This window comes from Sarcophilus harrisii, chromosome 4 (assembly GCF_902635505.1).
Source record: "Sarcophilus harrisii chromosome 4, mSarHar1.11, whole genome shotgun sequence".
Classification (NCBI taxonomy): Eukaryota; Metazoa; Chordata; class Mammalia; order Dasyuromorphia; family Dasyuridae; genus Sarcophilus; species Sarcophilus harrisii.
In genome coordinates, this window is record NC_045429.1 from 217745220 (window position 1) to 217802902 (window position 57683).

The following is a 57683-nucleotide window of genomic DNA, read 5'->3' on the forward strand; positions in this document are numbered from 1 at the left end:
AGTCAAATGCAAAAGAGAGATCAGAGAGAATAAGGACTGGGAAGAAATTACATCTGGTCTTAAGGAGAAAGTTGGTAACTTTGGGGAGGGCAGTTTCAGTTGAGTGAAGATGTTAAAAAACAAATTTCAGAAGGTTGAAAATGTAAAGAGAAGAAGGAAAGCCACTGAAATCCACACAGGTGGATTTTTCAGAGTTTGGCTGAGAAAAAGAGGAGAAATACAGTTAGCAGAGATGGTAGAATCTTGTAAGAATTTTTGGAGTTTAAAAGGGATTTGGGTATGTTTGTAGGTAGCAGAAGACTAAATATGAGATAAAGGGGATGATAATGGGGGCAGTCAATAAATAGAAAAAATGGAATCTGGGGGTACACACAGGAGCTGATCCCAGTAAGGAGAGTTGCTGTCTCTTTAAAAACTAAAATAAGAGGAAAAAGTGGGAGATGATGTGAGGGAATAGAGAGACTTGGAGAAGAGATAGTTGTCTACTAGACAACTTCAGTTTTTTGGATTAAAGTATGAAGGTATCAGATGAATGTTGGAGGGAGGGGTGTCATTGAGGCTTAAAGAGGAAAGAAAAAGTTTTGAATAGTCATTGTGGGTAGTAGAATGGAAAGAAGAAAGGAAGGAGGGAGGGAAGGAAGGGAGAAATGAGCATTTATTAAGTGCCTACTTTGTGCCAGTCATTGAACTAAGTACTTTATAAATTTATCTCATTTAATCTTACAACAGATCTAGGAGGTAGGTATTTTACATGCCAGCACGAGGGGAAACATGTACACACACACACACACACACACACACATTTACATATTTATATTGTCTCTCATAAACATCAGATTCTTGAAGATAGTGTTTCATTTTTTTTCCCTTTGTACCTCATTGCTTAGTACAGTAGCTGGCACATAGTAAGCATTTAATGAATGTCTCCATCATGGGTAATGATAGGAAATGAGAACAATTTAACTCATCACTTTTAACAAGATGTAATATGTAAGATGACAATAAATTAATCAGCAAACATTTATTAAGTACTAATTGATAGAATCTTTTAAGTCATTTAATAAGTCAAATTGTGCTCATCTCCCATGTTCACTTGAGTGTCCCAAATCATTCCATTGTCTTGACCTTAGCTACATATTAAATATTTACTTCATATAGTGATGTCTATATTCAAAAAGAACTAGAAGCTACTCTATCACATTTTCTCTGAGATAATATTCTAAGAAACAAGGTGGTATAGTGGATAGAGAACTGGTCTCAGAATCACGAAGATGTGGGTTCAAGTTTTATCTGTGACATATTGGTTAACCTATCTGGAACAAGACACTATCCTCTTTGAGTCTCATGCAACTCTAAGACTGAGTGGGAGTGAGTAATTAATTGCATTAGCAGAAGGTTCTAAATTAGAATTTCCCTAAACCCATGTAATAATTGGTATGACAAAAATATAATTCCTTTTTGGAGAAGCTTGAGGAAGGAATGAGATCATTGAATTAAAAAAACAAGTTTCCATGGACATTGCTGTGTTTCTGTCTTTTCTGTCAGTCCTAACTGCTTTCACAAGGGTCACCTTTATTCACTACTTTCATCCTTTTATTCCTTTTAGAGGTTATTAGGTTATAATTGCTGCCCTCCTGTCATAAGCTACATAATTTCCAACAGAGTACAAGATTTAGGTTTAAAGATGTGAACAATAGGAGTCCCCAGCTCCCTCAGAAGTACTCAAGGTAATAAATACCTATCAGGTAGAAGACTGCCTTTATTTTATTCTATGGAAAATGAATTCAATATTAAGAATTCACTGGTGTACATAAACAATTACCGAAGCATATGCTATTGTGAAGTAGAACAAGTTAGTTCTTAGCATTTCCTCAGTTCTCTTTCCAATACTCCCAACCCTCTTCTGAACCTTTCTATTCCTTTCAGAATTACCAGCTTTGTTGTAGCCACCTGGGCTCACAATCTTGGAGTCACTTCAAACTTCTCACTCTCATTCACTCCACATAACAAATAAGTCATCTATTTGTGTAATACCTCTTCCAATTGTCCTCTTTTCTCCACTCACATAGCCCCTGCTCTCGTTCAGGATCTCATCCAACTCTTGCCTGGACTATTACAATAGCCTCCTAATTAGCATTTCTAATTCAGTTCTCTCTTCAGGATGACTCGGGTCTCTTCCCATGCCAACTCATTTTTCACAAAGCTGCCAAGGTGATTTTTCCTAAACCATAGGTCTGGCAATGTTACCTTTTTTTCTTAGTAAAATGCAGTGGCTCCCTATTACCTCTAGGATTATATTGTAAACTCCTGTTATTTAAAACTTTTCACACCTTAATCTTAACCTGTTTCCAGTTTTTTTCATACATTCCTTCCTTTCACAAAAACCAAACTGGTTTTCTTACTGTTGTTCATACATGGCAGCACCCCATTTCCCATCTTCATAGCTTTGTCTTAGTTGTCACCTATGTCTAATTGTGTACCACCTCCTTAACTCCAACTCTTTGAATCTCAAGTTTACTTCAAGACTCATCTCACTTACTAACTTCTACATGATCCCTTCAAATGCTAGTGTTTTCCTTCCAAATCATCTTGTATCTTTTTGTATATATTTATAGACATGCTGTTTCTTCAAGATAGATGGTAATTTCCTTGAGGACAAGGATTGGATCACTTTTTAAAAATTCAATAGTATTTAATTTTTCCAATGGCACTCAAAGATAATTTTCAACATTAATTTTTGTAAGTTTCTGCGTTCCGTTTTGGTCATGTATACTTATTATGTATCTAAGTTATATTTTAATATATTTAACATCTACTGGTCATCCTGCCATTTAGGGGAGGGGGTGGGGGGGTAAGAGGTGAAAAATTGGAACAAGAGGTTTGGCAATTGTTAATGCTGTAAAGTTACCCATGTATATATCCTGTAAATAAAAGGCTATTAAATTTAAAAAAAAAAAAAAAAAAAAAAGTTTCTGCGTTCCAAATTTTTTTCTCCCTCCCTTCCTTATCGCCCCCTTCACCATGACAGCAAACCATCTGATATAGGTAATATATACAATCATTTAAAATATATTTTCACATTAGTCAAGTAAAGTAAAATCAGAACAAAAGGGGAAAACCACAAGAAAGAAAAAGTAAAAAACAAAAAAGGATGAGAATACTATGCTTTGGTCCACATTCAAATTTCCAAAGTTCTATCTCTGAAGCAGATGACACTTTTCATCTCAAGTCTATTGGGATTGTCTTGGATGAATATATTGCTGAGAAGACCCAAGTCTATCATAGTTGATCATTACATAATCTTATTACTGTGCACAATGATCTCCTGGCTCTGTTCACTTTACTCAGCATCTGTTCATCTAAATCTTTCCAGGCTTTTCTAAAACCAGCCTGCTCATCATTTCTTATAGAACAATAATATTCCATTGCCTCCATATACCATAACTTATTTAGCCATTCCCCAACTGATAGTCAGATTGGATCACTTCTATATTTGTATTCACAATGACTTGCAAAATACTGCACACATAGTATATGCTTACTTAATTCTTATTGATTGATTAAGTAATATTTCTTCCTTTTAAAATTTTATTTTTGTTTTTACAGCAGACCTCAAAGACAGAGGCGAGAAGTTCATGAGGAGATACACAAGCAAGGAAGGTATGATTATTCATTCAACATTTATTAATCAATCAAGTATTTATTAAGTGCTTACTATATGCCAGGCACTGTGCTAGGTGCTGGGACCCAAGAACAAAGGGAAAAAAAATCTTAACTTGTATTCTAAAGGGAGAGACAAGTATATAAAATATATTTAACATAATATATAACACAAATACTAAGTTAATATATAATTGTATTTATATTTGGACATATACACACACATACACACACACAGCTTCCAAGTTAACTATGAGGATCCTCTCCATGAATCAGTTCCCCAGAGGTTGGCTAACTATATCACCCCACTCAGGCTTCTAAGGGCACATATGAATGGTCTGGGTAATTCTCTTTTTTTTTTTTTTTTTTTTTTTTTTTTTTTTTTTTTATTTAATAGCCTTTTATTTACAGGATATATACATGAGTAACTTTACAGCATTAACAATTGCCAAACCTCTTGTTCCAATTTTTCACCTCTTACCCCCCTTCCCCTTCCCCTAGATGGCAGGATGACCAGTAGATGTTAAATATATTAAAATATAAATTAGATACACAATAAGTATACATGACCAAAACGTTATTTTGCTGTACAAAAAGAATCAGACTCTGAAATATTGTACAATTAGCTTGTGAAGGAAATCAAAAATGCAGGTGTGTATAAATATAGGGATTGGGAATTCAATGTAATGGTTTTTAGTCATCTCCCGGTCTGGGTAATTCTCTAATGACATCAGCTGAAGCCCCCACTGACATGCTCCTCCAAGTTATCAGCTAGGAATCATTTAAGTCTTAAGTACTTAAGTAGTTTTTAGAAAGGAATATTTTATTAAGGTGGTATAGCAAGAAGAGGGAAACATAATAGAGAATATTTGAATGAAAGTCAAAGGACAGAAAAACAAAAGTGATTTTATCATTGTAGTGTGTTGCGTATCACCAGGACTGAAAGGGGAAATGCATGAGGAGTTTGGAAAACAGATTTGAAGTCTGATGCAAGGGCATGAAATGTCGTGGTAGGAAGTTTCAATTATCCACATAGCTGCTGGCATTCTTGCTCTGCCAATAGCAGAATAGCTAATAACTTTGTTATTTGCTTTAGTGATAATTTCATCCTTCAAAAGGAACAACAAATTGGAAGAAATTCTTTTCTGAAAGTGATTCTATGATGGAGGATTTAGTTGCTAAAGTGGAAATGATGGTAATCTTGGGAGAAAGTGACCACGTTATTCTAGAGTTTGTTAAACAGGAAAAAAAAAAAAAAGAATGTGCACATTGTCTGACATGTACTTTAGATTCTGGGAAAGCAGATTCAAAAGTTTCAGAGGAAAGATAGGTAAGATCCCATGAATTCAAATGCTTTAAAAGAAACCATCTTAAAATATCTAAAAATAAAATTGTGAAGATAAGAAAGGAAACAATTCTAGTGAGGAGGAAAAATGGGATTTATCTGATGAGACTGATATAAAAGCATAAGCTGACCCATTATCAATGATGTTTGAAATCATAGGAAACAGGAGAGATTCCACATGATGGAGAAGAACAAATGCTGATCCTGTAACAACTGTTAACTTGGACCTAATCATGGGAGGAACATAAGTGAATGGCAGAGATGCTCACAATCCCTTCAGAAGAGGGAAGAGATGTAGTTGCCTCATTCTAAGATAATAAGACAGAGAATATTTGCTACACCAAGATTTTCCAAAATAATAAAAAAAGGAAGAAAGAATTGAGAAGAATAGAAGCTACAAAATTATAGGCCACTAGAATGGATCATTAAAGAGATGACTGACAAATATCTAAAGAGGGAAACTATGATTATAAAAATCCAGTGTGGCTTTGTCAAAAACAGGACTAACTTCTCTTATTTATAGGTTTGTTAAACTAGTAAATAAGAGGGACGCTATGGATATAGTTCACTTAGATTATGGAAAAACTTTTGACAGTAGAAAAGATATATATTTATTAAATGATGACAGAATGAGTTGGATTTAGAATTGGTTAGATTGCTGGATTTAAAGAATAGTTTTGAATCATTCACTGCTAATATCTCAAGAGGTCTCCAGTGGAGTATCCCAGGATTCTACACTTGGCCCTATGTTATAAAGCATTTATTTTTTTAATCCAAGTCTTATCCAAGACATGGATAGTATACTTATCAAATTTGTAGATGATTCAACGTTGGCAGTGATTGCTAATATAATGAATGAGAGTCAGAATTCAAAAGAATTTGGCAGGCTAGAGATTGGAATGAATCTAATAAAGATGAAATTCAATAGGAATAAATATAAATTCCTTCAACTGAGTATAAAAATTCAATTTCACAGGTTTAATATGATGAAAATATGAGGAGACAGCAGTTCTAAAATGGATCTGGGAGTTTTGTTATTTAATTATGTCTGACTCTTCAAGATCCCATAGACATCCATGGAGTTTTCTAGGCAATGATACTGGAATAGTTTACCATTTCCTTCTCCAATGTGTCATTTTACAGATGAAAAACTGAAGCAAATAAGGGTTAAGTGATTTGTCCAGGGTCACACAGCTTGTAAGTGTTGAACCACATTCGAATTCATTGCCAATTCAAGGCCCAGTGTTCTATCTACTGTACCATTTAGATGCCTTGAGGGTAATGGGGGTTTTAGTAGAATACAAGGTAAAAATGAGACAGCAGTGGCGTATGGCATACAGGAATATTAATATGCCAATCAATATTATGTGAGGCACTCTGCTAAATGCTGGGAATACAAAAACAAACAACAAAAAAAAGACATTCCTTGTCCTCAAGGAGTTCCCAACCCAATGTGAGGGACAACATGCAAATAAATATCTATAGAGTAAACTATGATAAATTTAAATTTAAGTTTAAAAATTTAAGATAAATTCTAAAATGATTACCAGAAAAAAGACACTAGAATGAAAAGGAATCAGGGAAGGGTTCCTCTAGAAGGTAGGATACAAAAAAGGGTATCCCTTCCAGATGTAGGGAGGTGATAATCTCATTTTACCATGTTCTCATCAGTCCTTATTTGAAGTATTGTGGCCATTTCTGGGCACCACAGTTTAAGAAAGATATTAATAAATTGCTGAGTGTCCAGAGGAAGGCAACCAGATTGAGAAAGGGCCTTGAATCCACGCTGTATGAGGATTGCTTGAAGGGACTGGTCACGATTACCCCTGAGAAGAGAAAATGCAGAGTGGGAGTGGGAAGAGCAATATTCAATTATTTGAAGGACTGTCATATAGAAGAGAGACTAATTTAATTCTGTTTGGATTCAGAGGACAAAATCCCCCCATTGGCAATACGGGAGTTGAGGGGGAGTTTCAAAGAGCCGAATTTAGGCTTGATATCAGGAAAAACTTCATAACAACTGGAGCTTTTCAAAAATGGAATAAGCTTCTTTAAGAGGTGGTGTGTCCTGCCTTCTGCTTGGTCTTCAAGCAAAGGTTGTACCATCATTTAAAGGGTATGTGTTAAGTATAGACCTTAATGCTAGCACCCTGGTAATTTAGGTTGGATGCTGTAATTTAAATGTGGTACTTACAAGTCACTAAATAAGCAACAAAAGGAAATCTACCTTGTTCTTTCCCAACAAAGATATGCAATAAGGATACTATGGCACTTAGCTTTATGACCCTTCCTAGTCTCTATATGGAAAGACCCAGGAGAACCAGGGATGGTGACCTGAGGGGATTCTTCAGAAATCCAAGTTGGAGATACTCAGACTCCATATGTGTAGGACTTTTTATGCCTTTAGGTGGCCAGGAAATTTCATCAAATGCTATATTGGTCTTTAAACTGTGAATAGCTAGAGCTGACGAAGCAGGCCTACAGTCAGGTTTTTAGAGATCAAATATAGGTTTAATTAATCACTTTCAGAGTGAGGAATATGGTTTGCAAATTAGAAACTTTCTAGGTAGGAGACCCTGTCTATTGCATTAAAGGCAGAGATTTTTATATATAAATTATAAATTGGAAGGGAGGGCGAAAGTAGATTACATACAAACACTTTCAGGACCTGTGTAGTTTCCCATGACAAGTCTATGAGTACAGCACAATAGGGGTATTCTCCAGTCCTGTGGGAACAGTTCTTAAGTGATTATTTCAAATACCAGAGGTTGTTACTTTAAGGGAAACAGGACTAGAATTTTGTGATGGGAACAGGTTCTGTAGTCTTTGATTTGCTTCACTTAACATACACAGAAGATCATTTCAAGTTGCATTGTAAGACTGACTCCCAAGTCAGATTCTGCTGGAAAAATGATAGCTGTGAAAAATCTAGATTATTAGTATATTCATTATATGTATCATATCAATAATTATGAAAATCATAATAATTTTCTTCATAAAAATTTGGAACACAAGGTTTTGCGAGTACAAATGTTGAAAATTATCATTGCATGTGTTTTGAAAAATAAAAAGTTTTTATTATAAAAAATTATTTTCTTCATACAAACAAGCAAGGATCAATCAAGTCCAAAGAAAAAACTTTCCTGTTAGCTAAGATTAAAAGGAGAAACAGTGAAAGAGTCAGGATCCTGACAAACTAGAGATTGGTCTGAATCTAATAAGATGAAATTCAATAGGAATAAATGTAAAATATTTCACTTGGATACAAATGGGGAAAGAGGAGAATCTTTGTCTTATAATAAGTTATAGAAGGGATTCTTTCAGTATATGATATGGATCAGACGGACAATAATATCCTTAAGAACTCTGAAATTCTGAAATTGTTCCCTGAAGTTGGTGGTTCTGATTATTGGTGAGGATATAATTCACATCAAGGATAAATTTGTCAAAATATTTTGGGGATACTTGTTTTCCAAAGCCAAAGCCTAGTAAGCAGTCTGTGACCTGGGCTTGGCATAGCAATAATCCTTTGCACTCTGGATAATATCACCCTCTGGCAAAGTATATTGCTTGGACCAGTACCAGGTGTTCTTTCAGGGATTTAGTTCCCCTTATTTCCCGGGGCTGTTCATCACATATTCATAATCCCTGTTCCTTGTCATTCACAGATATTACACTACTATTCTTGTCACAGAATTCTTTGCCCCACAGGATGGCCAGGATCCACAAAACATCTATATTGTCCCAAAAAGTGTTAACCATGAGAACTATCTCAAAATTTGAGAATGTGTTGTGGTATATAAGAGTCTCCAGTCTTTGCAGTCTTAAACCTTTCTTTTTAGAAGGTGGTCTTTGGCCTCCAAGTGTTGTTTACCTTACTCTGAAATCAATTAAACTTCTGTTTGTGTTCTAAGTGTCCTGTTTCTAGCCTGCTTTGTATGTATCTGGCCACCCACAAATTAGAGGCTGGTTCCAAGCCAGTCAACAAACTATTAGATAAAGGGACAGAATTGAAATTAGAACGCAATGGAAGTTTGATATGAAGATGGGTCAGGTTGACTAATAATTTCTGAGAACACTATTAATGAACTGAATTTTAGGGCAAGAAGCAATGAAATGAAACCATCTCCTATGGTGTATATAAGTTAGAGTTTGGGCTTTTGTGAATAGAATCAGACAGCTCTCATGAAGCTGGCCAGACAAATTCCCACAATGGCGATTTCTCAGAAAGCAGTAGGATGATTTGTGTGCTTTCACTTCTACCTTTCCTAAAAGTGCAAAAAGAGGCAGATTATATACCACAGTCCAAATAATTGTGGGAGGGAGGTATTGGATCTTAATGTTATAAAAATTATGATTTGATTCAAAGGGGGAATCTCCCAGACTCTCTAAATCAGAGCTATCTTGTGAAATAAGTATTTACCTTGTGTTGGTATAAGTTAAAGAGTAGAGGAAGGAAGGAAGGAAGGAAAGAAAGAAGGAAAGAAGGAAGGAAAGGTAGTGGGGAGGGGAAAAAGGAAAAAGAGAGGCCAAGTAGGGAGAAAGAAAGGTAGAGGGAAGGAAGGCTAGTAATGAAAGAAAGAAAAAGAAAGGAAGGGAAGGGATATGAGGAGGCAAGAGAAAGGAGAGAAGAAAAAGAAGGAAAAAAACAGGGAAGGGCAAGAAGATGGGGGAAAGGAGGAAGGCAGGGACCGAAGGAAGGAAGAACTGGTGTGTGTGTGTGTGTGTGTGTGTGTGTGTGTGTGTGTGTGTGTGTGTGTGTTTTAAAGAAAAGTATGGAGACCTACCAATCCCAAGGAATCTGTTGAATGGGAAGGAAATTTTGAGTTTGTTTTGGAACCACTGACCAAAAAAAAAGGAACTATTACTCAAAGAAACAGAGTTACCTTACTCTTGTGCTAGAGAAGTCTTGGGACAAGTGAGACATTCTTGGAGGGGGTAAAGGGGCAGAGTTTTATAGCTTGGTTGCTCTGCCCTAAGAGTAGGTGATACTGCCATCATTTCAGCAATAACTTCCATCTCTTTCTCTAGCCTCCATCTCCTCCTGCCTCATCCATCTCTGAAAAGAGTGTCTCAGGCTAATGATTAGAGAGATGTCTGCATATCTATTGTTGAACTTTCCATTTGAGAGAACTGATACCAGATGGTGATTTTGCCTATCTCTCATCCTCCCATCCCTGCCCAAGAGAGCTTATGTTAAATCCAAAGCTCACTAATTCTTAGTAGTTCATTTACATTTGTGTTCAATTAGTCTTGAAAGCAGGCATAAAATAAGTATGGTCAAACATAGGACTTTCTAGTTTGCATGTGTTTCATTATCAAGAAAGGAATTTAAACAAAGGAAGAAATGTAGCAAGCTATATACACTCAAAATATGACTGATAAAGTAAGCTGACAGAAATTATCAGGATCTCTAAATGAAAAAGAATTTTCTTGATTTATATTACATAACTTCCCCAAATCAGGAAAGAGATTAAATGAATCTTGTCACCCTAGACAAAAGACTGAGCCATATATAAACAGTTTTAAGTAGTAGAAGGTTTCATGAATAAAAATAATAAAAGAAGAAGCTCCCTCAGGTTTATTTCTCCTTTCTTGTTCTCTGCTCATGCTCAAGAGATATCCTGCTCCATGAAGCAAAAAACAGTGAGCAGAGAGAAAGGAGAGATAGAACACGGCTAGAAAAGAATGGCTCTGTTCACTTGAGAATAGGAATCAGAGAGAAGGAGTGGATAGTTTTCCTCTTCAGTCAAATACCTTTACAACCCCAGACATCACTATAAAACACACACACACACACACACACACACACACACACACACATACAACACCTGTGTTAGATTACCACTGAAAACAAGCATGTATTATTTGTTCAGATAAAGTGGATAAGTAATTCTATGTTTTCTGTATAGCTCAATTTTGAAACGAAGTCCTGACATTACCAAGTCTCCACTGACAAAATCTGAGCAACTTCTGAGAATAGATGACCATGATTTCAGCATGAGACCTGGCTTTGGAGGTATGAAGCATGTACCTTTGTTGTTTCTTTTCTATTTGTCTGCCATTGGTGAAAAGTTAGCAAAACTTTGTCAAGGGGGCACCAAGGTAGTTGATAGAACATTAGCCCTAGAATCAGAAGGATCTGAATTTAAAACCAAGTCCCTGACATTAGTTGTGTGACCCTGTGCAAGTCTCTTAATCCCTGATTGCCTCTAAATAAACAAAAGAACTATGTCATGAAGTTTTCTCTTTTCAAATTATGGTTTTCTATTTGGATTTGGTGGGCCAACCAAGTAAGCAAGAATCTAGTGAGCATCTGCTGAGTACCATTGCTATGTTAAAAAATCATTTTAGTCACATAAGGCACGTATTATCAGAAAGGGATATCATGGCGCTCAGTGCTCACTCCACCACTCTCTGGACTGGATAGTTTTCTTTTTTAAAAAATTAGTTTTTTTAAAAATTTATTTAAATATTTCCTGATTACAATATAACTTTTTTAGCAAATTTTTTTTTAAATTTTGAGTTTCAATTTCTCCCTTTCTCTTGCTCCTCATCCCTCCTTGAAAAGATAAGATTTTGATTTTGCTTTATATGTGAGGTATGCAAAACATATTTCTACATTAGCCATGTTGCAAAAGGAAACAAAAAAAAAATAATAAAACAAAATGTATGCTTTAATCTGCAATCAGAGTTCATCAGTTCTCCTTCTGGAGGTAGATTACATCATCGGTCCTTTGGGATTATTTTAGCTCGTTGTATTGATCAGAGTAGCTAAGTCTGTCACAGTTAATTGCTGTTATTGTGTACTACATTCTCCTAGTTCTGCTCACTTCTCTTTGCATGAGTTCATATAAGTCTTCCCAGGTTTTTCTGAAACTACCTTGCTCATCACTTCTTGTATGTATAGAAATATTCCTTCACAATTTGTTTAGTCAGTTCCCCATGTGATAGGCAATATCTCAATTTCCAATTCTTTGCCACCACAAAAGGAGTTGTTATAAATATTTTTGTACGAATAGATCCTTTTCTCTTTCATTGGATCTCTTTGGGATATAGACCTAATAATAACATTTCTGGGTCAAAGAGTACATACAGTTTCAAAGACCTTTGGGAATCTGTACAGTTTTCCTTCTACCCTTACTCTTGATAATGACTTCTAAATATTGATAAAGCATCACAGCCTACTATGTGCTCAGGAAAGAATAATTGGACAACTATAATCCAAAATATCCCAATGGCAAGAAGAAGAAAAAGATCTTGCCATAATGCCTATAGACTACTGGCAGGTGGTCTGGTACTGTGGAAGGGGCACTGGTTATGGACTGAGAAGACCTGGTTTCAAATTTTCTTCCCTGCTTTCCTCTTCCCCTTCTCTTTCTTCCCTGGACTTTAATTTTCTCATCTATAAAATAAAAGGGGCTGAATTAGATGGCTGCTAAAGATCTTTCTAGCTTTAAATCATGATCCTATAAAGATATCCTTTTTCATCTGAGAGCCTGAAACAGGAGTTGTGTATGCATAATTGAGGATAGAGTCTGATCAATTCAGCTGTATAGCCTGCTGAATACCTTCTTCTCCTTATCACCAGATGATTTCAGCCAAAGTAAATTGTCTTTGTCTGCCATTGTGGTTCAGATCAGGGGCAAGTAGGTGGTGAAGTGGATAGTGCACTGGGTCTGGAGTCAAAAAGATATGAGTTCAAATGTGGTCTCAGACACTTATAAGCTGGGTAACCTTGGATCTCAATTTGCCTCAGTTTCCTCATTTGTAAAATGAGCTGGAGGAGGAAATGGCAAACCACATTAGTATCTTTGCCAAGAAAACCCCAAATGGGGTCACAAAGAGTTGGATTGAACAAACAACAACTGGTTTAGGTCTTTCTGCTTCTTCAAAGGAGAATTTAAGGTCCCATTTTGGGAGTTCTCACTTTTAGCACTCACAGTCATTTATGTTACTTTTATATTGTTATATTACATTACTACCCTCTAAGGGTTGTAACTTAAGGAGAAACTTAAGGGAGGAAACTTATTTTAATGCCTTCTTACTGACTATATTTGTTAGAGACTCTATAGTCCAAGAGGCAAAGAAAATAAAATAGCTCTAAACTTGATTAGCTGGCTAAGTGAGTTAATTAATTACCCCTCACTTCAATTTCATCCTGGATTCTTCAGAAATTTTTAAAAAATACCTTAGACTGAAGAGGAGAATTTACCTAGTAAATGGTGCAAATTTTGATAAGGTCCTACTCACACAGTCTCCAATGGGCTTACCCAGTGGACTGTTGGTCATTTACTAGAAGTGCTATCCTTTCATGGCTAGGTTGGACTATTGGTTCCTGATGTGTGATAATTGGATTATGAGATCATAAATTTAGAGATGGATGTCAAATATAATACTAGGAAATGTTAAATGTCTGAGACTAAATTTGAACTCGGGTTGTCCTGACTCCAGATCCTGTTGTTCTATCCACTGCACTATCTAGCTGCCACAGTTGCTTCCTCTAATTGCAAACTTAACACATTATTGCTGTGATCACATTCTTACATAGAACTGTGCAACCTGAAAATTCAGGACCACATGAATAAGTAAAATAATTTGGGTAAAAGACATAACTTTCATGTGAATTTTCCAGGTTCTGACTTAACTATTCTTATCTGGAAAAAAACAAAACAAAACAAAAAACCTGAGTTCAAATCCAGCCTGAGACACTTCCTAGCTGTGTGACCCTGGGCAAGTCACTTAACCCCAATTGCCTCAGCAAAACAAAACAATACAATACACCACTAATTTGATTTTGGCCCATCAAAGCACTAAGGTTCTAAGGAAATTGCTCATGTTCCCTTTTTTTTTTGGGGGGGGGGGGAGTAAGATACTTGCTAACAAAAGAATATCTGACATCATCATCATCATCATCCACTTTCCAGGTCCTGCCATTCCTGTTGGTGTAGACGTACAAGTCGAAAGTCTGGATAGCATCTCAGAGGTTGATATGGTAAGTATCATTCTGACAACAAAGAGAATTTGAGAATCAAGGCAAAGGGTTATAATTTAGCAATTTGTTATTAACAATGTGTTAATATGGTATCAGAAAGTTTCTTCAATTAGTTGACTTCTCACTAGTTTCTGTGATTGGCCCTGGAAATGCTCTGTGTCCTGGGTCCTCTTTTCCTTCTATGCTACTTCATTCGGTGATCTCCTCAGCTTCCCCATTCAATTATCATCCCCTTTGCTGATGATTCTCAAATCTGATGATCTTCATGAAGTCTCAACTGCCTATTGGACATCTTGAATTAGATGACTCATAAACATCTTAAATTTAGCATGTCTAAAACTGAACCCATTATCTTTTCCCCCTAAACCCTTCCTTTTCCCTAACTTTTTTACAGTTGAGAGCACCACCATTTCCCAGTGACCCATGCCCATGGTCTAGGTGCCATTCAGTGACAATGTTCCTTGCTGTTCCTTGAATACAACATTTCCTTTCCCAATTCTGGGCATTTTTACTGGCTATTCCCCCATGACTGGATTTCCCTTCTACCTCATCATTTCTACATCCTAGCTTCCCTGGCTCCTTTCAAGTCCCTAAAAATTCACCTTCTACAAGAATCTTTTCCCTATACCCTTTAAGGATAGTGTCCTTTTTCTGTTGATCATCTCCAGAATATTCCATAGTCTGCTTGTTTGTATAAACTATTTGCCTGTTGTTTTCCCCCATTAACTTAGAAATTCTTTGAGAATGGGAGCTATTGTTTGTCTTTTTTTTATCATCAGTGCTTGGTGCCTGGATAATAAATGTTTATTGACTGGCTGACAAAATACAATAGTTGCCCTATTCAAGAACAGCAGCAACAACCCAGGAGAGAACATGCTGAGTAGAACTACTTGAGGTCAACTCAACCCTCTGGGGTAAAAAAGAAGGACTAAGTCCCTGTGGATGGTACTTGAGAAGGAGAAGCAAAGCACTTGTCAGGGGAGCCATAACTAAGGTGTGGCAATCAGTACTTTGCCTCAAAGAAGTAAAATTTTGAGGGTATTGATTTGTTGTCCTTTAATAGATAGGATTTCCTTTCAAATCCTCCCCTCTGTTGAATTTTCCTATTCTTTTAAGGGCATTCACCATTATTCCAGTCTCCCTGGTTTATAATCTTGGCATTATTCTCAATTCCTCACGCCATACATTCATTCAGTTTACTAATCTTGCTATTTCTTCCTCCACAACATCTCTTGAATCCAATCCCATCTCCTTATTCATAAAACCTTCAAATTAGTTCAGATCCTCATCACCTCTTTCTTAAATTATTACAAATACTCTACTAATTTGTATTCCTGCCCAAGTCTCTCTCCCATTCCAATCACCCCCCATACCTCTTCCAAAATGACACTCTGTGAGTATATACTGACCATGTATGTCCTACTTTATAAATTCTAAAATCATTTGATTTTATAATTCTATAAACTCCTTTGTTGACTTTGAAAGCCCTTCACAACTTGACCCCAATCTAGTTTTCTAGTCTCTATGCATTATTCAATCTTTAATACTCTATTCTGTAGCCAAATGAACCACCTCTGAATTTCTCATTCTATATCTACTCTCTGTGACTTTTCACTGGTGTTCTCCCACACCAGAATTCACTCCCTCTTCACTTTTGGCCAGGGGTGGGTAAGAATCAGCTGGAAATAGTTACAAGTGCTGAGTAAAATTTCACTGTGAATGTTATCACTGAAAATTAGAAATAAATGATGAATCAGGTCTTGATTTATTGTTTTGTTGATTGTGTGGTACGTTTGGTTATTTGTTTTTCTGGAAAATTGAATGTTAAATCATTGACTAGCAAACTCCCGCCTCTGCCTCAAATACCACTTTCTACATAAAGCCTTTCTTGATGCTCCCCAGTTTCTCCTCCTCCTTGATTATCCTGTTTTTATTTTATATATGTTTACATAGAGACATATCTCCCTTAATAGAATATATGTTCCTCAAAAGCAAGATTGTTTCAGTCTTTGTCTCTGTATCCTCAGTACTTAGCTGGAATGTTCCTTGATTTATTTATTGATTGACTGAGGGTGAAATACCTGAAGTTAGGACCTACTTCCAAAAATAGTTAAAATGGATAATGCCCAGAAGCAGCTAGTTAGTGCAGTAGATAGAGCACCAGCCCTGAAGTTAGGAGGATCTGAGTTCAAATTTGGCCTCAGACACTTAATACTTCCAGGATGTGTGACCCTGGGCAAGTCACTCAACCCCGATTGTCTTAGGAAAAAAAAAAAAAAAAGGATGATACCCAATACTGTGTCACAAGGGGCATCCCAGATAAATTTTTTTCAAGGTATTACTTCCCTACCCACCCACCCCAACAGCACTGGAAAGTGCATTTTGTCCTGTTTGCCATAGGTAAATAATGTTTCTGTCTTTTCTTGTCAGTAGCCAGAAGCAGAGCAAAAGTCATCATAGTTGGATCCATATCCTGAGAGGACAGCATAGGAGACATGAAGTTTCCTGCCAGGCAGCAAACAACAATCAGAGAAGGGTTTAGGCTGAAGTTGGCTTGAGATATGAAATGCCAGTTCAATTAATACAGAGATAAAAAGAGCACAAGATCACAGGGCAGGGATGATTGAATTATGTAACCACAGGACACGGTGATTTACTCTTTGGGGTATCTGTTGGTAGTACATATTTTTTAATTATTAAAATTGTAAAGGAGGGGTAATAACAGCACATAGAGATGCATCCTTTTTCAGATGTTGAAGGATTATATAAAGGCTAGGTAATACACTTAGAGGTCATCTAGTTATAGAACCAGGTGGCTAACTGGCATAGTGGATAGAGTACCACACCTGAAGTCAGGAGGATTCAAATGCAGCCTCAGACACTTAATAGCTGTTTGCTCCTGGGCAAATCACTTCACCTTGGTTGCCTCGGTTTCCTCACTTGTAAAATGATCTGGAGAAGGAAATAGAAAACCATTCCAATATCTTTGCCAAGAAAACCCCAAATAGATCATATAGAGTCATACATGGCTGAAATGATTTTAAAAAACAACTACAACCATAACCATCATCCCAATAACAACAGCCCTGAGCTCCATGATGAAGTTTGACCACAGGGTCCCTGATAAAGTAGCTTCTAGCTACTTCAAATAATTAGAGTAGCTTCTTTGTCAGGGGCCCTGTGGTCAATTGACATTCATGGCCCGGGCAATTTAAAGATGCTTGCAGTTTCAGTAGACTGCATGCATTATGATAGAGCATTTATTAAGCAATTATCATGTATCAGGTTCTGTGTTAGGTGTTGGGATCAAAATATAAGTAAGAAAGAGAGTTTCTGCCCTCAAAGAGATTATATTCTAATGGGGAACACATAAAGGAGAACAAGAGAAAAGGGAATGATAATGCCAAACCTCATCCATAATACCTTTAAGGCTCAGTTGTGATTTTTATGCAAGTAGCTTCTACTTTTATTATAAGTAGCTTGACCTCCCTAACTGAGAAGGATTTGCAAAAGTATGCACAAAGTTTGTATATTCCCATTGCAATACCTGAACCTATTTAGGGAGGTCAGTATGTACTGTTGAGGGAACAAAGTAAGCCATCACCCAGGTTTGTTAAGAGCCCTATTTTCTGTGAGCATCTCAGGTGAATACTTTTAGCAGGTGCTTTAGAAGGACAGTGGAGAGAACTCACAGACCAACCAGTGGTAGTAGACTAGATACACCATTATATCTCCTGTCTCATATAGATACCTCCAAAATACTAGGCGGTCATAATAAAAGTTTTGGACATATTTACAGAGGTTCACCATTATGTTGTTTTGGCAGAAACGAGATACTTCCTATCATGCTTTTTTGGGAAAATCACAGACATGAACAAAGATGCAGATTGCCCATGCATGCCTTTATATGCTGTGTATTTCTCATCCCCAAAGTTCCCTACACAGTATCCATGCAACATTTTGACACCTTCATCACTTTCTCCAGAAATCATGTGTGCTCATGGAACACTTCAGTGGTCCTCCAGGCTTGCTTCACACTTGCTAGATGCCAAATTCCTCTTCTGCTGTTATTTGTATGTCAAAAATGTCAAGATGATATTCTTTAGCTTTTCTAGAAATATGTCAATTTGTTGGTCATTGGACAAGGAAGGATTTCATATTTGGAATACAATAGTCAAATTAAAATTTGTTGACTCTCTGACTGATTCTTAGTATCTTCTTTCCTGCCAATACTATTGTCATTGAAAAAGGGGAAGGGAGTAGCACAGGAATGACAGCCTGGGTATAGGAGTAAGCCATCCTCAGTCCCACAAGCTCCCTCCTATGTGTGTTGAGCTACCAGCAGATGGTTTTGGAGAATGGTGGAGGGAATGCTACAACTCTAATAATAACTAAATAACCCAAAGGGAGAAGTTGAGATGAGTATATTGCTCAAATATTGTATATTGGTGGTTCCTTTTACCTGGACTAATTCATCATTGATAGGTATGATTGATCCATTGAGACAAGTATCATAAATCATAGATTTAGAACTAAAGGGGGCTTTAGGGATAACCTAGTTCACTCCCCTTCATTTTATGGAATGGTAAAGTCCCTTTTCCAAGATTACACAAAGTAGCAAAGACAGAATTCAAACCCAGATCCTTGCTCACCAAAACCAGTTCTCATTCTATTGTAGCATGTCTGGGGTGATAGCATAGGATTATAGATGTACAGCTTGAAAGAACCTCAGAGCCAGTTGACTAGGATTTATTAAGTGCCTGATATTTAGAGTCCAGCAAGCATGATGTTCAAAGACTCCTCCTACTTCTAGAGGAACCCTATTGCATTGTCTAATAGAAGAACACTGCCTAAAATATAGAGGGAGGCCCAATGGATAGTCTGCCCATCCAGGTCAGGTGTGTTAAAGGCTATCTTGCTTTGAGCTGTGTGGAAACCCTGGGATTGAGGATTCATAATTAGTTTAACTAGACTAGAAATCCCAAGAGCTCTTCAGCCTTGCAAAAGGCTATGGGAAACTCCCAGTGCTGATGGCAGAGTAGAGTTACTACCTCCACTCGCTTCCAGAGTCACTTGTTTGCTTTCTGCAAACAGATATACTCTAAGAAAGTACGTGGAAGTCTGCAACAATGAGGTCTCTGTGAAACAAATCTAAAGATTTATAAGATGACTTGAAGTTCAGGCAATTTCTCTGCAGCAGAAAGGCAATCAGCCTGGGTGTCAGGCAATATTGTTCAGCTTCTAGTCTCTTGGGGAAGAAGGGACCAATTAGTAAGGCTCAAGTAAGAAATTATCCCAGGGAAAGAAAATGTGGTTCAATTTGTGAACCAAGTCCTGATCTAAGTGAGAGGAAATTATGCTGTCAAACTAGAGTTTTCAAGATAAACAAAACCAGAGGCAAGGTGAGAAGAAGGAAAAAAAATCCTTTTATATCAGTGGTCCAAAGCCAGCAATATCAGTATAGAATTCCATTCATTTATCCATTTATTCAACATGTATTTGGCCTAACTTACTAATGCAAGTGCATTAGAGTCTACTATATGCAATGCACAATAAGCTAAGCATCAAAGATAAAAATACAAGAATAAAATGGTGCCTTGCTTCAAGAATTTTATATTCAACTACTAGAAAAACATGTGACCTTGAGCCTCAGTTGCCTTATGTGCAAAATGAGAAAGTTGGATTAGATTGATTTGTGAGATTCCTTCAGTCTAGGTCTATGATTCTATGATTTCATAAGACAAATTAATACAGATCAGATCTTAGAATAAATCAATGCAAAACTATAAAAGTAAATACAAACTATCTGTAGGATGTTATGGATTTCTGAACTTGGGTCTTATTTTTCAGAATTTAGAAAGGTAATAAATCTTTTCTATCTGTTCCCCATCATTTAATGGTAAATGTTCTCTAAATTGGAGGTTATAGGTTTATATTATCTGTAAGGTCACCAGAGATGAAAATTAGTCTATGCAAAACACTTTTGTATCATAGGAGAGTCTATTGAAGCATGAGTCTTAAATAAAGATTCATGAAATAAAGACACAAAGATAATTTTATTCCAAGTGCTTCTAGAGCAAAAGTTCTTAAGCCTTTTTTGTTTTGTGGACCCCTTTGGAAGTCTATTGAAATCTATGGGCCCCTTTTCAGGATAATGTTTTTAAATACTTAAAATATCTACAATTATGAAAACCTATCCTTTTTAATATAATTATCCAAACAAACAAGTTCACACAAATCTCAGGGTTAGAATCCCTGTTTTAGAGGCAAGAAATGTGTTTGTCTGGGCTTATTACATTGGATTAAAAAATGTGCCTACAGTGGGATGAAATTGCTTTACTCACGGTCTGGTTGTGTAATCACAAAAAGTAACAAGATATTAATGTGTTAAAGCATAAAGGTATGTCTTCACCTAGTTGTTCCTTCACAAAGTATGAAGAAGTTTCTCAGATGGAATTAGAAGAACATCTTACTATTAGGTGGTTGAAAATGGACCCCACCTCTGGTGGTTTTTAGGAAGTTAAATATGTTAGCCCTGAAAAACAAGTCAGTGGAGAAAAGTAACAGTTTTGTGGACTAATGTCTTTTCCTTGTCAGAAGGCAGCAGGGAAGAGAAGTAACCTTTCTTCTCTTTCCTTACCATTAGTTATGGCATCTTACCCAGCAGAGATAGCCAGAGGAGGTGCCTCCATAGCATAAGACCTTTGGGCAGCAGAAAGACATCTATGAATTCTAGAGAGAATGACAACTGACTGTGAAAAGCTAATCTAGCCACACACATTTCCCAGAAGGTACTAGCATGAGTATACCATGAGAAGAGAAAAGGCATTGGAGCCTGCAATAGCAGAGGAAGGGATTGCCAAGTCAAAGACCACATGTGTCTCCTACATGTGTGTCTCCTTTCTAGGGGTCTCTGCTTATCCACTCTTCCTTTGATATTATGCATTTGTGGTGCAGTGCCCTAGGTTTGTGAGGGGAATGTTTTATAACTATTGTTCTTGCTCTGCCTTTGCTTTGAGCTAATTGTGTCTAATGGATGATTACTAAAGGTGGGATTCACTGATTAAGATTCATGAGTTAGAGTTTTAGGAGTATAGATCCAAAAGGTAGCAGCTGCCTTTTGGGTGGACTAACTTACTATTGCAAGTACATTTGGTAGGGGGAGCAAGGGAGGTGGAGTGGAGGGAAATCCTTGGAAGATATGCCATATTTCCAAAGAAAGGAGAGCACTGATGTTTGGGCAAGGTCAGGAAAAGCCACAAGCATAAGGCTTGAATTGTACTTTGAAGGAAAGTAAGAATTCTATGAGGCAGAGGAGAGGAAGTAGTGAATTCCAAGCATAGGGAACAGCATGGGCAACAGCAGGAGGGCTAGACATGCAATATCTTGTACAGATAAACCAAAAGTTAAATATGTCTAGGTCACAGAATATATGGAGAGGAATAATTTTTAATAAGTCTGGAAAGGAAGGTTGGAACCAGATATTAATGACTTTGAATGATGTCATTTATATTTTTTTCCTAGAGGAAATAGGGAAGTTCAGATTTGAGTTGAGTCTCAAAGAATGTCAGGGAAACTGAGAAGTGAAGGTGAGAAGGAAAGCATTCTAGGCATGGAGGACAGCCTACACAAAAGCCCAGAGATGGAAGATAGAGTGTTGGCAAATAAGCCTATATTGCTAAATACAAGTAAGATTAAAGAGTTGAAAAGTAGGAAAAGGGCAAGTTGTGAGAGCTTTTAAATGTCAAACTTTTTATATTTGAACATAGGGAGTCAGTCACTGAAATTTATTGAGTAGGGAAGTGACATGATCAGATCTGTGCTGTAGGAATTGCGGAATGGAAAGACATGAGTTAGGGAGGTCAACCAGAAGGGTATTGCAACAGTTTGGACTAGAGGTGATATGGGCCTGAACTTGAATGGTTGTGGTGTGAATGGACAGAAGAGATATTATAAAGGAAGAAGCAATAAGATTTGGTGACAAATTGGAACTGTGGAAAGAGTGAGAGTGAAGAGTCAAGGATGATTGGGAGGATTATAATGCACTCAACAGTAATAAAGAATCTAGGAGAACAGGACTTGATGAAAAAGATTATCAGTTTTGTTTTGAACATGTTGAGTTTGAGATGGCTCTAAGATGGCCAGTTTCAGATGCCCAAAAGGCAACTGCAGATAAATGACAGGATTCCCAAGAGAGAATCTTGGGCTAAATAAATAGATGAAATAATTATCTGCCTACAGGGATTCATTGAACTCATGGAGCTGATGAATTCAAGTGAGTTAAGATAGAGAAAAGTGGAAAGGGCCCATAATAGAACCTAGAGGGATACCCATGATTATTAGGTAGGGCACAAATAAAGATCCAACCAAGGGGACTGAGCAGTCACAAAACTCTTGAAAACATCATCAAGAAAAGTTAGAGAGATGAGGGTATGGAAAGGGTGATCAACATAATCAAAGTCTACAGAGAGGTTAATCAAGATGAGGATTGAGAAAAGATCATTAGATTTGGCAAATAAAAAATCTTTTGTGGGCAACTAAGTGGTGTTGTGAATAGAGCACTACTAGCTGTAGTCAGGAGGACTTTTGAGTTTAAATTTAGCCTCAAACACTTACTAATTGTGAGATCCTGGACAAGAAACTTAATCCAAAATAAATAAATAAATAAAGATCTTTGGCTTCTTTGGAGAGGTTAGCTTTGATTAATGGACTGAATAGACTTAAAGCCATGTTTCAAAGAATTAAGAAGAGAATGAAAGCAGTAGTAGATGCACCCAATATAATTAGTTTTCTAGAGTTTAGTCTAGAAAGGGAAGAGGAATATAGGATAATTGCTAGCCAAGATGGTCAGATTAATTGAAAGGGTTGGGTTTTTTTTAAGGAGGTAACAAATTACACACATAAAACTAGATTTTCAAAGTTTTTTCATAGCAATTCTGTGTGTTTAATAGTTTAAATATAGTTACTCCTATTTTACAAATGATAAAACTGGTAGGTGGGTTGTGACTTCTCAGGTCACATAACTAATAACAGAGTCAGAATTCAAACCTAAGGTCTCTCCTGACTATAACTTTGCTTCTCAGAAAAGATGTTTGCCATTTCATTTTCATTCTCCTGGAGGTGTGTTCTATAGCAAGAATCCAGTGTTAACATCTATCATTGTTTTTGGTTTTTCTCTTTAGGACTTTACCATGACCTTGTACCTGAGGCACTATTGGAAGGATGAAAGGCTATCTTTCCCTAGTACAAACAACCTCAGTATGACATTCGATGGTCGATTGGTAAAAAAGATCTGGGTTCCTGATATGTTCTTTGTACATTCCAAGAGGTCCTTCATCCATGACACTACCACCGACAATGTTATGCTTCGGGTGCAGCCTGATGGGAAGGTTCTATACAGCCTCAGGTAAAAAGCCAGTTCCTGTCTTTGCTTCTTAGGCCCAGTTCAAGCTGGGGGGAATCTGAATTTAGAATGCCATCTGGCCCATTTTCATCTTTCTCTGGGCAAACGTCTTTAACTATATGCATTTTTAAGTAATCTAAGGAGAAAAGGAAATTGCATGTTGTGGCAGTAAAAAGCAAAAGTTTTTAAATAGCAGCCCTACCTTATAATTTTGATTACTAATGAACCACACTAATAATTTCATTTCTTGAATATAATTAAGGAAGCAGAGAAATTTGGATGACATTCTAATCTAATACTTTGACATATACCACATTTTATTTTTTTTATATTTATTACTTCAGTCAAGAAAAGTTCATCCCTTACTCCATTTGAGCAATTATTCCCCCCACTTTCTGCAGGAAGGCAATATAGTATAGTGGAAAGAAAACAAGAATTAAAACAATGAGGACAGACTTTTAAAAATATAGATAATAGCTTTTTATTTTCAAAATATATGCAAAGATAGTTTTCAACATTCATCCTTGCAAAACCTTGTGTTCCAAATTTTTCTCCATCCCTTTCTCTCATCCCCTTCCCTAGACAGCAAGGAATTCAATATGGATTAAACATGTATAATTCTTCTATACATATTTCCACATTTATCATGTTGTACAAGAAAAATCAGATCAAAAAGAAAAAAATGAGAAAGAAAACTAAAATCAAGCACACAAAACAAAAATGATGAAAATACTATGTTGTGATTCATAATAAGTCCTTATAATCCTCTTTCTGGATGCAGATAGTTCTCTCCATCCCAAGTCTATTGGAATAATTGGTCTGAATCACCTCATTGTTGGAAAGAGTCAAGGCCATCAGAATTGGTCATCACATAATCTTGTCATTGCTGTGTACAATGTTCTCTTGGTTCTAATCACTTCACTTAGCATCTGTTTATGTAAATCTCTCCAGGCCTTTCTGAAATCATCCTGCTGATCAATTCTCATAGAACAATAATATTCCATCATATTCATATACCATAACTTATTCAGCCACTCCCTAAGTGATAGGCATCCACTCAGTTTCCAGCTCCTTGCCACTACAAAAAGGGCTGCTATAAACATTTTTACACACAGAGGTCCTTTTCCCTTTTTTATAATCTCTTTGGGATATAGACCCAGTAGAGAGACACTGCTGGATCAAAGGATATACAGTTTGATAGCACTTTGGGTATAGCTCCAAATTGCCCGCCAGAATACTTGGATCAGTTCATAATTCCACCAACAACATATTGGTGTCCCAGTTTTTCCACATCCCCTCTAACATTTATCACTATCTTTTCCTGTCATCTTAGCCAGTTTGAAAGGTATGTAGTGGTACCTCAGTTGTCTTAATTTTTATTTCTCTGATCAATAGTGACTTAGAACATTTTTTCATATGACTAAAAATGGTTTCAATTTCTTCATTTCCTGTTCATATCTTTTGACTATTTATTAATCGGAGAATGGCTTGTATTCTTATAAATTCTCTACATGTTTTAAAAACTAGGTCTTTATCAGAACCTTTGGATGCAAAAATTTTCTCCTCAATTTTCTGCTTCCCTTCTAATCCTGTTTGCATTGGTTTGTATAAAAAGTTTTTAATTTAATATAATCAAAATTATCCATTTTGCCTTTCATAATGTTCTCTAGTTATTCTTCAGCCATAAATTTCTTCCATCTCCACATATCTGAAAGGTAGACTATCCCTTGTTCTCCTAATTTATTTATCAGTATCAGAGGATAGATTCTTTCAATAGAAAGAGGGTTAAATTTGGAATGAGATAACCTTGATTCACTTGTCAACTCTGCTGAAAAGTACGTATGTGACCTTGGACAAGTAATACAATGTTTTTGGGCCTCAGTTTCTTCATCTGTAAAAATGAAGCCTGGATTCAATGGGAAAAGGGAGTGCCATTTATGATGTGCCAAACTCTTGTGCTAAACACATTTTACAATTATCTTGTTTGATTCTCATAGCAACCCTGCAAAGTAGGTGCTTTAAGATCTTTTTGAGCTCTTATCCTATGTTCTTTATTGCACTGGTTCTATAATCTGTGAGATCGAGATTCAAGAAATAGCACTATCATCTACTAGCCTTGTAATCTGGGCTGAATTATTTAATCAATTATCAAGGATGTCAACCAAAAAGCATTTTCTATGTGCCAAGCCCTCTTTCTCTTAAGGGGAAAGAAAAAACAAAAATGGAACCATCCTTGGAGCCAAGTGATAGAGTATTTTAAATGCCAAATGGAGATATTTGTGTTTGATCCTAGCAGTAATGGGGAGCCACTGAATTTTATTGAACAAGCATGTGTCACAAGATCAGATTATGTTTTAGGAATGTCCCATGCTATTGTTCATCCTTCATTTTCAAAGAAGACCAATGACCTCATAAGGTAATGTCTTGACTCACTCGTGAATTGAATTTAGGTGAGGCAGAGTTATACAAAGTAGTCAGCCTCACTCTCTCTCTTCCAGTCATTGAAATCCAGTGGCTGTTGTGGCCAGCATAACACAAATGGGCTAGTGGTGGTTGAAAATAAGGAGACGGGGTTCTGATAATTCAACAGAGTCATTTAATGAGAGAAATCATGTTGTTCATATATCTTAAAATGATGTTACTATGAAAAACATTGTTCTGTAACCAACCTTGGTTTCTGTATCTGTGATCTAACTCTCTGAAACATGTCAGGTTCTAGGGACTCAACCTTACTTAAAGTTCACAATGCACCAGTAATTGTGCCAGGATCTTATGTTTTCTCATGATTTCAAGCTTTAATGCGCTCTTAATTAATCTTAAGAGCAGAAGAACATCCCAGTTACTGAAGTTTCTAGCTTCCTGGGACAAAAGTCAGGATGATTAGCCTGGGATGCAGTGATTGACCTTGGCATCTTTGATGTCTGACCAAGCTCTATGCACTCTGGCTTCAGTACCTGCTTCAGTGCCTTCATGGCAATTGGGGCATATTGTTCCTATCCATCCATGGAGAATGGGTTGGAGAGCAAAAAGACTTGTCAGAGGGATCAGTTAGGAGGTTATTGAAATAATCCAAATGAGAGGTGATGAGGGTTTGAATTAGAGTGGTTATATTATGGTTGGACAGTGGAGATGTTAAAGAAGTAGAATCAATAAGATTGAGCAATTTATTTGATCTGTGAGGTGAGGAAAACAACTCTTAGGTTGTACACCTGGACAACTGGAAGAATATTGGTGTCTTTGATAGAAATAGGGAAGTTTGGAGGAAAGATAAGTTGAATTTCTCTGAGTTGAAGTTTTTTTAATTTGGAAAATAGAAATACAAATTCCATGACCTACCTATTGTTCTCTGACACTTAGAAATAGTTGTTTCCATGGCAATTAGTGTAGGTAGTGATGACAAACACCATGGATCTTCAGCAGCACATTCAGAAGATAAGAGATCCAGCTTTACAAAAGGGTAAGGAAGAAGAATATCCCAAAATAGCAAATTAAGGAAATTCTTAAATCTAGACACTCATTGCTACGACAGTGTTAAATCCTATAATTCAATTCCTGGCAGGTCTTTTCCCCCTTCCTTCCCTAGGTCGTGGGGTTGTTTGAAGATATGAGATAATATCTATATTGTATATAATGCAGTAACTGGCATATAGCAGGCACTACATAAATGCTAACTATTATTAAACTGGAACTCTCCCATTTCTGATCTATAGAGCACTGGACTTAAGAGTCAGAAATACCTGGATTCAAATCCTGCCCCTAACTTTTATTAACTGTGTGATCCTGTGCAAGTCACTTAACCTCTCTCTGCCTCAGATTCTGGATCTATATAAAGGGGTTGGACTTAGTGGCCTAAATCCTTCTCAACATATCCTTGGTGGGTTTTTGAGTTTTTGAGTTTTTGAGACCAGGTTTCCCCATTTAAATCCCCACAAGCTTGATCCCAATATTTACCAGAATAGACTGGTTTGCCCCCTTTTAGGCAACGTTTGGTCTCATAAGCAAGCAATCCACTTGCTTCATCCTTCTTCATCGAAAGGCCTACAAGAATGCACTGCCATGCCCAGTGATTTTATCTTATATTGCCCTCTCACTTTGGCTAAGGACTGAGGCTTCTTTCTTTTTTTGTATAGTCATTTCAATCATGCCTGATTTTTTATGACCCCATTTGAGATTTTTGGCAATGATACTAGAGTGGTTTGCCATTTCCTTCTCCACTTCATTTTACAAATTAGGAAACTGAGGCAAATAGGGTTAAGTGACTTGCCCAGGATCTCATAGCTATTAAGTATCTAAGGTCAAATTTGAACTCGGATCTTCCTGACATACCTGGCTGCCTCTTTTAGAGGGGATTCTTGCATTCTCCACCCAAGTGAGTAAGGAACTCCTGGCGATGGAATTTCTTTGGTGTCCAGGTGGAAGAATCTTTTAAAATATGCTTCATTTTCAGCCTATGCTATGGAACACTCATTCTTAGCCCACAGAATTTTTAGCTTACTCTCTTCCCACTTTGGGTCCTCTCTTAAAGTACTTCTAAGAACAGTGAGGCTACTTCTGGATAAAGGTAATGTTTGAGTGAGATGCCATAGACTGAACATTGCTGCTCTTTGTTGTATGTAAAGGGGTGTGTACCTACTAATAGAAGACTTGCTTTACATAGAGAAACAACTTAGTGCAATATATAAAGCACTGAATTTGAAAGCAAAAAAAAACTTGAGTTTTGACTATGGCAAGTCATTTAATTTTTCTAGTTCTCAATTTTAGCAACTATAAAATGGATGCAGTGGATAGAGTGCTGGGCCTGGAGGCAGGAAGATTAGTTCAAATCTGGTCTCAGGTGCCTACTAGCTGTGTGACTCTGGACAAGTCATTTAACTGTGTTTGTCTCAATTCCTTCATTTGTAAAATGAGCTGGAGAAAAAAATGGCAAACAACCCCAGTATCTTTGCTAAGAAAGCCCTAAATAGGGTCATAAAGAGTCAGACATGATTGGGAAAACAACAAAAAAAGGGGAATAGGAGCTACTTCATAGAATATTGTGAGAATCAAATTAAGTCATTTATGTAAACGCATTTTGCAATCCTTAAAGCACCATATAAAAGGTGAATATCATAAGGGGAGAGAGGGAAAGGAATAAGCATTTATATACTGTATGAAACACTTTACAATATTATCTTATTTGATGCTCAAAATTTTGGAAATAGGTACTGCTATTATCCTCATTTTACAGTTGAAAAAACTAAGAGAAGGAGGAGGTTAGGCCACTTCCTTAGGATCACACAGCTAGTTATGTGTCTGAGGCCAAATTGGAATACATCTTCCTAACTGCAGGCTCAGCATTTTATCCACTGTGCTTTATCAACATCATTATAATAGCATCAAAGGAAGGTGACTGAGATAGCTAAATGCTCAAAATGCTGTCTGTTCAAGCTAATTGATGATGCTCCAAATGCAAATTGCTCCAGCTTAATTTTGATGGGCTAGTGTAAGTAGGAATATGTAGCTCCAGGTACTAAGTTTTATTTTGATTCCTCTACGTGGGCTTTTTCCTTTCTAGTACTTCAACCAAAGATTCCTGTCCAATCAACGTAGATAGGATTTAATCACATTAAAATCCAAAATTTGATTGGCTTGTGCCCCCATTCCCATAAGATACTCTTTCCCAACTTCATGAGATCTGAGAGGATTATTTACCTATGGATTAAAATACACTTACTAAGCAAAATCAAAATGTAAGAGATGCAGCATTAAAACTATTTTGGCTTAAGTAGCCATAATCATGAGTAAGCCACACTACTTAAGCTATTGCAAACTGAATATATAACTGTGCCTACCCAGATTTCTTGAACTCTGCCTCTCACTGTCTGTGCTGAGGCAAGTATAACATGATTTGGCTTTGACTCCTATTCTCTGAGATCACATTATTCTTACTAAAGGGCCTTCCAATATTCTGAGAAGAGTGACTGCTTCTCTTCTCTGCCAACAACTCATGCCCTGAAAATGAAATACTGATTGTATTTTCCTCAATATAAGGGGTCAAGTGACTAGCACCCCAGTTTCATTTAACTAATTAGCATTGGGCTAGCTTTGACAAAGGAATATTTACTTCAAAGATACAGTATGAAGAAATGTACAAACATTTACCCCAATACTTTAGAGTATGTAATTCCTTCTACATTACGTAGGTTTCTGGGGATAGGAGGTAGGAACCAAGTTCAGTCTATTTCAGTTCTTACATAGCATTAGTTCAACCAAGTTCAATTTGAAAGCCTTTCTTGGTTAGCATCTTAGACCCTTTTCCCCCTCAGACCTCCCTTGCTGGACTGGCTGTAGCAAAAATCCAGTCCTGAATCCTGGACTCCCATTTTGCTATAGCTTGAGACTCAGAAACTCCATTCTTTGCACTTAGAACATAAAAGATCAAAAGAAAAGTACAAAACCCTGGGACCATTTCTCTGGGTAATATGGCCTAAAAAGGGAGGGATGGGGCAATAGGTGGACATCCAGCCCTCGCTCTTACTAAATGGTAGGAGTGAAGGAGTCCTTTATTTTCACATAAGAATGTAGGAAAAAGCCTGACCTTGCTTGGTAAGGCAATTTTAAAGACACAGGCAGTACTAGCAATGTAGCAAAAGACAATTCCCAACCCTGTGATAGGCCTTTACAGAATGACCAGTTTCCCATGCATGTGCCAGTTCTTCAGTTCCCCAGAAAAAGGACCCCAATGTCCTCTACTTTCACACCTGGTACATAGCACTATCTTAAATGAAACTCCCTTTTTGCAAGCATATCCAAAGACCTTTACAACAATGCTTGGTCTCAGCTCACAAAGGGGTTGATTCTCACAATGGCCTAACATCTGTCCTGATCCAAATAGGGACATTCTTGCTTCCTGGTCAAGTGTCTGGTGAAATCTGGTGATGCAATTCATCCAGTCAGGTTCTATTTTTGAATTCTGTCTCAGGGCACCCTGCTTTATGCCATATTGTACCCTAGCCCCAAGACCATAGGAGTTTCCACCAAACTCCTAAAAATAAAAAATAAAGTAAAATAGAAATAAAGCAGAATCACAGGTCCAGATTAAGGGTCCCTGCTCCAAGATAAAATACAGACTTCTCTATTTGGCATTAAAAAATCTTTTTAATACTGAAGGAGCTCACCAGTAGGAGAAGGCAGACCAACATGGTGGAGAGATGTACTAGAGTGAGAAGGACCAGAAGCTCAGGGAAGTTCCAGGAGTAGAAGGAAGCGGAATCATGCTGGTAAAGTTCAGAGACTCAGAAGTTCAGCACAACATTCTGTCACAAACATTCCAGAATCTCACTAGTACCAAATTAGACAATCATCAGCAACAAAATACATTCTAATGCTCTTTTATATCCTACAGAATAATTGTTCGGACAAAGTCTCACCTCTAGATTCCAATTAAAGTCCATCTTTTATGAGAAACTTTCCCCAATTTTTCTTATTTCTAGTTCTTCCTCTCCATTAATTATTTCCTACTTGTCCTATATATAACTTGTTTAATGTGTGTGTATATATGTATATGTATGTGTATATATATATATATATATATATATATATATATATATATATATTTGTATGTTGTCTTCCCTGTTAGACTGTAAGCTTCTTGAGAACAGGGACTATCTTTTGTTCCTTTTTATGTCCCCAGGACTTATGTTGGCACATAGTAAGTACTTGATAAATATTGATTAATAATTATAGATAGCTGTGTCAATGCTGTCCCCTCTATGAATAACTATCTGTTTTCCAACCTTTGTGTATCAGTGTCTCCTTGTTCAGAGGTGTTTCAGTAGTGCATGTCTCTTTGTGACCCCATTTGGAGTTGTCTTGGAAACGATATTGGAGTGATTTGCCATTCCCTTCTCCAGCTGATTTTACAGATGAGGAAACTGAGGCAAACATGGTTAAGTGATTTACTCTGGATCCAACAGCTAGTAAATATCTGAGGTAGAATTTGAACTCAGATCATCTGACTCAAGACCCAGAACTATCCCCTGTACATCTTAATTGCCTGGTAGTATTGTACTTTGTATAAACACTGCCATTTTAAACTCAAACATGTAATTGCCTCTTCTGACAGAAATGCGAATGAATGAATAAAATGTTAATGTTAAAAGTTATTAAGGTACTTTCTATTTAGTTCTCCAAAGTTGATCTCTCACTTTGACTTGATAGACTTGGTTTTAGCTTTAGCATTTATAAATCAGAAAGATTAAATTGCTATATTTGGCAAAGTAGAAAAGACAGTGGTACATAAAATCCTGTATGGTTACATTGTTATTGTAATAGATAAAATATAATTCCATATAGAATCCAAGCAATTTTGACGCTAGCTCTATGCCCGGAGGGAAACACTGTATAGATCAATAAATAATCACTTCAGTTCTCATTCCAATTTGAAACCGAAGCTTTCTGACATCAGGTTTATCTGGCAGCGTTGCATGGATGAAGTCATTGGGATTTCATCTTCAAGGTTTGAATTGTGTCCCATAGGAAAGGCTTTTCCAAGAGCTGTGAAATCATCTAGTCTTTGAAGTTATGAGGCTTAATTCTCTACCGAAGTGCATCATGTGAGTTTTCCCAGGGCTCATTTCATTGCCTGGCAGATTTTTGGATTTCTATGCCCATTTCCAGAACTGTGCCCCATTTTCCTGTGTGCTTAATCCAAATACTCAGAAAATGTAAAACCCTGACAGCAAACTCTTGTCACAATCTCCAGAGAACCAGAGATTAAAATAATTATAACACTGAGGATAAATTAATAAAATGAGGAAGTGAAGACAAAGCTAAGTTAAATGCTAGGAGGAAGGGAGTGGAATCTGCTTACTTTGAGTGACAAATCAGAGAACATCTTACTCCACAAAAAGTATTTTAAATATATTTATATCTATACATATGAACACATATGCAGATATATACATATATAAACAAATTATTTAGTATTTAAGTTAAATATTTAATTGAATTAAATTTATTGTTTAAATAATTGTTTAACAGAAATTAAATCATAACATATTAGTACTATACATTATTTCAAATAAAAATACGAGATAGGTAGTAAAAATGAGTAGTAGCAGATAGACTGATCATCTGATCTGACAATCTACTCTAAAGCCCCTTAGATCTTGCTGCCTTCTCTGCTGCACCTTATCCCTCAGGACTACCAGTTCTATTCATCTGCTGTGTAGCTGAACATACTTCTTTATGCTGTTTTCTTTAATTAGAGTGTGAGCTCTTTGATAAAAGTACTTCACTTTTCTATTTGTATCTCCACTATTTATCATAGTGCTTGATAAATAGTAAGTAATTAATAAATGTTTTTATTCATTCATTCAATAAGCATTTAAGTACTTACCGTGTTCCAAATACTGTGTTCTACCATTATTCACAAACTAATCCCAAAAATTCACAATACTCACAAAATAAAGAATACAGAAAAGCCTCTAAGGGGTTAATAGCACCCCTTACAGAGGATTTATAACTAGGGATGAATATAAAGTATAAATAGGTTAAGATTTGCATGGATTAGATTTTATGCATGTCTATGAAATTACAGATCCATTGAAGTATTTGGGCAACTTGATGGTACAGTAGATAGAGGACTAGGCTTGGAATCAAAAAGACGTATCTTCATGAGTTCAAGTCCAGTCTCAGATATTTAATGGCTATATGATCCTGGGCAAGTCACTTAATCCTGTTTGTCTCAGTTCTGTATCTATAAAAGCTGGAGAAAACCCTAAATGGGATCATGAAGAGTCAGATACAACTGACTAAAGTATCTTAAAAAGTCATATTCTATTGAGCAAAACCACTCTGAAGCCTATGAGAAAGGAAAAAATAGAGGTGCTGGGACATCTACTGACAGTTATCTTAATCAATAATTTGTCATCAACATATCAGTCTTGTAAGATGGTCTAATTTACCATTCTTCATTTCCATTCAACTTCGTAGTAAGATGTTCATGGATCTACCCAGAGAGAAGACCCACAAAAAGATGAAAAATCAGCATCAAATTCACTTCCGTATGAGACCTGTGCCAAATTTAAAGTCTTACTCAGATTCAGTGACTCATCTCATCTTAGTTCCCTGCCTCAAGTTTCTTTAATTGTCCATGATACAGAAATAGTCTTCAGGACTTCATATTCCTTGAGTATTCTTTTTATTTTAACTATTTCCACTACATGTTAAAATTTTCTTGTCATGTAAATAATATGAGGCACATGGAGACAATAATGCTTTTTTTCATTTGTTGATTTTATTTTCTTATCTCTTTGTCATTTCCATCTTATTGAATACCTTCCACTTGCATAAATGCAATACTTAGAATGCATTGATACTAGAAACCATTGAAGCAAACCGATGAAATTATTAAGCAGGTTCATACTTGTGCTAAAGTAAGACTTTTTATCTATTTTAAGAGGTAAACTAACAAAAGAAAGGAATTTCCTGAATTTGATACTCTTCTAAGCTTAGTCCATAGAAATTCCCATGTGAGGGATGTACAAAGCTGGTCCCAGGAGTATTGCTCCTTTATCTTTACCTGTTTCCTTAATAATAATGCTACAATTAATTAGATTCAGAATCTATCAGTAGATATGGAAGCCTTACCTGATATGTCTCAAAGTCAATAAATGGTCCGCTTTCTATGCATTACTTTTTCTGCTGTGGCCCCTTTCCATCAAAATCCACTCTTAAGTCACTCTTTTTGCTGAGATTACCTATTGAAAGGGAAATACCAACAGCAGACATTAGAAATCTCTGAATTAGACTGAGTCTACCCATTAGCAGAAAGATCTGGAAATTCAAGCTGAAATACCATATTTACTCAAAATTTACAAAGAACTGACTCTGAAATAGTCTTTTAATTTACATTACCCAGATAATTTCCTCAATTCTTTGCAAAATAAAACTAGGAGATTGGAGACAAAAGAACAAAGCAAGAAAAGAAAATAAATGAAAAGAGAAAGATAACCAAGTAATTTTATGTTCAGAAATAATATTTTCTCATTGTGTGTACTTTGAAATAATTTAACTTCAGTTTATGTTGGATGAAGTGGTGGATCTTAGTTTCATCACAGGAAAAATGCTAATAATAACAGCTCCTACTTCCCCAGGGTTGATGTGAGAATTGAAGGAGATAATACGCATAAAGTACTTTGTAAAATTTAAAGTGCTTTAATGCAGACACGATTAGAAGGGAACTAAATAAACTAGGAATACATCTTTATAGTTAAAGGTTCTGATAAAGGCCTCATCTCCAAAATATGTAGAAAATAGACTCTAATTTATAAGAAATCAGGCCATTCTCCAATTGATAAATGGTCAAAGGATATGAACAGACAATTTTCAGATGATGAAATTGAAATTATTTCTACCCATATGAAAAGGTGTTCCAAATATTATTGATCAGAGAAATGCAAATTAAGACAACTCTGAGATGCCACTACACACCTCTTAGATTGGCTAAAATGACAGGAAAAGATAATGATGAATGTTGGAGGGGATGTGGGGAAACTGGGACACTGATGCATTGTTGGTGAAGTTATGAGTGGATCCAACCATTCTGGAGAGCAATTTGGAACCATGCTCAAAAAGTTGTCAAACTATGCATACCCTTTGGATCCAGCAGTGTTACTACTAGGCTTATATCCCAAAGAGATATTAAAGAAGGGAAAAGGACTTGTATGTACAAAAATGTTCATGGCAGCCCTGTTTGTAGTAGCTAGAGACTGGAAATTGAATGGATGCCCATCAGTTGGAGAATGGCTGAGTAAATTGTGGTATATGAATGTTATGGAATATTATTTCTGTAAGAAATGACCAGCAGGATGAATACAGAGAGGCCTGGAGAGACTTACATGAACTGATGCTGAGTGAAATGAGCAGAACCAGGAGATCACTATACACTTCAAAAACAATACGATATGAAGATCAATTCTGAAGGAAGTGCTATCTTCAACAATGAGAGGATCCAAATCAGTTCCAATTGATGAGTAATGAACAGAACCAGCTACACCCAGGAAATAAGTGTGGACCACAACATAGCATTTACACTCTTCCTGTTATTGTTTGCTTGCATTTTTGGTTTTTTTTCCCAGGTTATTTTTACTTTCTTTCTAAATCTGATCTTTCCTGTGCAACAAGATAATATGTATACATATACTGTATTTAATATATACTTTAACATGTTTAACATGTATGGGACTACCTGCCATCTAGGGGAGGGGATGGAGGGAAGGAGAGGAAAAGTTAGAACAGAAGTTTTTGCAAGGGTCAGTGTTGAAAAATTACCCATGCATATGTTTTGTTAATAAAAAGCTGTAAAAAAATTAAAGTGCTCAATAAATATTGGCTATTAATTGTCATCATTATTATTCCATATTTTTTATATTTTTGCCACCCCCAACACACTGAAAGCAAAGAGTTTCCTTCTTATAGTAAACTAAAAATTATTTTATTTTATTTTATTTTTTTGCTGAAACAATTGGGATTCAATGACTTGCCCAGGGTCACACAGCTAAGAAGTGTTAAGTGTCTGAGGTCAAATTTGAACTCAGGTCCTCCTGACTTCAGGGCTGGTGCTCTGTCTACTTGCCATTTAGCTGCCCCTAAACTAAAAAATTTTTTTTTTTTAATTTTAATCCATATGTATTTATAAAGAGAATTTTTTGGTTCTTTTCAGTTCTGGATGACTTCATGAAATTTTGGTAGTAAAAATTATATATATATATCCTCCAGTGGAAACTATTGTAACTAAAAATTATCAGCATGCTGTCCAAAAAAATGTAACACCCTGGAGACCAAATTTTAAAATTAGCATTGGTATTCATTAATTTTATTCCCAAAACACAATATATAAATTTTTGAATAGCTACAAAAGAACTTTAGAATTGGGTAATCTAAAATGAGTAGTACAATATAGATTCTCAAAGTGTCATTTAATTTCAATTCAATAATAAGTCAATCACTGAATAGTTATTAAGAACCTACTAGGCACCTCTCTGGACCTATGTTATGCACTGAGGATTCAAAGCCAAAAATTAAATAGTCCTTGCCCCTAAGGGACTTCCATAATGTTGAGGAATACAACATTTTCATAGATAAGTAAATATAAGCTAAGTTGTTAGTCAAGTAGCATTAAGTTCCTTCTATGTGCCAGACATTGTTCTAAGCACTGAGAAAGACAAAAAACAGTCCCTGCTGTCCAAGAAATTCATAGTTTAATATCTAATGTATATAAAATAAGTACAAAGTGATTTTGATCAGGGGTGGGAGAGAGGGATCTTTAACAACTGAAAGAATCAAAAAAAATGCCTCTTAAAGAAGATGGCACTAGAGCTGATTCTTGAAGGGACCATGGGTTCCAAGAGGTGGGGAAAAGAGGGCAGGTAATCTGGACAAAGGGATGGAGATGGGAAATGAACTGTCAACATACAGGAGACAGCAAATAAGGCAGTTTGGCTGGACCATTGAAGGTGTGAAAGAGTAATGTGAAGATACGTTTGTATGATTATATCTGTATAATCTATATTAAATTGCTTGTCATCTTGGAGAGAAAGAGCTGGGAAGGAGAGAGGGAAAAAAGTTTGGAACTCAACATTTTATTTTAAAATGAATGTTAAAAACTATCTTTAAATATAAATGGGAAAAAATGAATATTACTTACCAAAAGAAAAAAAAAAAGAATATCAACTTGGTAGCTGTGTGGAGGATGAATAGAAGGAAGAGATTTGAGGTAAGAAAATCAATTAGGAGATTATTGCAACTGCCAGGTAAGAGACAATGAGGACCTGAATTAGTATGGTTGTACTGTAAGTGGAGAAAAGGAGGCAGGATGCAAAAAAGTGTAAAGCCAAAGTCCTCAAAATATGAATGAATAAGAGTGAAGAAGGACTCCAAGGTTTTAAACCTGTATCATTGGAACAATGGTGGAGTTCTCAACAGAAATAGAATTCATGAGGAAAGGTGATTTTTAGAGACAAAGATAATGAGCTGTTTTATGCACGTTGAGTTTAAGATGCTGACAGGATATTCAGGTGGAGATGTCAAGCAGGAAGCTGCAGAAATGGAACTGGAACTCTGAAGAGAAATGAGGGTAGAATATGATTTGGAGAGGATAATATAAATCATAGGAACTGACATTGCCAAAAGTGAAAATATAGACAAAAGGAAAGCAGATTCATTAAGACAGTTCTTTCAAAAGTCAGATATACTTTGATCTTATGTCTTTGATTGCCATATATGGAGACCTTTGTAATGCTATACTGTTTGCATGTGATACAAATCAGTGGAAGTATATGGTTTAGCCATGACATTGGTATGGCATGGGGGAAAGACAATGGATTCTGCATATAAGGGTCTGGATTTGAATTCTGGCTCTTATGCTTGATGGCTATCTGGGTCTCAGTTTGCTCATCTATAACTAGATGACCTCTTTAGTTCCTCCTATCTCTAAATTCTAGAGCCCCCAAACATTTTGTTTTCCAACTTCATCTAAGTCCCAGAGTATTTAATTACATTGCAGAAGACTAGATGTTTGTTTTACCATTCTAGAAAATATCAAGTGCCTTTTTAAGGCATTTAAAAATTTTAAATTTCATATTCTTTGTGTATTTTACAGGCTTTGAGAGCTTCAACTGTGTCATTGTATTTCTAGGGTCACTGTGACTGCAATGTGCAATATGGATTTCAGCCGCTTTCCCTTGGACACACAAACATGTTCGCTTGAAATTGAAAGTTGTGAGTATAATTGGGTCCAGAAATTAAAAACATCTCTTAAAATCAATCCATTAAATTCAATGCAACAAACATTAAATGATTGCTAAGTACAGCACACTATGATAGATGCTTTAATTCCAATCTCCCATCTCCCTTCAACTTTTCTTAATGAGAATTATAGGCATTATTTATATATTCTTTTTTGTCACAGAGACAGCTGGTAGTGAAGTGGATGGAGTGCTGGGCCTAGAGTCAGAAAGTTCTGAGTTTAAATCAGACATCAGCCATTTACTAGCTGTGTGATTTTTATTTTTGTGTGCCTCAGTTTCCTCAACTATGAAATGAAAAAAGCAAAAAAAAGTACCTTGCATTGTTGTAAGTGTCAAAATGAAATGAGATGGATTGGTACTTTTAAAAAATTCACATCTACTCCCTTTCCCTTATACCATCATCATTTGGTGACTATAACAAATGCCCCTCAGAGGATGAGTTCTATTCTTGGAGGCAGTGACTGGTGAGAAAGAGCTCTGCCTCCTGCTTTCCATTTTGGATAGGACAGAGAGTCACAGGAAGCAGGCATGGAGGGCTTATTATTTGGAAGATAAATTTTATTATATTATCTTTCCCCTAAAAGCATCCCTTTTCCCAATTCTACTGCTACTCCCAATGTCCTTGTAATCACCTAGCTCTTAGATACTCCATGCTGACCCTTCACTGCCTCTGGAGTATCTGATAAGTTGCCAAACCTTGTTCTTCTTTGACATCTCTCACATTCATCCTGTCTCTCCGTTCACATAGCTGTCACCCTAGTTTGCCCTTTATCACTGAAATTTGTAACAATTTTCCAATTCGCTTTCCTGCCTCTAGTATTTCCCTTGTCTAATTCATCTTCCACAGAGCTCCCAAAATAATTTTCCTTAAGTGCAGATTCATCAGATCATTCCCCTACTTAAGAAACTCCAATGACTCCCTATTGATCAGAATCAATATCATTTTATTTTTATCTCACGCTCCTTGATTTCTGGGGTTGTTTTTTTTTTGTTTTGTTTTGGTTTGGTTTGGTTTTTTTTGGTGCTCTTTGCAAGATCTATAATTATTAGTAGAGTGGAATCTGGATATAATCTTTACATAAGGAAACAATATTTAGAAGTACGCATTCAAATTTTTTTTTACTGATAAGAATTTTATCAAAAAGATTAGGGGATCTGTTTTTTTTTTGTTTGTTTGTTTCCAAAATGAGTTTTTGTCTTGTTTGGCTGAGGCAATATCAATACTTGACCTTGCTGAGGTCAAATAACTTGCCCAGGGTCACACAGCTAGGATGTGTTAAATGTCTGAGTTCAGATTTGAACTCAGGTCCTCCTGACTTCAGGGCTGGTGCTCCATCCACTGCACCACCTACCTGTCTCTAAAATGAGTTTTTTTAATATTGAAAGACCAGTCTCTGATGGCTTTTGTGACAAAACTCCTCCTTCTCCAAAATGATGGTAAAATTTAAGGTTATACTCAAATAGGGATGACCCAGATTTTTGTGTTTAAAAAATACATCTGGTAATTTAATTATTTTTAAAGCACTGCTAATGAAAGTCCATAGGAATTTTAGATTGCTCTTCATTGGGAAACAGGTAAGCACAGTGGATAAAAGGTTGGACTTGGAGTCAGGAAGATTTCAAATCCAGCTTTATCACCTAGATATGTGATTTTTATTAAACCATATGATATCTTCTTCAATTTCCTTAATTATAAAATGTAAAATAGGGGCAGCTAAATGGCGAAGGGGCTAGAACACCAGACCTGGAGTTGAAATCCAACCTTGAGTTCAAATCTGATCTCAGATACTAGCTGTAGGACCCTGGACAAGCCACTTAACCCTGTTTGCTTTCCTCATCTATAAAATGATCTAGAAAAGGAAATGACAAAGTCTCCAGTATTTTTGCCAAGAAAACCCAGGTAGTATCATGAAGAGTCAGACAAAATTGAAAAATGACCAAACACCACCACCAAAAAATGAGAATAATAATAGCACTTACCTCTCAGTGCTGTCTTAAGGACCAAATGTGATAATATTTGCAATGCTTTTAGCACAGTGCCTGGATCCTGTTAGGTCAGTCAGTAAGCATTTATTAAGAGCCTACCGAGTTTCCATATTCCACCTTAAGCATGGATGGTTCAAAAAAGATGCAAAAGACAGTCCTTGCCCTCAAGGAGTTCACAATCTAACAGTAAGTACAAACAAGTTATATAAAGGATAAATAGAAAAAGAATTGAGAGAGGGAAGGCACTAGATGAAGGAGAGACAAGGAAAGGCTTCCTGTAAAAGATAAGATTTTAACTGGGGATTAAAGAAAGCTAAGGAAGAGAGATGGTACTTAATAAGTGCTTGTTTCTTTTCTTCATAAAATCCTGAGTGGAGATATCGTAATGATATTTATCTATATGGGTCCACTGTGGCGAAGAACAATGTTTAGAACCAGAGCTGAGACAGAAAAAATAGGAGTCCTAGATCAGAAACCACTTAATAAATGCTCTATTTACAGTGGTCATTCAAAGCACAAGCATAGATTGGCAAGATGAAATGTGTGTAAGAAGAAACAAGAAGGCTTATTATACTGTCTGTAGTTTGGACCAGAATATAAAAGCAATGAATCTGGGATCCAACCAGGAATGGTCCTTACTTCTTCAGAGACCAACGCTATACCTTGGAATAAAAATCTAGAAAGAGGAATTTGAAATAAAAAGAAGTGATGACAAGGAAAGGAAAGGAGTATTTTGATGGTTCAAATCTGGTTAATTTAAACAGAGATCAGATAAACTTAACTGAGTATATACTAAATTGCAGTGAACAGGGCAGGGAAAATGGGCAGAGCTGAAGAAGCCAGAGAAAATGGAAAACTTAGGAGAGAGGTTTTTAAAAAAATTAAATGAAGACTTTTTAATTAAACCACCCATTATTTTGTCTTTTCCCCACTTTTTCCCCCTTTCCCCACCCAACTGAAAAAAAAAATCTCTTATAACAAATAGTCAAGCCAAACAAATTACCACTTGGGAATAAGGTTTTTTTTTATGTAAATAGCTTTTTATTTTTCAAAATACATGCAAAGATAGTTTTCTACATTCATCCTTGCCCCCCTCCTCTGGATAGCAGGTAATCCAATATAGGTTAAATATGTGCAATTCTTCTAGACATATTTCCACATTTATTATACTGAACAAGAAAAATCAGATCAAAAGAGAAAGAAAAAACAAACAAGCAAACAACAACAGAGATGAAAATATGTTGTGGTCCATCTTCAGTCCCCATAGTTCTTCTCTCTATAAATGCGGATAGCTCTCTCTGTCACAAGTCTATTGGAATTGGCCTGAAGGAGTGAATTTTTTAATGGTGAAATATTTTTACTCTTGGGTGAGAGAGAAATAATAGCTAATACTTATATAGCATTTTAAAAGTTTGCAAAATACTTCACATTTATATGATTTCGTCTAATCCTCACAAAGTAGGTTCTAATGTTAGTACTTATTAAGAATTAGTACCCAATTAATAAGGTACTAATTCTTTTACCTCACTTCATCTACTCTAGGGTTTTACCCTATTAAAGTCCTGCAAAGCAGATACTGCCACCTTATCCCAATAGGATAAAGCTCTATAAAATGGGTACTCCATTTTATAGATGAAAAAACTGAGACAGAAAGAAGTCAGATGTTTTGTCCAAGATCACTCAGCTAAGCAAGCGTCTGAGACAGGATGCAAACTCAGGTCTTCCTGAGATCTATTAGGAAAAAAGAAAAATCAGATGTTTTTCTTTTGCCCCTATTCTCTTCCATATTTAAGTCTTCTGGGGGTCCTGTCAATACAAAAATCTCTTACTCAATTCTTTATACATACTTCCTCAAGATATGCTGTCTCTAATGGTTTCTTTCTATCTTTTTAGATGCCTACACGGAAGATGACCTTATGCTCTATTGGAAAAAAGGGAATGATTCCTTAAAGACAGATGAGAGGATCTCCCTATCCCAATTCCTGATACAAGAATTCCATACCACTACCAAGCTTGCCTTTTACAGCAGCACAGGCAAGCAAGTCGGAGGGAGGCCTGAGAATATGGGCTGTATTTTGCTTTGTTTCTTATTATAATTAAACCTTTTGGCTTATACAGCTAGCCAGAGTTTTGATAACACTTGAATTTCCAGAAGTGTCTAATAGTTCTCAAAGCACCTTCCAGTGTAAAGAGTTCTTATTACCTAGGATCTAATTTCTGTCTCTGTCAAGTTAACTGGGTGACTTGTGACAAATTATTTTATTCTTCTGACCCTAAGTTTTAACATACATAAAATGAAGAGGTTATAAATGAAGGTCTCTTTCCAATGCAAAAAGTCTGTGAGCCCAAATTCTCAAAACCTATAGGGTTTTGAAGTTAAAGGTAAAAATCCTAAAGAGATGGGAATTAAGCTAATGCAATTTGGATGTCCTCTTTGCCTAGCAGATAGATTGTAATGACATTTATCAATTACAGCCTTATTTTGGCCTTCTGTATCATATGCTCTCTACTTAGGAGGGCAGGAACTCAGAGAAACTATATAAAAAGTATTAGCTAACATTGATGGAGCCTACTACCATAAAGACTAAGGCTGGAGGATCCCTTGAGCTCAGGAGTTCTAAGCTGTATTGGGGCTAAACCTGAATAGTATCCACACTAAATCTGGTACCAATATGGTTAACCCTCAGGAACAGCAGGAAGCTCCCAAGCCATCTAAAGAGGGGGAAAAGGCTTGTGGATCAGCAGTGGGATAGTCTATAAGTGGCTGATTCACTTAGAGCCTGAGATAGAGAAACCTAGTTTCTTTGAGTGAGAGATTTAAAATCTATAAAGTTATATTTGTGGATATAAGCACATATATATATATATATAAGTATATATACATTTATATAAATAAATTCTCTCTATGTACATAGACATATATATGTGTATTTATTTTATTTATCCCCACAACTCTGTGGGGTAGGTCATTATAAATAATTTATTATATATTATAGTATTCCCATTTTTCAGATGAAGAAACTGAGGCAGGCTGAAGTTAAATGAATTGCTAGAGTTATATAGTTAGTAAATATCTGAAATAGAATTTAAAACCTCTCTGCTCAATCAGCGGCTTCTCCACCTTGTGGAATAATATTCAGTCTACCATTTCCCCACTGTATCTCATCACTTTATTTTCTCCACTCATAATTCTCTAATACAATGAATACAAGATAAATTTATAAGCTTATATCATAGATGGATCTACAAATGTCTGCTTTGCAATCAAATGCAATTTAACATTTTTCTCAAAGTAAAATGGACCTTATAGAGTCTTTTTTCTCACAAAGTAAGATGAATCTTATGGGGTTCAGTGGTCAAAACAGATACACTTGATCTTGTGTTATTCTGGGGATTTATCTGTATGATATGGTTAATTAAAAAACTTCTTTATTTACCTGAGTCTTCTTCATTCCTAATTCCAACGGTATGATAAAATTTCAGTAATGTTTATGTAGGGAACCTGGGGAAGGGAGTGTTTGAGAAATTCATACTCTCTTTTTTCTTCTCTGTCATGTAGGGTGGTACAACCGCTTATACATTAACTTCACTTTACGTCGTCACATCTTCTTTTTCTTGCTCCAAACCTATTTCCCTGCTACTTTGATGGTTATGCTGTCCTGGGTGTCTTTCTGGATTGATCGTAGAGCTGTGCCTGCTAGAGTTCCTTTAGGTAAGGATATCTCAACTACAACCCAGGCATTATACAATAAAAATAATTATTTTAGGATCTACCTAGCTCTTAAAAAGTTTCCTCAAACAAATATTTATAGCAGCTCTCTTTGTGGTGGGAAAAAACTAGAAACTGTGGGGACGTCGGTCAACTATAAGTCATGCTGGAACACTACTGTGCTATAAGAAATGATAAGCTCAATGATCTTAGAAAAACATGGATAGACTTACACAAAATAATGAAGAGATCAATGAGCAGAACCAAGAGAACATCGTACACAGTAACTGTAATATTGTTTTAAGAACAACTTTGATCAGCTAAGTAATTTTGACTATTATAATAACCAAATTAACTACGAAGGACCTATGAAGGAAGATACTATCTGCATCCAGACAAAAAAACTGATAAATAAAAAAAATTATATATAGAATGGTTTTATACACACACACACACACACACACACACACACACACACACACGTCTAATGGTAGCCATGTGGGGGGGACAGGATTGGGAATAGGAAGAAAAAAGGGGAAAAAAAAGTTATATGATAACTTTATATTTTAAAAGAATAGCAAGATGTACATAACAGATTTGCAGTTTCATGTGTAATCATTTTTTATGTTATTGAAATGCTTGTTTTATTTCTTAAGTTCTGAATAAAATAAATAAAATTTTAAAAAGAAAAATTCTCCTTTTTACCATTTCATACTTCAAGGTTGGAAAGACTCAACTTATGGATAAAATTAAATGACAATGATTACCTTTTCAAGAAAGTTTCTATAGGGTAAAGCCATTTTTACAACCCCATATGAACCATATAAACAGTGCTTCAATCATCTTATAAAAGAACCATAAAATCTCAGAGTTCAAAGGTCATTAATAGTTATCTAGTGAACTCAGACAAGTGGTGGGAAGTGGTTCTCCAACATCTATTTGAAGATAGCCCAGGAGTGGAAGGGCCCATCACCTCTTCCATTTTTGGTCATTTCTAGTGGTTATTTGCAACTTCCTTATTTTCCCCTTTTTCTTTCCTTTTCTTCTTGTTTTGGAGGCAATTGGAGTTAAGGGTCTTGCCCAGTTCACACAGCTAGTAAGTGTCTGAGTCTATATTTGAACCTAGGTCCTCTTTGACTCCAGGTCCCATGCGCTATCCACTGTGCTACCTAGCTGATCCTATTTGTAACTTTCACCTATAGCCCTTGGTTCTTCCTTTTGGGGCAAAACAGAGTAAGTCTAATCCCTCTTCCCCATGACAGCCTTTCAACAGCTGAAGAGCAAACATTTAATATAAGATAAAATTTAATAAAAAAGTAAATGTTAAAATATTAGGAATTCAAAATCAATTCAAAAAGTTCAAAGTACGGAGACAATACTAGATAACTAGTCTTTTATTTTTCCTAAAAATAAATAAAAATTAAAAAAAAAAACCTTAGTGGATTACGGGTTCAATATATTTCAACAATAAAATATAGTAAACAAAAAAACTCCAAAACCCTGAGGTATGTATAGTAACCAAAAAGAAGGTGAAAACTCCACAGTGCTGCAGTTAAATCACATAAAAGGTACTGGTTGGTGAGTTCTGGGTATTACATTTTATGAAGAACATTAAAAAGCAGAAGAATGTCCAGCAAAGAATAATTAGGATGGTGAAGGACCATATGAGAATAGAAAAATTGCAGAAAAGCAGAAATATTATATATGTATATATATATTCTTTTCTGATTAGAATTATAAAATTTTAATAAATATATAGCTGTTATATAAGTCAAATATTATGTTATTGTGTTATATCATATATTTTTAATGTAATATGTAATTGCATATATTATATACATTATATATTACAGTGAGTTAGGAGTATAGAAAATAAAAAGTGGAGGATAGTTAAACAATTGATTGTCCTAACTATGAATGTGAATGGGATGAGCTCATTCATAAAACAGAAGTTAGCACAATGGATTAAAAAGCAAAATCCAACAATATGTTATTTACAAGAAATAGGTTTGAAACATAAAAGATTCCCACAGATTTAAAATAAAAGATTAGAGCCAAATATATTATGTCTCAGCTGAACAAAATAGAGCAAAAGAGGCAATTGTGAATTCAGACAAGGCAACAGCAAAAATTGATTTAAAAAATAAAAAGGGAAGCTACATTTTGCTGAAAAGTAATAGAGCAACTGATTTCAGTCTTTAACATGTATGCATCCAATAACATATCTTCTAAATATTTAAGTAAAAACAAAATGAATTGTAGGGAGAAATATATAATAAATCTCTAATAGTGAAGGAATCTCCACTTATTCTAATCAACTCTAGATATATTTTACCAAAAAAGAAAAAAGAAGGGCAATTCTGAAGGGAAGAAACTCAGGCTACTTATAGCCATATAAAGAAAAAACACTACTAATTAGAGAAATTCAAGTTAAAGACAATTTGTACTTATATATAAAAAATTATTGAACAGTGTATGTCCTTTGACCAACTATATATCACTGTAAGGTTTATATATAAAAGAAATCAAAGAAAGGAAAAGGGTCTACGTGTACAAAAATATTTATGGTAGCTCTTTTTATAGTGGCAAAAAAAAAAATCTAAAATCCTAGAAACTAAACAAAAAGACATATGAACTGATAAAATGAAGTAAGCAGGACCAGATGAATAATTTTAGACCTTAATTTTATAATAATTAACAATTATGAAGTTTTATAAACTGATGAAGAATTAAATGAAAACCAAGAAAATAAATTATATAATGACAATACTAAAACAACAACAAAAACAAAAGTAAACCAAAAAAGCTGGAAAATGTAAGATGATTCTAGTATGATCAAATTTACTAATCATGACATATAGATTTAGAAAGTAGAATAAAATATATGTGTGTAAATATATATATATATATATATATATATATTAGAAGGAATTGGGTTTTTTCCCTATACTTATTTATTACAAGAAATGTTTTTCTTTTCTTTTTTTCTAATGAGTGGACTTGGGAAAGAGAAAAAATAGATTTGACATTTTTTAATTGGGGGATTGCAACAGTTGTGGAATATTGTGTGCACTTTTAGATCAGATTACTGCATTATTGCCATTGTTGAATTGTTTCAGTCATGTCCTCTATATTATAAGTTTTACTTAATTGCTTTATTTTTTATAGCTTTTTGTTGACAAAACATATGCATGGATAATTTATCAACATTGACCCTTGCAAAAACTTCTGTTCCCACTTTTCCCCTCCTTCCCTCCACCCCTTCCCCTAGATGGCAGGTAGTCCCATACATGTTAAACATGTATATGTTAAAATTATTTATTATTATTTATTAAATACAGTATATGTATATGTATTTATACAGTTATCTTATTGGACAGGAAAGATCGGATTTAGAAAGAAGGTAAAAATAACCTGGGGAAAAAAAACAAAAATGCAAGCAAACAATAACAGGAAGAGTGTAAATGCTATGTTGTGGTCCACACTCATTTCCCAGTGTTCTTTCACTGGGTGTAGCTGCTTCTGTTCATTACTGATCAATTGGAACTGATTGGATCCTCTCATTGTTGAAGATAGCCATGTCCATCAGAATTGATCCTCATATAGTCTTGTTGTTAAAGTGTATAATGATCTCCTGGTTCTGCTCATTTCACTTAGCATCAATTCATCTAAGTCTCTCCAAGCCTCTCTGTATTCATCCTACTGGTCATTTCTTACAGAACAATAATATTCCATAACATTCATATACCACAATTTACCCAGCCATTCAATTAATGGCATCCATTCAATTTCCAGTTTCTAGCCACTACAAACAGGGCTGCCACAAACATTTTTGCACATACAGGTCCCTTTCCCTTCTTTAATATCTCTTTGGGATATTAAAGTAGTAACACTGCTGGATCAAAGGGTATATACAGTTTGATAACTTTTTGAGTATAGTGCCAAATTGTTCTCCAGAATGGCTGGATGTATTCAATTCCACCAACAATGTATCAGTGTTCCAATTTCCCTACATCCCCTCCAACATTTGTCATTATCTTTTCCTGTCATCTTATTGTTTTACTTTTTTTTTAAAGACATTTTGGAGTGAGGATAATATATAAATGTTTGTAATTAAAAACAAAAATACATCCATAAAACTGGAGAAAAAAGAGGAATGAGGGGGCATGATGATTTTTGATGACTTCAGTATAATTGGTTTCCTTTATAATCCTATGGATTTTATTTTAAACATGTGAATATAGAAAAATTATTAACCCTTTCTGTGCCTCCATTTCATATTTTTTAGGGAAAATGTTATTTTATTCTTCTAGGAAATAGCCAATTCATTATTTAAAAAGCTCCTGCTTGAGTACTATTTGCAGCGAAGGTGAGGAAAGGACCTTTGGCCTACCATTGACTAATAATTACATTTTAAGACCCTCTGTCACTATCCACTCTTAAAAAAAAACAAAACATCCTGATGGAGAGACCTTTAAGAAATACCCCAATTCCTTCTAATTCCATATTTGCCAAGCAGATGTTCTTGTTTTAGTTTAATGAATTTTAAAATTAATTTCATTTCCAGATGAATTTTCACTGAGAACCTTCTGCCTATAGGACAGCAGCAATTTCAAGGTAGCTTGAATTGATATAATACAAATAAATTGGTATTTCTGGTTTACAAATCAGTCTGGCAGTTATAATTCCTTTAGGAGAAGTGGGGACTGGATTTCTTGATCTACAATGCTGTCTGAGCCATCTCTAGAGGAGAGTTAGAATAAGTTCAAATTAGAGTTAGGCGGCAGCAGCAACAATAACAATAAAAGAATCAAGATTTTGCAGGATTGGCTACTGCATTTATAAAGTACCTTAAAGTTTAGAATCATAGATTTAGAATCAGAATGGACTTTGAAGTCATCTAAATCCAACCTCTTAATTTTAGAAATAAAGCCCAGAGAGTTTGGGCAGTAGAATCAAGAAAACCTGAGTTCAAATGTGGCTTCAGATACTAACTGTGTGACCCTAGGAAATAACAATCTCTCATAGACTCAATTTCTTCATCTATAAAATGGGGGAAATAATAGAATCTATATATGAGGAATATTGTAAGAAGATACTTTGCACACCTTCAAGTACTATATAAATGCTAGCTATTATTGAGTGACTTGCTGAAAGGTCACCTGGGTAGAGAGTTCCAAAGAGAAATTTCAATCCAGATACCAGTGCTCTTTTTACTATGTTACCTCTATTCAGCTGCTATATTTACTTTCTCACAAATACGTTGGTTTCAAAATTTCTAGAATTCTTTACTAATGGCTCAACCCCATAACACAAAGGGGGAATTTTTTTTAAAGTTAAGACGGATGAGAAGCAACAAATAATGAAAATGCTGACAGTGCAAACTGAGCTTTCTTTGATTTTTAATCTTAACATAGTGGTATGTTTCTAAGGTATCACAACCGTTCTTACCATGTCTACAATCATCACTGGTGTTAACGCCTCCATGCCTCGAGTCTCCTACATTAAGGCCGTGGACATCTACCTGTGGGTCAGCTTTGTGTTTGTGTTCCTCTCTGTGTTGGAGTACGCAGCAGTGAACTATCTGACCACTGTACAGGAGAGAAAGGAGAGGGAGCTTCGAGACAAGGTGATGTTATTGTGTAATTAAAGCTTTCATATATCACATTTTCTCTCATACTTTGGTCCAGTGGTTTTCAAAGTATGATCTAAGAACCCCAAGACCCTTTCTAAGGTAAAAAATATTTTCATTATAATTATATAAATGTTATTTGCCTACTAAAATACTCTCCCTTTTCTAACTACAAATCTGCATGAGGCTGAATTTTCTTCACATATTTCAACCAAAACAATGACAATAGATTGAATACACAAGTAAATATGAGAATCTGTCTTCTATTGAGCCAAACATAAGACATTTACAAAAAATATATTTAAATTGCTATTTTTCTAATTTTTTTTGTTTTGGAAAATAAGTAATTTCACAAAAAGGTTATTTATATTAATATGTAATAAGTTTGAAATTTTTTACTTTAAAAATAATAAATGATTATTCTTTTTTTAAAAAAAGTTTGTGCCTAATATGGAAAATATTGATAGATACAAAATCCACATGATCATAAGTTCTTTGGGATCCTCCAAATTTTTTTGGATTGTAAAGGAGTTCTAAGACCAAAAAGAAAAAATGAACTACTGCTTTGGTCTGTTTATGTAGAAGGAATATGACATAGTATAAAAATATTGGATCTGGAAAGGATGAAAGAATGTAACTTCATATCCTGGCTCTTTCTCAAAGATTGAAAGAACATAGCTTCATATCCTAGCTCTGTCTCTTACTGCTTGTGTGTCTTTGGACAAGTTACTTAACATAGACCTCAATTCCCTAATCTAAACAATATAGGGAGTTGTATTAAATGATCTCTAAGGCTCCATCCATATTTATGATCCCCTGATCTTTTTTGGTAAGTTTTTAAAAACACTAATGGTTAATATTTATGCATGGTGTTCTAAAGGTTTTAGTTAAATTTGAATTGCTTAAAACTTTAATAGCATAAAACTTCACTAAGACTTTTGGGACACCTTACGTAGCACTCTTATAATGCACACATCTTTCCCAATTGATCTACATATACATCTCACATACTGTTTTCCTAGCTAGCCCAACCTGCCATTTCATGAGCCTTTGTTCCTTCAAATTGAATGTCCAAGTCTGTCTCCTCCAGAAAGCATTCTCTAATGAGTAGCTTCTTAGCAGTACAAGCCCTGCTCTCCTACTAATCTTGCCATTGTTATATTTATCTACATCTATATCTATGTATATTTATGTTTTTTTCTGTATTCCATTATAATCTCTTTGAGGGTAGGAGTTAGAGTACATCTTTAATATATCTCCTCAAGCAGCTGATATGGTGCTATAATTCAGAATAAATACTGAGATAAAACAAAGTTAGTTATATGCCATATTTGCTCCTAATTTTTTTTTTATTAAAAAGAATTATAGGGCAGTTGGAGCTCCTGCTCTTAAGGAATAGCATCAGTATTTCAAAGGATGTATAGTTATCCCTTCCATATTGCTGGGGTGGGAGTGTGGTGTTCCCATAATCTGGAAAATCAGTGTAAACATTTGGCCCTCTCTTAGTATCGGAAAAGATATTTGAATTATTAAGGTATTAAAAAATAAAATATGTTAATATTATATATATTTTAATGCATTTTTGAGTTTCTAAACTTTTTTGTGTCATCTGCTGGCCTGTGTGTGTCATCTGTGGCTTCCCCAAAATTCCCATTTAATTTCTCATGTCTGATATTTTGAAATTGTCTTGGGGAAAGTCATGATGTGGAAGGAATATTTGTACTAGGATGTTCTAGGTGGTCACTTTAAGGATTGTGTCACCATCAATATTGGTTGGTGGTGTTTGCAGTAGGTACCATGTTTGGGATAACTTCCTGTGCTACTGCTCAACCCCAAAAGAAACCTGATTTTTTCACAGTTGCACCCTGATAAAGATGGGAAAACCAGATGTTTGGCAGATGGTTAGTGGATCTTAACTCTGAATCAACAATGCCTTTCCTTATTTTAATGTAATGTTAAAAAATGTAACAACTCTTGTAAAGTATGTTTTTTGTTTTTTTTAGAAAGAGGGAACTGCAACATCCTTTAATGCTAATTTTGGATTATCTCTAAGGGTAACCACCTGAATTAGTTTTTCCTATTGGTATCTTTTGTCATATTCACAGCTTTCCTGTACTTGTGGTATACCTCAGCCCAAGGCCATGATGTTGGATAGCAGCTATAGTGATGGAGAGGTGAATGAAATAGAAAATTATGAACCAGACAATGGAGATAAGCAAGACCGTATGATGGTGCAGCTGGCTCTGGGTTCTGAGAGGATTACCACGAGGAGAAAAAGCCAAAGAAGTTATGTGAGCATGCGGATTGACACCCACGCCATTGATAAGTACTCCCGGATAATATTCCCAGCTGCATATATCTTATTTAATTTAATATACTGGTCTATTTTCTCATAAATGTTATTCTCAAAGTTTTCCTGTTCTACACAAAAAACACTCCCAAAACAACTACACAAAATAATTAATCTTGGGAAAATATTTCATTCAATGTTATGAATAGGATAAAAAGAACCCAGAGTTCACGTCTATCTTCACCATCATTTCCCATGTGTGATATTAATATATTAAGCAATCATTAAGTCAAATAACATTTATAAAGCACTTACCATATATACACTGCATCAAGTATTATAATACTACATATACCCAATGGCGTCTGATGTTAGTAACATAATTAGTCTGAAAAAAATATGGCACTGTGATGTGGGTTTAAATCTTAATATTTCTGATTCTGTTAAAATTCTTGTTTTTTCTCCAGTGCATTTTCACTTGGAATCTAAAACTCTTTGAGCTTGCTTATTTTTACAAATATTGCTTAATTCAAATAAATGTTTTTATATTATTAAAATGAGTATTGATATCTAAAATGTATTGATATGGGACCTAAATAGCTCAATTTTTTAAAAATTAGATGGGAACTTCTGATATGGATTTATAGAAGTGTACTAGTCTGTTCTTTCTGTTATTGTGGAATCCTAAGTCATTGTCATTGAAAGCTATAAATTGCTTACAATCATATATTCTACCTATGTAGTATTTTCATAGACTTACCCTTTTCCAAGTAGAGGACCTCTTAATAGATAGAAACTACTTCTGACTTCAGTAGGAAATCTACTCACCAAGGGGAACTTCAGAGAGCAGATCATGGAGTGTTGTAAGGAGCTAGTAGAAGCTAATTAAGTTATTTAAGGATTTCTTCTGTTATAATTACACAGTAGTAACTCTTCTATTTCACCAAGTTATATAGTGAATAATTCTAGTGCTCTTCATAGAGAAGTTTATTTCCTGTAAAGCAGGGATTTTTAGTCCTAAAGGGGTCCATGGGTAGATTTCAAGGAGTCTATGAACTTAGATGTGAAAAAAAAAAAAACCTTCATTTTCACCTTTATATCCTGAAATTTAGCATTTTCTTTAACTATTTAAGAGCCTGAATCTTAGAAGAGGCCCATAGGTTTCACTAGATTGTCAAAGGAGTCCATGATACAAAATAGGTAACTCTCAATGAGAGAAGTCAAGAACAGAAGTATAGTCTTGTTTCTTATCAATTCTTTGTGTGTTATCCTTGGTTAAGTCATAACCACATACACAGACATCTATCTATAGTCTGACATATATACACACAAATATATGTGTATGTTTTTATACACACACATACTAGACTTAAGTCTTCAAGAAAAGAGTCAAGCTCTTCATTCAAATTATGTGTTGTCTGTATGCTCTGTTGTTAAGTCCTTTTCAGTTGTGTCCAACTCTCTAACTCCATTTGGAATTTCCCTGACAAAAATTTAGTGGTTTGCCATTTTCTTTTCCAGGTCATTTTACAAATGAAGAAACTGAGGCAGAGTTAAGTGATTTGCCCATGGTCATAGCTACTAAGTGTCTGAAGCTGGATTTGAGCTCAGGAAAAAGTCTTCCTCATTCCAGGCTCAGAATTCTATTTGTTGTGTCACCCAGCTGATACTTTCCATGCTAGTCAAAAGGATGTGGACCAATTAGAAAGCACCTGAAATTAATTCACAAAGTCAAAAAATAAGGTTAGAAACCTCATATTGTATTTAAAAGGTGGAGGGGAGGGAATTGCAAATTTAACCAGAATCAGATCCTCTAAAGTTACCTATGCAGTGATTATTCACTTTTAAAAGGCAGTCACTATTTTAAATAGTCTTCAGCCATGAGTACAGGTAATGACTATATGATTTCATAGTAATACTGGTTTTTACACCTAGAGTAAGATAGTTTCAGAAGAAACTAATACAGTAAATCCAGTGGCACAGCTGGAATATACCATATAGTGTTTTCGTTAATCAAATACCCTGATTAATAGATACATAGCAATAACTACCATATAAGGCTATAAGCTCTTTGTCAGTAGGGATTGTTTCACTGTACTGTATTTGTATTCCTCCTCCCACTCCTAACTCTCCCCTTTAATAGACACTGGAACACAGGAGACTATGCTTAAGTGATTAAAGAGTAAGCAATATTTAAAGACATAATAAAATATAATTTGACACAAAAACTATTCTGAACACAATTTAATTTCTCCTTAAGGGTTCAGAAAGCACTTAAGAATTAGCATTTAGGTGGCACAGTGAATAGAATGCAAAGTCAGGAAAACTTGAGTTCAAATCTGATCTCAGATAGATGTGTGATCTTGGGCACGTCATTTAATTTTTGATTTGTCTCATTTTCCTCATCTGTAAAATGGGGATAATAGCCCCTAGTTCCTAGGGTGCTTGTGAGGATCAAGAGATATTTGTAAAGTATATACATTAGCACAGTGGTAATTTTATTTTTGTTCAATGGTGTCCTATTGTTCATGACCCCATTAGGTATTTCCTTGGTAAAGAGACTGGAGTGGTTTGCCATTTCCTCCTTCAGCTCTTTATTTTTTTTTAAGAGTAATGATTTTATTTTATTTATTTTTTATTATAACTTTTACATACAAAACATATGCGTGGGTAATTTTTCAACATTGACCCTTGCAAAAAGTTTTGTTTCAACTTTTTCCCCTCTTTCCCTCCATTCCCTCCTTTAGATGGCAGATAGTCCCACACATGTTAAACATGTTAAAGTATATGTTAAATATAGCATATATATAATATTTATACAGTTATGTTGCTGCATAAGAAAGACTGGATTTAGAAAGAAGATAAAAATTTCTTCTGAGAAGAAAAAAACAAAAAATGCAAACAAACAATAACAGAAAAAGTTGAAATGTTATGTTGTGGTCCATATTCATTTCCCAGAGTTCTTTCTCTGGGTGTAGCTGGTTCTGTTCATTACAGATCAATTAGAACTGATTTAGATGCTTTCATTGTTGAAGAGAGTCGAGTCCATCAGAATTGATCATCATATAATATTGTTGTAAGTGTATAATAATCTCCTGGTTCTGCTCACTTCACTTATCAGTTCATGTAAGTCTCTCCAAGCCTCTCTGTATTCATCCTGCTGATCATTTCTTACAGAATAATATTCCATAACATTCATATACCACAATTTATTCAGCCATTCTCCAATTAGTGGACATCCCTTCAATTTCCATTTCTAGCCACTACGAAAAGGGCTGCCACAAACCTTTTTGTACATATGGGTCCCTTTCCCTTCTTTATGATCTCTTTGGGATATGAGCCCAGTAGTAGCACTGCTGGATCAAAGAGTATGCACAGTTTGATAACTTTTTGAGCATAGTTCCAAATTACTCTCCAGAATGGCTGGATGTGTTCACAATTCCACCAACAGTGTATCAGTGTCCCTGTTTTCCCACGTCCCCTCCAACATTCTGCATTATCTTTTCCTGTTATCTTAGCCAATCTGACAAGTGAGTAATGGTATCTCAGAATTATCTTAATGTGCATTTCTCTGAGCACCTTTTCATATGACTAGAAATAGTTTCAATTTTTTCATCCGAAAATTGTCTGTTCATATCCTTTGACCATTTATCAACTGGAGAATGGCTTGATTTCTTATAAATTAGAGTCAATTGTCTATATATTTTAGAGATGAGGCCTTTATTAGAACTTTTAGCTGTAAAATTATTTTCCCGGTTTATAGCTTCCCTTCTAATCTTGTCTGCATTGGTTTTATTTGTACAAAAGCTTTTAACTTAATGTAATCAAAATTATCTATTTTGTGATCAATAATGTTCTCTAGTTCTTCTTTGGTCACAAATTCCTTCCTCCTCCACGGGTCTGAGAGGTAAACTATCCTATGTTCTTCTAATTTATTTATAATCTCATTTTTTATACCTATATCATGAACTCATTTTGGTCTTATCTTGGTGTACAGTGTTAAGTATGGGTCAATGCTTAGTTTCTGCCATACTAACCACCTGTTTTCCCAGCAATTTTTGTCAAATACTGAATTCTTATCCCAAAAGCCGGGGTCTTTGAGTTTGCCAAACACTAGATTGCTATAGTTATTGACTATTTTGTCCTGCAAACCTAACCTTTTCCACTGATTCTCCAGCTCTTGATTAATGAACTAAACTATCCACAGTGCCACCTAGCTACCCACCTGACACGTAGTAAGCACTATTGATTCACTGTTAAAAACATCACATCATTAGACCTGGAGATGGGAGCATTTAGGTTAACTGAATGTCAAATTTTGCACCAGCTTTTGCTCTATTTACCTTTTGGTCTCTCCAGGAGTAATAGAATCTTCCATTCATAGAATGTTCAAGTTGTGTTTACCTCTATGTGTAGAATGTGGCACTTACAGGCAGGCAACTGGCAGATTCTCATATAAAAAACAAATTTCTTGCAGTACTGAACTTAACTTTCCAAAGTCATAATGGTAAGAATTATGATTTTGTCTACAACAGTATTCCTGAACTTAAATTTCATTTTCTGTTCAAGCTCTCTAATTTTATTTTGGATAAAAATAACCAGTTTCCATTAACCCCATAAGCCTAAGTATTATTGAAGGCCGAGTATATTGGAATCACACTTAAGAAGCAATCTCTACTTTTACTTAAGTGCAGCTGAAGTCAAATAAAAAGCAATTTACTAATAAAATGCTAAATCCTCTTCCAGGAACACATACGTATACATATAATCATATAAAATGGACTAAATGCAGACCATTTGTATACTTGGACCCATAAAACAAAGAGACTGGACAACAATAACTGCTGTGTTTCATTTGGCAGCTAGATAATGCTGCAACAGTTTCTCTTGGCTGAGTACTAAAAGTAGAAAAGGATTCCAAATCTCCATCAAATACAATTCATCCTTTATCCAAAAAGAAAATGCTTCTCACTTTTTCATAACCCATAATAACAACATTCATGGGTTTGGTTTTTTTTTGGTTGTTTCTAAAGTCTGTGTTCATTTTAAGAAAAGTGGCTGCTGTTGATTAAGTGAATTGTCAAAGGATGAGCTTAGTTTTTATCCTTAGATTGAGAAAGAAAACAAATAGAGCACAAGCTTTCAATAGAGGAACATGAACAGTTTCCTTTTCCTTATAAAGCATTTATTGGGCTATTCATATTCCCAAGGTATAGGAACCTATCCTTGTTGCCTACTAAATAAGAAATGTCACCCTATAGCTTTGTTTTGTATCTCACCTCCATTTAAAAATTCAACATTGTGCTTGTATTATTGTAACTTCAATCTAATCTCAAATTAGGATGACGTCTTTTTATTTTAAAAAAATGTACAACTGTTAAAAGGAATAATACTGATTTTTGAAAATGAAAGAATTTGGTCCAGCATTATTCTATTCTCTCTCCCCAAATTTTCTGAAAACATGATATTCGTGTTCTCTGAATGATGGTTTAGAAATAAGCCATCAGATTTCATAATGGTGAAATCTAAAATTGACATAAACCATACTTCCTATCATCAAAAATATGTATATATAATATTTATATTATATATACATATATTCACTTACCCTTTGTATTCACTGGGAATACAATAACAAAAAACATTCTAAAGAAAGGCATCTGCTATGATTAGTATATATTCTTAAGAAATGTTCTAAATACTCCTTTGCAAAAAATCCTATCATAGATTCTCAAGTTACATGTGTAATTTGATGACTGAGTTTACAAAATTAAATTACCTGAAAAGTAATACATTTCTGACTATACCTCATCCACTATTAACTACCAGGCCAGAGCACTATGTCCCTCTCAAAGGTCAACCTTTTCTTTT

General features: G+C 35.4%; 1 protein-coding gene across 1 annotated transcript; it reads left to right on the top strand.

Annotated features, from left to right (window-relative positions):
* The first annotated feature begins 10917 nt into the window (after positions 1-10917).
* Positions 10918-52261, top strand: GABRR1 (gamma-aminobutyric acid type A receptor subunit rho1). The gene is made up of 8 exons (XM_031968804.1): positions 10918-11024; positions 13933-14000; positions 23183-23406; positions 38084-38166; positions 42075-42215; positions 43741-43893; positions 49323-49519; positions 51628-52261. Exons 1-8 carry the CDS (start codon positions 11006-11008, stop codon positions 51916-51918), a joined length of 1176 nt encoding a protein of 391 aa, XP_031824664.1. The 5' UTR covers positions 10918-11005; the 3' UTR covers positions 51919-52261.
* Positions 52262-57683: the final 5422 nt, after the last annotated feature.

Bases quoted from the DNA above. Each gene is read 5' to 3' on its own strand.
- GABRR1 (XM_031968804.1), top strand. The intron at 14,001-23,182 runs GTAAGTATCATT...TTTTCTCTTTAG, and splicing joins GCATCTCAGAGGTTGATATG to GACTTTACCATGACCTTGTA. The intron at 49,520-51,627 runs GTGATGTTATTG...TCATATTCACAG, and splicing joins AGAGGGAGCTTCGAGACAAG to CTTTCCTGTACTTGTGGTAT.